Source organism: Puccinia triticina, chromosome 13A (genome assembly GCF_026914185.1).
Source record: "Puccinia triticina chromosome 13A, complete sequence".
NCBI lineage: Eukaryota > Fungi > Basidiomycota > Pucciniomycetes > Pucciniales > Pucciniaceae > Puccinia > Puccinia triticina.
The window spans coordinates 4,691,916-4,763,119 of NC_070570.1; the positions used below are offsets into that span (position 1 = coordinate 4,691,916).

Below are 71,204 nucleotides of genomic sequence, written 5' to 3' on the forward strand. Positions count from 1 at the left end.
AGAGATATCAAAGTAAGTGTAAGAAAGCACACCAGTGAACAATGCCGGGGTTTTCTAAATGTTGAGAAAGCTGAGACACAGCAAAGGTGATATCGGGTCTAGTAGCAACTGCAGGCCAGTTAACCAAACCGACCGCTCGTCAATAGCTGATGTTGAGCTTTCTAAAAACTTTGATTTCTTCTGGAGTTGCATGAACCAATGTGGTATTTGGTACCATCGGGGTTAGAACTGGACAACAGTTTGTCATGTCAAATTTGGATAGAATTTTGGAAATGTAATTTTCTTGAGATAGCTCCAGATGATTGTCTGCTCGAGAAATCTTCATGCCAAGCAAGGAATTGATGGGGCCTAAGTCTTCCATTAAGAATTTGCTGTTTATGAAATTTTTGAATCGCGACACATCCTCAGAGACAACAACAAGATCGTCCACGTAAACATGTACCATACAGATCCAGTTTGGATCAGCCGATTTGAACAAGCATGGATCATTTGGGGAAGGGAAAAAGTTGACTGATTCAAAAAACGCAGAAAGTTTGCGATACCAAACGTGAGGAGCTTGCTTTAAACCATAAATTGATTTTATGAGACAAAGACATGTCCCGGGAGGTGCTTCCAAACCTTGAGGAATTTGAAGAAATATGTCTTCGTCTAACGTGCCGTTTAAAAAGGCGTTTTTGACATCCATTTGATGGATGTCCATGCCGTTGTTCATCCCATACGCCAATACCGAGCAAAGAGCCGGAAGACAGCCAGTTGGAGCAAACGTTTCATTGTAATCGATGCTGTCTTGCTGCGCACTGCCTTGCGCACAAAGTCTTGCCTTGAATTCAACGAATTGACCTGACGCGTTGGTTGATCATTTGGGGAAGGGAAAAAGTTGACTGATTCAAAAAACGCAGAAAGTTTGCGATACCAAACGTGAGGAGCTTGCTTTAAACCATAAATTGATTTTATGAGACAAAGACATGTCCCGGGAGGTGCTTCCAAACCTTGAGGAATTTGAAGAAATATGTCTTCGTCTAACGTGCCGTTTAAAAAGGCGTTTTTGACATCCATTTGATGGATGTCCATGCCGTTGTTCATCCCATACGCCAATACCGAGCAAAGAGCCGGAAGACAGCCAGTTGGAGCAAACGTTTCATTGTAATCGATGCTGTCTTGCTGCGCACTGCCTTGCGCACAAAGTCTTGCCTTGAATTCAACGAATTGACCTGACGCGTTGGTTTTGATGCAAAACACCCACACTGTGCCGAGTAGAACATGATCGGCCGGAATCGGAACAATTTCCCAAACGTTCAAGCGATCCATTGCCTTAAGTTTGACAGAGATAGCTTCCAGCCAGTTTTGAGCTTCAGAAGAGTTGATCGCGGCTTTGTACGTTTTAAGTACCGAGTTAGCCTCCGCTACAGACAAAAAACACAAGCTCTGGTTGAAGAACGGCACAAACCAAGGTTCCAAGGTGAGCTGTTTATTGACCAGATGAGCTCGTCGCTTTGTCGTCAGAATGTTGGATGGATCAGTTGGGTCTGAGGAAATATTCTTCGGAGCCGGCTGGTCCGCAGGAACGTAATGCCAGCTGTGTTTTGAAACCGTAGGATTGGAAGATTTCAAAAGAGGGTGAGGTTTTGAAGGAGATGGGGAAGATGGTGTTTGAGGAATTGTGATTGAATTGGAAGGCACAAGAGTGGACGGAGAATTTACCGCAGAGTCTTGATCCTGCAGGACAAGAGGAGATTCAGATGACGTCATTGAATTATCTGATGACGTCACTTGTTGATCACAAGGCGAAACAAGTTGATTGACGTCACATGAATCTTGAAGCTTGTCCAAAGTTTCTTGTAATTCCGGATAGGCAAGATCTTCCGGGGAGATTCCTGGAAAGCATGACTCATCAAAGATGACGTCATGACTGTACTCAACCCGGGAGTCTGTCGTAAGTATTCTCCAGTTAGGAATACCTAGCCTATACCCTAGCAAAACCCCTGGCTTTGACGTATCACCAAATTTCCCTTTCCTTCTCTCCTTTGGAATATTGATGAATGCTTGGCAACCGAACACACAAAGCCAACATAGGTTAAAAACATGTCCGAACCAGATTTCATGAGGAGATTTCCAGCCGATCTTCTTAGTTGGAGTGATATTCCCGTAGAAGACTGCTGTATTAACAGCCTCTCCCCAAAGATTTGTCGGAAGATTTGCTTGCTTAAGAAGTGCTTGTGCTTTCTCACTTGTTGTACAATTTCCACGCTCAGCAATTGAGTTTTGTTGCGGCGTATAAGGTGCGGTGATGTGGTGAATGATGCCTTGATCCTTCAAGTAGTTGTCAAACTCCCCCGAGCAAAACTCGCCCCCACCATCGGTGACTAAGTTGATGATTTTTTGTGAATGAAAAGTAGTTACTTCATTTACACACTCTTTGAATTTCTCGAGTGCTTGATTTTTGTGAGTTAAGATAAAAACATGCTTGTACGCTGAGAAAGAGTCCGTAATTTTGAAATAATAGGATGCTTTGCCAACAGTCAAAGGAGTAATTTTCCCGCTAAGATCCATGTATACATAGTCTAGAATACATTTTGGTTTTGGGAGAGTGCCACAAAATGGTTGTCGATGCGATTTTGATGAACCACATGCTTCACAGTCTATAGTGGAGTAGATACAGTTAAACATTTTAGCTAGTGCTTCTCGGCTAGGGTGTCCCGCTCGCCTGTGAAGCAATCTAGGATCAATGCGTTGTTTGGCTAGAGAATTCGAAGATGTAGACAAACCTTGCACCACGAGCGATGAAACAGTCGCAGAACTCGACGGTTGAACAGCAGCCGCTTGACAGACAAAGATGTTGCTCTGAATCTGCGCATCGAAGAGAATAACGTTCTTCACAGAATCCTTCACAAAGTATTTGGAACCTTCACGACGAATCAAATCGCAATTGCTGCCGGAGAGTCAAGCGAGACTCAAAAGAGCATGAGTCAACCCAGGTACGTGTAAAGCTTTTACCGTAAAAAGTTTGCCGTTGTCGCTTTTGATCTTGATTAAACCGCGACCTTTGACAGGCAAAGATTGACCACTAGCTACGTTTACCGCTGAGTCGAAGTTCTCATATTCGGAAAAGTATCGACGATTGGAAAACATATGATCTGAGCAACAGCTGTCGAGAAAGATTAAAGCATTGTTTTGAACGACTGCCAATGCTTGCGGATCGGATACACAAATGTAAACACCACTAATGTCTTCAGAAGTTACAGCGTTAGCCTTCTTTGCTTTTGCTAAAAGTTGACGCTTCTTGTAAGCTTCTGGTGCCTTGTTGGGATAAAGCTTGTAGCAATTCGCTTTTGAGTGTCGAGCATTCTCGTTGTGACACCCGTCTTGACAGTTGACGGATACAGTTTTTAAAGCAGCTTCAGACTTGATAGTAACTGTATCCGAGTCAGTTGACGTGTTGACGTTACTCAAGCTTAAAGATTTAGAGTTCAGATATTGTTTAACTGTGTCAATATCGATCGGACTCTTATTTAAGAGAAGATCTTTAGTACTCTCAAGCTTGGGAGGAAGAAGATTGACGAGGTACTCCGCTAGAAGATGTTCGTCAAGAGTACGTTTCTCCAATTTGACAATTTGAATGCCAACCGAACGAATATGAGAAAGCCCCAAGTCGATATCGGTAAGAAATTTTTCCAAAGATGAGGTGTACCTGATCTTAAGGAAATCTTGATAAACCACCGACTGATTCTGAGCAGATGCCGATTGGAAATGCGCAATCAAAGCTTTCCAAATCAGATGAGGTTCCTTTTTGTTTTCTTTGGTGATAAACTTAGCGTAGTTTTCTACTCCTAAGTTACGTCCCAGAATACCAGCCGCAACTCCCTTTTGAAGTTTAAGAGTAGCCTTGGCAATAGGATCCCTCTCGGTGGTGACCAAGTCAGATAATAAGTGATCATCAACACCCTTCTCCAAGCAAAACGAGAACATGATGTTACGCCAGTCATCGAAAGTAGTTCTTGTGAGAAGAGGAAGGCGATGAATTGCTTTATCGGTCATTGCGTATACGAAGATAAGAGTTCGATGAGGTTGCAGATTTAAGCACCCACTGGGCTCATAACCTAATGAACTCAGACTTTTAGAAGGTAGCGATATAAGTATCTACACTTGATACGAATTGAGCACCGACGATACACTAACCTGATCGTATCGATGAGTGTTAGTGTTGTAGTTGTTGAGAACTATAAGTTGATTCATTATTACTCTTACACACCTTTTAGAAGGTAGCGATATAAGTATCTACACTTGATACGACTTGAGCACCAACAATACACTAACCTAAACAATGAGAAGAGTTGTTAAGAAAAGGGATACAATGAATAAGATATCCTAATGAGTAACAGACCTGATCGTATCAATGAGTGTTAGTGTTGTAGTTGTTGAAAACTATAAGTTGATTAAGGAAAAGAACCGATACACAATTGGAGCGGACATTTAAAGGATCAACTAGGTTTTGGAACAACTGCGGCACAACTGGTAAGAGTAACAAAGCGTAAAAATGGAAAGGAACCCCGAACGACTACTGTAAGTTCAATAGTTTTAGCCATGCACCTTGGCAGACAGGCCCAAGATACAATCTTCTTGCCTTCAGTGATGATGGCATTGACCTAGGCACAAATATGCTTCGTCTGAATTACAATGGAATTTGTGATCTGGTGTTATTTCAGCAGGGATTTTGTGAGAGGAAGTGTGATGAAAAGAAATCAAAAACTGAATTACAATAATGATGTCAGAAAATAACATAAACTAAGCCTCTCTGTCACAAACTGTGACGGGTGAATAAAAATAACTATGAGGGATCTAGAACTACCAATAAGCACATCTTAAAGCTACATGTCAAAATTTGAGAGCTACAAGGCTAGAATACAATTACTAGCTTCAGATTTAAATTTCTGAAGATGAAAAACTACAATAATAATGAGAAGATACAACTATGGGACTGTGAGATCAGAAATGAAGCACTAGAATCCTAACAAATTAGGACGGTTCACATAGGGATTTTTTAACCCTGCTGATGTTATAACTCAGCAAGCCTTCCCAGCCAAATTGGCTGGGACCGTGGGATAAACTTTATTTTGGTCTTGCTGATTTTGGCCCTACATGAACCGTCCTATTGTTATTCCCACAATTTTACTGGGAAAACTTAAAAACCAGTGAAAGCACATTGCAGTACATTTTGCATCCACTCTACCTATTATATTCACTAGACAAATTTTGCAGAGGCCAAGATCCAAGATGATACCTCAAATCTTTGGAAAATAGTATTTATAGCCCTTTTCAGACACTAGTAGTAGTAACAGCACAACACCATGAGTGTCATAATTTACAAACCCAAAAGCCCAGACCTCTATCATGTAGTCTCCTGCTTTGATGCCCAAGACTAGAGGGAAATTTACCCTGCCCATTTGTGAGTCCCAAGATGACACACCAGGGTGAATAAATGGTGGGTTGATTGCCAGGTGCTATCATTTGACAATGTTTTCAGTTTTGAAAATGTTCAGGCTATATGGGCGAGGCAACCTCTCATCTCAATACCCACTTTGGACTGGCCACCAGAACCAGTATGTGTCTTAGCATTGTTCAGTTTGTGAATTTCAATCTGTACACACACCTTCATTCTACACATTCTGTGGTACACCGGCGACACACAACCGTTTTGGAAGGTGGACATGGCTATGACGTTGGATGACTGAACTGAGGACCAAAAAAGCAGCTGCTTGTGCTCGCCCGTGTTTTGTGTTTGGGATTGTCTTTATGGCGTCGCAATAAACGTCCGAGGTCTACTCCAGCGACTCGGATGAAGCAAGAGCTGAAGGTCAGCTGTGCATCGGACCTTGTGGCTTCCTGTGTTTCATTAGTTCCCACCGAAGCAGTTTTCGCTCAGGTCTGTCTCATTTGGTTTATGAGCACAGGTTTTATGTACCTGATTTCCCGGCATCAGTGATACACCTGAGGCGGTACAATTGTCACGATCGTCGGTTTTGTGGTGTTATTGAAGCAACAGTTGATCGGAAAAGCTGGTTTATAAACTCAGCCTTTCGACCATTTTACCTGTCAGGCATGAAGCTTACCATTTTAGGTCTTCTTCTGCTGTTACTTCACAATCATTTTTTGCCATGCGAGCTGGTCAAATAACTTGGATTTTTTTCAGCATCCTGCTCTTCCTCAATCTACCCTTTCTTGCAGTGCCACTCCCATCCATACTCAAATCTTCCTTCGGATCCTTGGATGCCGCCGGATCTTTTGGTGCCGCCACATCCCTTTCAAAGAGTGCATCAACAAAATTGCTAGATTCCAAGAACATACTCAGTCCCACAGACCCGTCAATTGAGACTCTTAAAACCGACTCCAAACCTAAGAAAATCACCTGCTTGACAATCGGATCGCGTGGGGATGTTCAACCATACATCGCACTTTGCCAAGGACTGATCGCAAAGGGACATACATGTACCATAGCCACCCACGAAAAATTTGGAGGCTGGATCAAGCAAAACGGAATTGGGTTTCGTCCAGTTGCTGGAGACCCCGAAGAATTAATTAGACACTGTACTGCAAATGGTAAGGATCTTATGGCCTTAACTGAATGGTTCTGTCGAACTGATAAACAAACAAACAAAAAGGCATGAAGTCTATTTCTTTCTGGACTCAAGGGAAGAAGCACGTGGGTTATACTCGTGTTGAATTCCGAAAAGAAAAAGCAGAAATTGATCCCATGACAATTGTCTTGTATTATGTATCCTCATACACGCAAAAATATGCAGTTTGGTAAATGGTTTGAAAATCTACTCACAAGCTCATGGGAAGCCTGCCAGGGTAGTGATCTTCTCATCGAAAGCCCAAGTGCAATGGCCGGTGTCCACATTGCGCAGGCCCTCAACATACCATACATCCGAGCCTTCACAATGCCGTGGACAAAAACTGGCGTTTACCCTCATGCCATGGCTGCGATGGGAAAATCTTGGGGAGCATGGATGAATAGGCTAAGGTAAGAAATAGATAGACGCCTTTGTTTTGACCGCGATAGAAAAGCCGGCGCTGAAGTTTTCACACATCCTTTTCAGCTACAAGCTGTTCGATGGCATCACGTGGCTTCTCACGCGAAAGGAAATAAATCTCTGGAGGGAAAACTATTTGAGACTCCAACGCACAACCTTAGCAGAACTGAAACTCTCAGAAGTTCCATTTTTGTACAACTTCAGTTCCCATGTCGCTCCAAAACCGACTGACTGGGGACATTTGATACAAGTGACTGGATATTGGTATGTTAAGCCGACGCATAACGAAGCCAGTGTATCAAATGACTTGAAACAAGCCATAGACAACGCCAGAAAACAGGGTAAAAAAATTGTCTATATCGGGTTTGGCTCGGTTAGTTGCTTTCAAGGCTCATCACTACGAAAAAGAGTTAATGTGGAGGTAGAAAAACTAACTGAAGTGCTGGTTAGATTATCGTTCCGGATCCTAAAAAAATGACCGATGCTATTGTCGGGGCAGTTGAAGAGTCCAACGTATTCGCTATCATATCAGGAGGGTGGACGGCCGGTGCAGCAGAGGGTGCGACAAAAGGTGCAACAGAGGTCATGGCGGAAGGTACCACAGAGGCTGCAAAAATCGTTCCCAAAAAGGCTGAGATGGATGCAGAGGATGCCACAGCTTATATGAAGCGAAAAATCGGGGAGCGGTCTAGTTCAATGCACTACGTGGACTCAGTTCCTCATGACTGGCTATTTCCACAAATCTCTGCAGCTTTACATCACGGCGGCGCAGGCACAACAGCTGCAAGCATCCGAGGCAAGCACTTTGGAGCCTGATCCTGACTTTTTCTTGAAACAGAATTGTAATACTCACGCAAGATCTAAATTTTCAACAGCTGGAATCCCCACATTGATCAAGCCATTCTTTGGTGAGTTTGGGAATTTGGTTCACGCAGATCGTCCTCAGAAATCTAACTTTCTTTCCGATGAAAACAATTTAGGGGATCAGAATTTCTGTAGGCCAATTCACTCAACCATCCCACATAAAAATTATTAGGGAACAACGAGCTGAAAATGGATGTGTCATCTCATGCATTAGGGGCCCAGAGGGTGGAAAAGCTCGGCGTTGGCACACACGTGCAAAATCTTGATAAAAAATCTATTTCTGCCGGGCTGATCAAAGCCACAACAAACAAAGAGCAGATCGCCGCAGCCAAGTCCCTAGGGAAAGAAGTCTCCAGCGTGCGTGAAAACACAAAAATCTCTGATCCCTATGTGGAGTTCTCTTTTGACTCACCAAAAACCCCCAAAAAATAAATCTTTAACAGGAAAATGGGGTGGATAGAGCTATTGAGTTGATCTTTAGTGTAAGCATTAATCTCTGTCTCGTAATTTTCTTCGTCAAACAGAAACTGAGCTACTTCCTGACCACAACCATAGTTCATGGGCGCTTCACGCTCATTGATTGAAGAAACCAGGAAATTCAACCTGCAAAAAAAGCCTCAAGTATCCTTATTAAAATTAGAAGAGACTAGAGCTCAGATAGATAGAATTTTGGATGATTTGACTCTAGTTAAACTCTGGCAAGTAATAAGGCTCAACAAAATATATCCAACCACAGAATCTTCATCAAAATCCCCAAATGAGGTCAAACTTTCAACATTGAAAATAAAACAACCCAACAAATCTTTTGATCTTGACCAAGACCTTTCAATAAAACCAAGAGCTTGAACAACACTTGACCATGTTCCCCAATAGACATTTGTATTACAACGATCTTTGAATTTGTTTTTCAAATAACTTATCTTTTTTTATCCACCAACCTATTCCCCCCAGCCCTGACTGGGGCGGTGCGTGGGGTCACCAACTAATGATTGGCCATCAGATTATCAGTGGCTAGGCTATCTATTTATTTACCTACCAGGCTACATCAATACCATACTCATGAGTCATAAGCACAGCTGTACCACCCCTGGCTGCAGCCTGCTTGAGCTGTTTGCTTTTTCATCTAACTCTAGACCAACATCTAATCTACTCCGTTTCAAAACTGCTAATGTATAAAAGGACTTCCTGATCAGCTGATTTACATTCAAAGGATAGCGTCTTTCACATCATTGTTTTTTTGGGCTATTTGTAGGTTCAGAAGTATATGTTACCAAAAATATTCCTCCAAGTTGAAATTGGTAGCAGTCACAGCCACTACTGAGGGCAATACCTGGTCCTAATGAACTGGTCCATGGTAGCTCAAATTTGGCCTGAATCTAATTGCTGTTGGACTTCTACAAGCACAGAAGGATAGTAGGTTGTAATTCAAGCATATAAATTACCACAGGACAAATTTTAGAATTCATCAAAAAATTTGACTTCATCCAAGTTATAATATCAAACAAACCTAAAATATATGCTGAAAAGGTTCAGAAATCCTTGGATCAGAACAAGAGTTTGGCAGACTCAATTTCAACTACCTGCACTACCATTGGAATTTCCAAAAAAGATCCAGACCTTTAATGATAGGCAAGAAAAAGGGAAACAAGTGCCTTACATCACAAATGTTACTTATATACGCATAGAATCCCTTGTTTTTACCAGTAGGTAATCTCATTACAATTTTCAGTATATTTTTTAAAGGCAAATGATAATCTGGCAGATAAGGTGCAGGTGGTGGCCAGAACCAGAGGATGAACTTGAGTTGGCCAACAGACGCACAGTTTTCACACAAAAGAAGTAGATAAAGCTATAATACCATCCCAGCCATTTCATTGACTGGTTTAGTGCCTCATGTGGCACAGGATGAATCAGTTGACAGATTTTATTGTATAATATTCACTCATCTCTTGAATTGGAATTCTGTTTGGGATTGATTCCATTTGAAGCCCTTAATATAGGTTCTTTCTAAATTCTATGTAGACCACTGCACCATTTCCTAGTCCTGGGCAACACCCAAATACACCACAACAGGCAATTCATTGCAATGATTGATATACTGGTTTTTCTAGGGCAATAAATACCAGCTTACATCTTTCCAGGATTGAACCCCATTGAAAAGGGCTTCAGTGTCTTCAAGTGAACGCTATGGAAAGACCAGGACTTTTTATGTAACAGGGGGAAAGAATGACTATATCCAATGTCACAGATCAAAATAAATTGACACCAGACATCAGGCAACATCAAGCAACAATGGCTTCTGCTTTGTTCCTGTTCTGGTGCTACCACAAGTACACTAAAATGGCCCCTTTGTTTCCTACAGGGGTGTGAGCCCCCATCCTAGGGTGTCACACAAGAGTCACACTATGCAGAGCAGGACCCATATCTTCCCAACTCCTCTGCCACCTACCTAGCTTGGTAGAGATTCTTCAGGATTCTTCTCTCCTTGCTAGGTATGTCCCCTCATCCCTCATTCTTATTATATTTTCCTCTTCTCCCTCTCCTCTTCAAGCCTGATGTACTTACAGAGAGATTCTTCTCTCCTTGCTAGTTTTGCTCTCAGAAATATAAGATACTTGGGCCCTGAAATCCAGAGACAAGCTCCTGCGCCCCCCTTCGAACCCCTTTAGTGAAGAGTCCCAGTTGGACTCTTACAAGGGGCAACGGTGGGCTGATGCACTAACTGTATTGTTAGTGTAGTGTAATGTTAGTTTTTTCCACTGCACTACACAAATAATACTGTTATCCTTGATTTTATTGCAATAACAATACATCTTTTTGATGTTATTGTATTGTTAGTGTAGCTGAAATATGCCAGGTTAACAATAACCAAATCCTAGTTTCATGATTGTTATCTGTTGTTATTCCTGATAACAAATACAATAACTGTCATTTTATCTCTGCAATTAATGATAAAATCACTTTCAGTGTATTGATATTTTTGGTAGTAAAGTTGGTTTTGTGTTACAAAAAAAATAAATCTGGGACATGATGTTTTGAGAATCATTTTCTAGAGGCTAAAAACCATGAAATAACAGATACTGTAGTGCAGAAGATTGTTATCCTAACTCTGATACACTAACTTTCAGGGAAATGTTGGTTATCCAAAAGAAATACACTACCTGTTAGTGTATTTTGAGTGTATTCTGGATAACAATACCCAAGATCTTCAATGAGAAACTTTAGATACACTAACTGTTAGTGTATTGGGCTATAATTGGGGATAACAATACCCCAATTGTCTCGCCAAATAACCACGGATACACTAACGGATATTGGCCCGTAGCGTAGCGTAGCGTAGTGGCCCATTGTTGCAAGGGAGCTGTTCATGTGGCCAAATGTGCAACTGATGGGCAGCTGATTAGAATTTGGCTGGTGCCACCTGTACTACAGGTGAGTAGTCTAGTGACAGTTTTTTTTTCCTGGTGAGAAGGTTTTAATATTGATCTGTGTTTACCACTGATTTGCGCAAAAAGCTTTTCCATGGGTCAAGCTTGGACTTTCACATTCTTTTTGCGCTTTGCTTCAATGTCATTCCAGTCTTTCACTAGTCGTGAGCAAATGTGTTTATGTCGGGAACCTCCCGCGTCGGGTTTGACCCGCTGTGACCTGGCAAGATGTTAATGGTCAATGATTGTCATTCCTCCCGATGACTGGACCGAGCAGGCATCGAGAGGAGTACACACATTCTCCTCTGTCTTGAAGACATTGAACTGACCGACCGGTCATCAAGCGGACCGAACTACTCTCAATGACCTGTCCGTTCGGTCATGGTGAACATTACACACCCCTCTTGGTGACCGGTCAGTTGGGTCACTGAGAAGAGATTGCACTCCCTTGCTGATCTCTAAATAATTTACATGAAGCAGAACACATGACTCTTGATGATCTGACTGATTGGTCAGTGGGAGCAAACTGCTCTTGATGATTTGCTCCCTGACCGGTTGGTCCTGTCATAGTGGACTGATGACCGACTAGCGCGGTCATCGAGAGAAGTGCACTCTTGTAGATGGCCTATACTATACCGATTGGTGTTTGCGGAAATTTTTGTACTCTTCTTGATGACCGGACCCACCGCTCATGAAGAAGGGAGGAATAGTCTTTTGGTAAAGGGCTGCCGGAGGCTAAAGGACTTTGCCTCAGTTGGGGGACTGCCAAACACCCCAAGTTCGGGTGCCAAGATATTAAAGCTGCTTGTGTTTTGTGTTTTGTGTTTGTAATTGTCTTTATGTGCGGCGTTCGTTGCAAGAAATGCCCGAGGCTTACTCCGTATACATACACATGATGGGCCCGATGAAGCGAACAAAATGGCCGAGCCGATGGTCGACGGTGCATCAGACTTTGGCCTCCTGATTTACATCAGTTCCCACCGGAGCAGATACATAAACCTCAGGACTGTCTCATTTGGGGTATGAGCACAGGGCTTATCTAATTCTCCGACAGGATTAGTGATGGATACAGCTGAGGCCGTACAATTCAGAGCCGTTTCAAGAACACGATGGTCAATTTTGTGATGCCATGGAACTTGAAGCAACAGTTCGCTGGAAAGGCTGGCTGATAAGCCCACCCTTTCCAGCGCTCTGATTCATCTACGCCTTTTTCCCACTGGTACTTCACGATTATTCTCTACCATGCGAGCTGGACGAACAACTGAATTTTTTTTCAGCATCCTTCTCTTGCTCAATCTACTTTGTCTTTCAGTCCCCAGCCCAACCCTAATCGAATCTTCAGTTGGATCCTTGGATGCCGCTCCAAAGAGGGCATCAATCAAATTGCTAGATTCCGACCCTGTAATTAAAGCTAACTCTGATTCTAAGAGAATTACCTGCTTGACAATCGGATCGCGTGGAGATGTTCAACCATACATCGCACTTTGCCAAGGATTAATCGCACAGGGACATACATGTACCATAGCCACCCACGAAAAATTTCGAGACTGGATCCAACAAAACGGAATTAGGTTTCGTTCAGTTGCTGGAGATCCCGAAGAATTAATCAAACATTGTACCGCAAATAGTAAGCTTTCTTTAAGATAAACTTAACTGAATGCTTCTGTGGAACCAATAACCAATCAAACAAACAGACATGAAGTCTATTTCTTTCTGGACTCAAGGGAAGAAGCAGGTGGGTTATACTCTTGTTGAATTCCGAAAAGAAAACGCAGAAATTGAGCCCATGACAATTGTCTTGTATTATGTACCCTCATACACGCAAAAATATGCAGTTTGGTAAATGGTTTGAAAATCTACTCACAAGCTCATGGGAAGCCTGCCAGGGCTGTGATCTTCTCATCGAAAGCCCAAGTGCAATGGCCGGTGTCCACATTGCGCAGGCCCTCAACATACCATACATCCGAGCTTTCACAATGCCATGGACAAAAAATGGCCGTTACCCTCATGCCATGGCTGCGATGGGAAATTATTGGGGGGGATGGATGAATAAGCTAAGGTGAGATAATTAAGACGGGCTGACGCCTTCGCTTTTGCCGCGATAAAAATATAAAAACTGATGCTTTCATATCTTTTCCTCAGCTACAAACTGTTCGATGGCATTACTTGGCTTCTCACCCAGAAGCAAATAAATCTCTGGAGGGAAACATATTTGGGACTCCGACGAACCAAATTAGCAGAACTGAAACTCTCCGAAGTTCCATTTTTATACAATTTCAGTCCCCATGTGGCGCCAAGACCGACTGACTGGGGACCTTTGGTACAAGTGACAGGGTATTGGTATGTCAAGCCGGAGGAGCGTGAAGCCAATGCAGAAGAAGTCAGGATCCAGAAAGCCATAGAAAAGGCGAAAGAAAAGCACAAAAAAATCGTCTACATTGGGTTTGGCTCGGTTAGTCGCTTTCGAGACCTGTCGCTGGGAAAAAGGAAAAAAAGGTCAACATAGGGGTAAAAAAAGTAACTAACTGGAGTGCTGGTTAGATTATCGTTCCGGATCCTAAAGAAATGACCGATGCTATTATCGGGGCGGTTCAAGACTCCAACGTATTCGCTATCATATCAGGAGGATGGACGGCCGGTGCGGCAGAGGGTGCGGTAAAAGGCGCAACAGAGGGTGCGACCAGGGGTGCAACAAAGGTTACGACGGAAGGTCCAACAGAGGCCGCAAAAGAGGTTTTCAAACAGGCTGAAAACGATGAAGAAGATTCAGCTTACATGCAGCGCGAAATCAGAAAGTTGTCTGGTTCAATGCTCTACGTGGACTCAGTTGCCCATGACTGGCTATTTCCACAAATCTCTGCAGCTTTACATCACGGCGGCGCAGGCACAACAGCTGCAAGCATCCGAGGCAAGCACCTTAGAGCTTGATCCTGACCATTCCTTGAAGCAAAATTGCAATACTCACACAAGATCTACGTTTTGATCAGCTGGAATCCCCACATTGATCAAGCCATTCTTTGGTAAGTTTGGGAATTTGGGTCACGCAGATCGTCCTCAGAAATCTAACTTTCTTTCCGATGAAAACAATTCAGGGGATCAGACTTTCTGTAGGCCAACTCACTCGATCATGACCCAAAGAGAGTATGGAGGATAAAGCACCTGAAGCTCAATTTCCCCCTTTCGCAATAGGGGCACAGAGGGTGGAAGAGCTCTGCGTTGGCGCACATGTCAAACGTCTCGAGAGAAAAGATATTTCTGCCGCGCTTATCGATGCCACATCGGAAAAACATACGATGGGTAAAGAAGCCAGGGCCCTAGGGCTCAAAGTCTCCAGTGTACGTGTGAAACAATATGTGATGTCTGTTTGGAGTTCTCCGTTGACTCGCCACACCAATTCAAATCATTCTGCCGTAACAGGAAGATGGCGTGGGTGAAGCTATTAAGATAATCTTTGAAGTCAGTCCCAATCTCTGGCTCTATAATTAGTGTCCCGTACCCAGCCTGATTTCCTTCCTAACCACAGGAAAATTTCATGAACGCGGCGACTTCCGTAATCAAAGAAACCCGGAAGTCCAAGCTGAAGAAAGAGCCTCCAGTATCCCCATTAAAATCGAAAAGGACCAGAGCTCAGAAGACTATACCATCTTTAGGTGAACTCCGGCAATTAATGAGGCTCAAGAAAAAGTCTCCATCCACGAAATTTTCATCAAAGACCCCGAATGAGGTGAAAATTTCAGCGGTGAAACAAAACCCCCACAATCTGTCCATCCTGAGCGAGACATTTCAGACAAACCAAGCGCTTGAACAACACATTTTTTCTTTTCCTTTTTCAAAATTACACATGTATTGCGCGCCTCTGCTGATTTGTTTTAAATTGGCCAATAGACCACCTTCAGCAAAAAAACCACCGGCTCATAAGCAAGAGACCTCGTTATACGAATTTTTTGATCAATAACTGTAATAGATAATGATGGCAATTCCTTCCTTTGTGAAAGTTATTGGCAGTGAGCACCAGCGATGGTACCAACCTCCCTCATCTTCCAAGTAATGATGACACAGCTGGATCCTGAAAAAGCCAGCACATCTACGGCTTCAAGCATTTAAAGACAGATCACCGGAGGATAGCTGGAGATTGTGAGAGTGCCCTCGTCTAATTAGACGTTCTATTTGTTGCTTCCACCCATGGAAGCTCATCAGTGAAAAGCACTCATCACCAAGCACTTGTTGAGTTATCCGTCACTTTTTGCCCGCGGAAGTGGCCGGGTAAAAACTAAGTGGTAGTTGGGATGAAATTGCAAATCCCCTGAGTCCCGTTCCCAGCCCGCTGGAATAATCGCGATCCGTATCTGTGGACATGAATTGGGTCAAGGAGATGCCGGCCTGCGCGACGACGTGTAGAAGGCCCCCAAGACTTCACTCGAGAAGCCTTCTTCAGATGGGAGTTGAGCACATTAATACTGGCCCATCGGCCTTCACTCCTCACAGCTAACCTCGCATAGGAAGATTGGGTTTTTGGTGACTCTTTACTCTCTTCGTGGTACATCTTTCATCTAATACAAAACTTGTCAGATTTTTCTAGATATGAAAAGATTGTCCATTGCGGCATTCTTCTTGGTTTTACCGCGTGTTTTTGGAGCTATCGACAACTTTTCCAAGAACTAAAAACAAAAGAAAAAAAGCAATGCCAGATAGAGAAGAATTACTACACATGATTACTCTTGTGAAAGAGATTGATTTTTCTTATGTTCTGCCTTCAAGGAGTAGAGAAGAGAGAAGTTACGCATCATAAAGGAGAATTTAAAATTTGAGACGTTTTTTTAGCGCAAACAACAAGCTCGAATATATAGGAGAGAGAAGCAAATGAAAAAACAAGCCATGCCCAAACCAAAACAAACAAGATCGATCTATTTACACTGCAGCAAAGGATTGGGCTGTCGATTTGTCGATACACCTGTGACAAGCAATGAAAAACCTTGATCAATATACTGTTAAGACTTTGCGAAACGCACCATTTTACACTCACGTTCGCAAAGAATAATCGTCTCCATGTTGCGTGATATAACTGTGGACCACACACATATTAGGACTACAAGACTTGGTCTGTTTGGGGATTGAAACAAGAAAGATGCCCACCGAACCCATGGTAACGCTTGATAGCCTGATTTCTCGACAATTTTCAGGTATCGAACTTGGATACCAGATACAGTGAAGTAAGGAATTTCAAACTTGATCGTAATCGGCGGGCGTTTTTCAATCACATCCTCTGAGATGGTATCATCAAATTATGAAGCCCAGTCAATTAGTCATGATGAATTTACTTTGAGCAGGAGGTGCAGCACTGACCACTCCGAACAGAAGGCAATCCAAACTGAGCTCTCATCAGATACTCCCGCCCGCCTCCCAATTGTTTAATTTTCCAAACAAATGCGGATTTCTCCGGAACATAATGTACAGTGCCCACGCTTGCTCTGAACCGAGGCGAATCAGCATCATCGGGCACGGGCACATAAATCTCCACATTATTCGCTGTTGATCGTCTCTTGAATTGGGCTTTGGCTTTGACCATGTATTCCACTCGACTATTCGAATGTAGTTCGACCATCGCTTCAGCCCAGATTAAAGGCTTAACTTGGGTGTTGATTCGGTATGACATCAGTTCGAATTCGCCGTCAGGAGGGATGAATGATATTGTTCTGTCGTTTTCAAACCGCGATAATCGAACACACTGAGATGAATCATGATCAGAAGAGGAAAGGACTGGATTGGAACAGATCATTGAAGTGCGAAATTTGTAATTAAACTGACTTGGTGAAATTTCGTATCTTCCATCTCAATCGCCTTGCCCCGAGAAGCTATGCTCGTAAAAAGAGTCAGTTAATGAAACAGCGCTGCGAGCAATTTGGAGGAATGGTGAACAAACTTCTGCCGGTACTCTCAAACATCACTTTATCATTCAATCCCAATCTGAGTTCGGGCATTCCACTCAAGTAACATTTCATTTTGACTGCCCCGAGAATCTCACTTCTAACAACATTACCATTTGCATTGACCAACAAGTTGACGCTTTCCACGACATCCTTTGATTTGGGGACATGAGGCAAGAATGTGTCAACCTCCATCTGCGGCTGGCTTTTTTTTTCCTGAGAGTCAATCAACAAAATTTACACACCAAGAAAACCTCATTTTTCCTGTATCGAATTCCTTCAGATCTCCAACTGACTGCGTTGGTTACTGCCATAGGTGGTCTGACTTGAATTTCTAATTTGTGCGATTCTTGTGTGATGTATTCCTGCAGAATTTTTGATTCCGTTGTTTGCGGATAACCGAAATCCATCATTTCATCTAATAGCTCATAAATGATCACAAACTTTTCTCAAAAGATACATTTTCAGTTCGTGTTTGGATGGTCAACATGTGGCTAGCGGTTAAATCAAGTGGAAAGTGCGCAAGGCAATCGGTAGAACCCATCCTTCTAATTTGCTTTATATATATATATATAGAAAAAACTTGAGAAATACTGACATTATCACGAATGGACTCCTCCTCAAGTTCTTTGAAATATTCGGACAAAACCTATTCCGTTATTCGGTTGAGCATCGGAAAAGATTCGAAAGGGTCAAGGATGAGCCGATCGGGGAGCTCGTTACATTAGAAAGCAGGAGATGCTGAACTTGAGCCAACTTATGCAGAAAGGTCAGGATTTCTGCCGCATTCGAGTTTCTTTTCGATAAAGCGATCACTTCAAAATCAAGACGATAAAACGGAATTTCGCATCAATTCACATTGCAAGGCTTGTGAGAATAGCCAAGATTCGTTTTTAGCTCACGGTACAAATTATTGTGGCGGATATACCTGTAAAGAAATTAGATTTATGGGGGAGGTGTTGAAGGATTCAGTTCTTTGAGGCCTGATGTGAATAAAATGAAATAAGCTCCTCACATGTAATTGATCCCGGCGGCCGTGAAACAGGGAGTTACGGATGAGACGTCATTTTCTTCCATTTCTAATAGATTCGGCATGAATTTCTCGACGGTTGCTGGCAATACGTCATCACGATAGCTGCGCTGAATGAGGCTCTAAGATTGTGATAAGTGGCAGAGTCAGTTCGAATATCTGCTAAGCTGGAGGGTTTATCGGACAAGTTGAACGATCCAAAGAAGCAGCCGACTTACTTTTCCCTTAAGATCACAGATAGCGACCAAAGAGGCCATTGCTGTACGTGTCGGTCGAAGTTGAGAGTGCTCGCAATCGATTACAGGTTGAGGTTGTCGACCAACTAGCAGAACTGTGCAGAGCGGGGTGATGTGGTCTTGGATCCGGCCCGGTAAGTTACCGAGAGAACGACTTGCCGATGACGCTGCAAACGGGAACGCCGGGACACCGACCGGGGTCTGCTCCGGGGAGTCTTGGCTCTCCAAATGCCGTCCGCTGCAGTCAGCCCGGAAAGAGGCACACCCTTCATCCATTCCCAAGTTTGACCAACAACATGCATAACCCACGAGCTCAGGCGACCACGGCTCTCAAACGCTTGATGACCGAGGTGAGTTTGGAAGGGTGATGGCTAGGATGGCTCATATGACTGTGGCTAACTCTTGGCTCTTGATTCCCTTCGGCGTGCCTCATAGTATCGACAACTAAACAACAAGAACGCCAAGAAGTCGGAGAGCGAGGAGGCAATGTTTGTTGCTGGTAAGTTTGGATTCTCGATCCCCCCCAAAATTATTTCGTTCGACTGACACTTCCGTGCTGTGTGCATACTCCTCAGGTCCGATTTCCGAGTCAGACTTCTTCATCTGGGAAGCCTTGGTTGCTGGACCTCAGGATACTCCGTTCGAAGGAGGTTTATTTACCGCTATTCTAACCTTTCCCCGAGACTATCCTCTATCGCCCCCCAAGGTCAGTGTCCAACTGTGTTTGTATTTATGGCGCACGTAAAATGTCCATAGAATACCCATGCACAATTTGAATTTAGTGATTGATGTGTTTGTTTCTTTCTTTGCACAGATGACCTTCAAACCTCCCCTGCTTCACCCCAACGTCTATACTACGGGTGATGTCTGCATCTCAATACTCCATCCGCCGGGTGAGGATCCAAACCAATATGAATCCGCTTCCGAACGATGGTCTCCTGTGCAATCTGTAGAGAAAATTCTACTAAGCGTAATCAGCATGCTGGCTGAGCCTAATGTCGAGAGCGGTGCTAATATTGAATGTTGTGTGAGTCAATCTCTCCAGCATATTGGAGCACTTCGTCAAGAAAGATAAACATGTATCTTCAATTTGCTCATCGTTCTCTCTTCTTCCCGTTGCTCATACACCGACATCGTTGGCTCTTTTGCTTTCTGCGTGCTTGGTTTGAATAAATCTACTGACTTACCTTCTAATCAGAAACTTTATCGAGACGATCAAAAGACCTATGAAAAAACAGTGCAACAGTTTGTTCGCCAGCAACTCGAGTTATAAACTCTGTGCCAATTTGTGCTTTTTGTATTTGAATTAGGGTGATGTATTTTTTATATAAATATATTATTGGAATCCAACTACCCACCCAAGTTCCCAACCAACACATTCAAATAACAAGCCCAATGTTGTTTCAAGGCACAAGATTGTATTTTGGCATTCGTACAATGCACAACGACTCCCAAACAAAGCGAAAGCGCCTGCAGCATAGCGAGTTAAAAACTTGTTACTTTCACACCTCGTAATCAGTTTTTTTGCTTGAAGAAACCCCATCCTGCCACCTCGTCACTCCCAGACCGGAGCAAGCCGGCAATCAAACATCCCGGCGTCTCGAACCAACATGAAATAGCGTCGCTGCTCCTTCTGCTGGTCCAAGAGCAATTCCCTCCTTTTCCGACCAATAATAGATCTGTCTGAGAGAAAGGAATAGGGTCCATCAGGAATCCCCATTGTACCATCTCGGACTGATACCACTTATGGGTCCAAGAGAAGCTCTCCGGTCTATTGTATGGGTCCTATATCGGTCCAAGAGAAAGGAGGAGGGTACTTCCGGTCCGCTCTTCTTTATCTTGCCCCCTCGGACCGATACGATAATATTGTAGCTCGGACCAATACAGGATTCGCCCTCCTGCCTTGACTCACTCAACAGCAGGCGCGAGATCCGGCGTCGTTGCGAAGGAACCCTCCGAAGGCTTGCGCCTCCGATTCAGACTCACCCTCTTCTAGTGCGGTCCGAACAGTCACCTGGAAGCGCCCCCTCCGGAGTCCGAATAATATTTTGCCACTCAACAGTGCAGGCTCAGCACGTCCTGCCTGTACAATGAACATTGTATTGTACTTACTTGTCATCAATAGTGACCTCATGCATACGCTCGGCTGCCGGCCAGTGCCACACCGATCTCTCCCCGACACAATCCGTACAGCTCCCAGCTCCCTATGGTGGCAACCTCCTATTAATTTTACCTCTGCATCATTCTCCACCCACATCAACCAACATCCACATCAACCATATCAACTAACATCCACATCATTCAATATCCACCTCTATCATCGGCCCTATCAGTTAATTCGATAATGCTTTTCTCCAGCTACCTCTCCATACTCCTCGTGGTCCTCTTGATCCAAATTGAAACGGCCTATACGAAGTTTGCCTGTCAGGACAAGAGCTCAAACAAAAATAAAGCAGCCACAGTCGCATTTTGCATGAGAATTACATTAGATTCAGACACGCGAAGCCTAAAATGGCCTACTGGAAAAAAAAAGTCTAAATGGATCAGTAAGCATTCTCTCATGTAGGCAGGGATGGACGGCATGTTTTCTGGCGAGTAGCTGCTGTCCCGGAGAATTTACTAATGTTACACTGTTCTTGTCACCATTTGTCAGCGAACATCGCTAAACCAGAAGAAGAAGCGTATACCTGTCGTGATTGGGATATTTTCTACCATCCAGCAACACGAGGCGTCTGCTGTCCCCCTAAAAAAGAAAAGATGACATACGAGGTGAGCTTCTAAACAGCTATGACTGGATTTAAGGGCCATCGGTGCCAGAAACTAAAGCCACTCTTACCATAGGCGTTGTGGCCTGCGAATCCGAAGGATATTGCAACGCATTGTTATTATCCGTATTCAATCCACCCTTGGTGGAAGAAGTCTTGGAAGAAGCCTGGAAAGACACATAGGATTTAGGTCGAACGCGGATTACTTTTTGTACCCAACGAGGTCGTCAATCTTTTATTTGAATTTAGAGATGTCAGGAACATGCTTCAACGCAAGGCGGCTCAAGCAGGGTTTTAATCCGCCCTTTTCGCTCCCATTTTTTTCATTACAGTTAACTTCCTCCCATATATTTACTTTATTTCTTTCAAATACCACAATCGCTACTTAAACACTGCCCAATAAATAGACATTAGCTGAATACCGATTCACAATGACATTGGGATTCAACACTTATCGATAGTAGTAGTTCAAATCTCCTTCGGCTCCCCATAACTCGCTATTGTATCTAAATATGCGAATCCATCTGTGCTTTGACATTGTTATCTGCTCCTTGATCTTAGACTTGACCGCGCATTGAACGGATGGATTGCGCTCGGGCGGGTTCAGCATGCCGCGGGCCGCTCAGCGCGCACCAATCAGAAGCAGTTGCAGTGTCGATGTCTACATAGGACATTGGGCACTTCAATGTGCCCGGGTGGGGGTCCTTCTTGAATTTTACAACCCAAAAACCATGATGGACCGTGGTGGACGGGGTTGGACATCGGTTGACAATTGTTGATCTGCTGCCACGGAGCTGCCGGCCGGTTGGCACTTAGAGTGGACAAGACATCACGTGCGGCTCAACCCGTCGGGGGGTTAGGGTACCGCCACCTGGCTTCGGGCCCGGCCAAGCCGTCTTTGCTCCTTGGGTTTGAAGGGATTACCGAAGGGGATCAGGGTCGCCTCGTCCCGTCGGGCAGCCCGTGCCGTGCCGTGTCGCTTGGGGATCTTATCGCGCCGGACCGAAATGAACAAAGTCGTGAGCGGAACCGCCCCAAGACCGATCGGGTCCGGGCGGCCCGTCGGCGGACCGACCCGATAGCCATCCTATTTGAATAACTTCAATGATTTCTTCATGCATCTTCAAGATCTTACAGAAAGATCAATTTGATAGCTTCGCATCAGACAGGGTTGCAGCAACGCTACATATGTGTAAGCCTTGACGAATCAAGAAACCGTGATTCGTGACATGTGTAACTTTGGCCGGTGACGGTCATCCCGTTAGCATCTCTTCCGGAAAACGGCGGATGGTCATGGTCTTGGCCCCCAATTTCTTTCCTGTTACTGCCAATTATGACTGGATGACTGGCCTACCCCACTCTGTTCAACTCCTAAGTGGATGGGCCAGCTGCCGTACCACAGACTTCCGAAAGTCAGTTTCATGCTGCTCGAGTTCTCAAATTGATGGCCTGCGCTTGAAGCAATGTTGCAAATCCAACGCAAAATGTGAAAGCGAGACAGTCCATTGCTAATACATACTACCAGATGTATGCACCCCCATAATTCTTGAATTTTCGGAGCGTTAAAATAGTGGTGAGGACCAGACTTGTCTGACTGGTTGATGTAAATAGGCAACACGCGCGGCGGAGTGATAGGACAAAGCCAGCACACTGCTCAATAGTCGCCGCTCCAAAGACAAACTTTTCGCATGAAAACTTGGCAAGCTATTCACATCGTTCCAAATTCCGCTTTCACGCCGGAAAAAGGATTGTTTTGGCATTTAACATAGGCTCTAGTGTCGAATGAGTTGCGGGAAAATCCACGCCATGTGGTTTGGAGGCTCCTAAAATCACAAGCTAGAGTCATGATTCCTGTTGGGTCGCCAATAATCCACCGAACTTGCAAGCACAGTGAATTTATTCTTTGAATGTTGCGGCGTAGGTTGCTGTCTTTCAGGAATAGGGAATTTGTGATGAATTCATCTTGGTGAGCAATCCAAGCCTTTCTTAGTCTGAAATTACTTGCCCCAGATTTGTCATTTAAATACCAGGCTAATGAAGGCGGACACAGAATGAGAAACGGAGTAAGAAACATCAGAAAAAGGGTATCAAGCACATCACCTGGTTAACAACTGTTGCAAGCTGTGTGTGGGAGCTATGCGAGCCTCCTTTGTGGACCTACCTATAGCAACATGAAGATCAATGAGCATGTGTTTCAAGTTCCGAGTGCAGAACTCGCTTCCGCTGTCTCACCATCACCGATTGTACAGTACTGGCAAGTAGATGTACTTCACCCTGTGTATAGAAAAAGTTATACGTGGCGGCTACAAAGTCATGTTGACCGGTAGATGGAAGTTCTTGAGCGGAAGGTATTTGTTGAGTGGAGTTCACGGACCAGACCACCTGGTTCCAGGTTGTACGACATTTGTGTGCCGAAGTTTGCGATGGGAAGTTTTGGATTAGGGTTAGACTCCGACCCAGCCATGCACGAGACCCCATCCAGCAAATAGATGACTCCAGTTGGCTGAACAGTCTAGCCAGTCGAGTTTCTCTGCCGCGTGAGTGTGGAAACAACACATCCACCAACCTGTGGTTTCATCTAGCGCTCGAACTATTCAAAAGCAGCACAGTTGTCTTCGACACATATAGCTTTTCTCACGCCGACGGTTCTGCTAGCTTCAACGCGTCCTTTTGATCCGTTGCGCGCCCCATCTGGTGTCCCTTGAGCACCTTCCTCTCTGTTCTGGAGGCAGAGATAGATATTCAACTCCCCTTTTGCTCCTGCTGACTATCCGCTCCCGACGATCACAGACACCCAAAATGCGGAAGGCTCGTTGAAATATTTCTGAACCTGAGAATCGGCGATTGGACCAATTGTAACCTCGAGCGACGAAGAAAGATTCCGCACCACCACCGCATCTGCGATACACAGTATTGCGCTAGTGGGTCTGGATAGCTCCAAAATGACCGAAAAGAAATCTAGCCGACCACGCTTTCCTTATAAAAACTCATTCAAGTAAGTCGTGTGACCATGTACGATCTGTTAGCCTCTCCCAGATATTCTTGCCTGCTGATAGGAGGTGTTGTCCACGTCCAGTGGTTTCTGTGGCTTCTCTTCAGCCGATTCTCCTCATTCACTAGCAGAAGTGACCATACCCATCCCGTCGGAGAAGCAAACTGAAAGTCCGAAGAAAAACAGGCTAAAATCTAAGAAGCACAGGGGTGGCAAGAAAAACGTTTGGTCGCCCAGTCATTACGTTCCAACTTCATTTACGCTTTCACTTGAGACCATTTCCCCTAAGCAACCATCACCCCGCTCCCAGCGTCGCTGGTCATCTAAGCCCGTGCCTTCAGAAACGGCAAAAAGCATGTCCTCTATCAAGTGCAACGATTCCGGTAGCTTCAAACATCAGGCCAAGGGTGTTTTCCGCAAGATCTTCCTCAGCGCCAAAAAAAGCCTTATTCCGTCGAAAACTAAGCTTACGAGGAAGGCATCGAGTTCCACATGGCGCTCAAAGTCGAAGAACGCGTCAGAAGACCCTGATACAGCCAAACCGAAGATATCCTACCCTATGAAGCTGCACAACTCGGATCTGACTTTCGTGACGACTCAAGATCCTTGGGAATCATCGGTCCGATCATCAGGCTTGCACCGCAGAGCCACCGTCGGTACCGCCCGATCTCACAACCGCTCAGCGTCGTGCACGGAGAGTCGGTTCTCGACCCGCCAGCCATCACAAGAGGGCAAGCGCCTGTCGTTTGGCGCTCAGCACCGTGTTTCGAAGGACTTGACCTGTAATCTGAATCCTCACTTGAGAATCCGACCCGAAGCAGTACCATCATTGAATCGTTCCGCAGGCACAGATCGACCCAAGTCGGCAAGTCATGCTAGGTCATCCTCTGGCGACTCGCACTCGAAGCGTAGTCAGAACCAATCATTCCCACCCAACCGAGGAAGCCTGTACCGCCATCCACCTACCAGGCCTCTATCCCTCTCGCACCACAGTCGTCGTAACTCCGTTCTGGTCGCTGGAGATGAAAACCCTAGGAGGAGTTATATCGAGGGAGCTAGTCGCCGTAGCTCAATGGCCAGTTCCAATCTCACCTCGACAACTAATCAACTTCGCCAAAGCTGGACCACAGGACGTGCCATTTTGGACCCTTCCACCCCACAGGGTTCAGGCTTATCTTGCTCTGAGCGGTCTTTTGTGATAACCTCCGGCACCGATCAAAAAAGTATCTCTAGTTACCGCCGCCCAGCGAGAAACGATTGGGCTGGTGTGATCGAAGAAGACATCACCTTGACTCTTATGGGCTGCCCTGAAAGTTTACCCACCACCAAGAGAGCCTCTCGAGTGGCTGCAGTACGATCTACGCCACCTCCGATCGCGACATCATCAGGACCAGCCCCGACAATCACATCCCCCATCCCATCTCCATTACTCGCACTCTCTTTATCATCGGCGGAAGACGCGTCTCCCGAGAATTTCCTCTCAGAAGACCAGATTTCGCACTCAGAAGACGCGTCACTTGAGAATTTGTCTCTAGATGACACGCCTCGAAAACCCCTGCGATCAGAACACACGCCTCGGAAACTCGTACATGCAGAAGAGACGCCTCGAAAACCCGTAGCTTCAGAAGACGCCTCCTCTCTACCACCTTCCGTAGATGCACCTCCAACCACGACTTCACCTAGCACATCTATAACACAGCGTTCAGCAAGTCCATCTGCCACACCACCCTGTGTAGCCTCTTCGCCAACACCACCATCAACACCGTCCCCACCTCCCTCCATTCGATCGATTCCGCTTCCTCAGATTCACAAGCCGCTCTCATTGCTGTTTGAGTCGAGGGGCTCTTCCCAGATTGATGGGATCGACGGCCAGTCCAAACGCCGATCAGATTGGTATTCCGAACTCATGACGACGGTCGAACAGTCAATCTCCAAATTAAACTGAACAAAAAGGTACCGTCCTACTTCATCATTCTTACATCGTCTTCATCCCACTCTGTGACTAAATCTAACATTTTGCGATGTCCTTCTGTTTGTGGGACCAGATACCAACGAACATGAATTTCCAGTATAATACGGTCGACCGAATAGCTGTCAAAAGCTGACAAGCTCTCTTGGTTCATTTATCCTTCCAGTTCGCGATTTTCAAGGTCCCTCGTCAACGATTAAAGAAGGTATATTGTTTTAGATACCACCAAGAGAAAAAAGCAACAAGACTCCCCCGTAATAATTATAATCAACTTGATATGTTTTTCCTACCTGCTCCCACACCCTACCAAAAATGTCAAAAAAATAGGTGCTGCTTGCGCTTCCAAAATTGTAAAGCCATGTTCGAATCCAACCTAAGCAAACCGCATGCGTAATTTTCTTCACCAACTTTCCTTGATTGTATATTTTTCGATAGCCTATGATTTCAAAAAACAACGCTAAGATATTACATCCTCGCTGAGCGTTTTTCTCTTTCCCATGCTTTATTGTTTGTCTGTGTGTTTTCGCGGTCAATAGTCATTCTTTCTCTCGTGCCGTTGGCATCTTAATCTGATTTGACCTCACACAACACCCAATCTTTTGACATCTTTTTCCTCTTACTGTTTTTCAATCAATTATTTGCTTCTTCATACTCTGAATTTCTGTAGCTCACATCTTAAATCTAAATGTCGTCAGCTCCTTTGATTTGTTCAAAATTTGAACGATTTGCTCATCAAGCCTTTTTGTAAGCGGGCTCAATCGATCCTTCCCCCCTTTCCAACAAAAAAGAAATGATTGGTTTGACTTCCAAGCGATGTTACAAGTACACTGAACCAACCATAGCCCGGTCGACTTTGGCAACTCCAGCATCAACTTTACCATAAGCTGATACAATTTTCACAAGATCAAAGTTGCTCAGACTCTTCGGAAACAACCGAATGCTGATGTCTACTTGGTTATAATGTGCAGCAGACTCCTCACATTCCAATTCACCAAATTGGTTGAGTAATTATATCCACACAGAACCAAGGAAAAAAAATGTCAACAAGGATAGATATTTACAACAAGGAGAAAAATGTACACCAAACTGTTTATGGGTACTGAAGAACTATAGAACAGTCCTGTGTTAACATAGCAACTGTTAATACCATGAGATCAAAAGAAAAAGAGCCAGATGAGAGTGAGTTGATGGGTTTTGTGGGGTGAGGGCTTGAGAGTGTACTTGGGGTGAAATGGACATTTCTTTTCTTTTTGTTGCTGTATTGCATTCTCATCATTGTTCTTTTTTGGCTATGTTTTATTTTTGTTGTTTTGATCTGCTGCATTTAATTGGCTCTATTTATTGATTCTTGACACGGGTAAATAAACCAACTTTACACATCTAATTTTTTCACACTGTTTTCTTCTTTTTCTTCTTCGTGGGTTTTTCTGGGAGAGGAAGCGGAAGGAGGAAGGTAGTCGGAGACAAATAAGGGGAGGGGGAACACATGGAGACAAGTTTTTTTTTCGTTGTTTATTGAAACGGGCGCCAGACACGACAAAAACAAAACAATGAGGAACTACAACATACACAGCAGAAAGAAGAACAGAGGAGACAAGAGTGGCGGCTAACAAAACAGGACAAAAAAGATGTGGGTGTCAGATGAGGTTTCCAGCTATTGTGACTTTAGATAGAAGCAAGACTTTTACTACATTGGAGGTGGATGGGAGTGGAAGCGGGAGCAAGAAATGGGAGGGGTGAAGTGGGATGAGCGCTTCTCAGAAAGGAGCGATCTGGATCATTTGAAAGTCAATAATGAAAAGTGGATGAGATTCGCTGTGTGAGGAAAGGTGGGTTTCAACTCTGATCCTTTCCCAAAGAAAAGCACCAGCCAATCAATCCGACTGCACCAAACATACGCAACAATCTCTCTCGTGTCTTGGTGTTATTGCGAGTGCACTTGGAGTAGAGGGGATCAAGCACCCGACTTGATAGTCGTGAAACTGTCGTTTAACCGACCAACCACGACAAGACCATCCACAAGCCAAGTCCGGCGAAGACGGCCTTGAGCAAAGGGCGAGAGCCGGAGAGCTGGGACTGGCCTTGCTGAACCTTGACCATCGCATGTGCTGCACGTTCCGAAATCGGGGCCGTCCCAGAGTCGGCCTTGGGCTGGGCCTTGGGCACGGGTGCTGCGGAGGAGGCGTCGGAGGCGGTGGTCGATGGCTTCCTGGTCTCGCCCATATTGGGCAAATCGATCGGTCCTTGTGGGTCCGAGTATTCAGGGAAGATCGTGCGGAAGCGTGGATGGGCCCTATTGTGATTGGTAAGGTCAAACAGCACGCCGAGACCACACATGAACCGTCAGACGACGTATATTGTGATAATGACATAAACGCGGAACCCTTACACATTGAATGAGTGGGAGCGTTTGGCAAAAAGTCGGCGATCACCATCGCTTGAACGTACACTTCCGGTGGTCATCTCTTCCGAAACCATGAAGGAAAGTAACCCATTCAAGCTGGTAATATGTAGAGAGAAGACACCAGTCAGACCTGAATGAATCAACAAAGAAGCAAGTCACCCACATTGTTGCAACACTCCAAGCAGGGTTCCCTGTGACAGCAGATGGATCATAAAGGCACAATGAGATTGGCAGTTCTAAACAAACAGGAAAGCGTTCCAGGCTGGAGACTCGCATGACGCAGGATGGTAGTCACTCATGCTGGTGCAAATCTTGCGATCGGGTTGGAACCGGCCGGACGGGGTGAGCATTTTGATGGCCGGCGGCTTGAAGGGATCTGTGAGGGGAGTTAGGTGTCAGTCATTTGCCCAAAATCGGAAACAAAGAGACAGAATCCAGATGGAAGAGAAGATGAATCCTCACATTCGGCGGGGAAGACGACTGTGCCCCAAACTGTGAACAAGCGATAATAGTGAGCAGTCAGTCCAAAGGGATGAGAGGGATTACCAAGACTGACACTCTCCGCCTTCGTAAGGGGTATCGGGTGGCCCACGGAGGATGTAATGCCATTCCAGAATATCAGACTCCCTGGGACGAGCAACGATGAACGGAGGTGGTGATTTGTTGAGGTCGACGAGCTCCTGAGAAGGGGGTATTTGCGTATGGTTAGCTGGGAGTGCCCTTTTTGGGGGGTTTCTGTTTGGATGTGTGAGGAGAGAAAGGTGACTGACTTTCATCAATCGTTTGTTAGCCTGTTTTGATGCCATCTTGGGTCGAGCTTTTCTTTTCCTGTGCTGTGCTTTCTCGGGGTCGTTAGTCGTTGGTCGTTGGTTATGGACTGTCTTGTGATGGTTGGTTGTTGGCGGGTGTTTGGTTGGTGGAGGGTGGAGGCTGGTGGGCTTATATGAGGACTGCAGGCTTGCTGGCGGTGCAGCAGAGCCCGAGGGGTCCGGATCGGGGGTCAGAAACAGGGTTTGGCAGAGTGTGCGCGCAGGTCAGAAACCAGAAACGCACAAGTCCGAAACCAGTTCCATCCACCTCGACAACCCATCACTATTCACCATCCATGGCAGCCCCATCATGAACAGCTCACCGCCAGTTATCTTCTCCGGATGACTGATCAACGCGCAACTGTTGTCCGGCTACATCAGTGGTTTTAATTTCGAGCAAGTAACCACTCCCACCTGGCGAAAGCCACAAAGATACACGTGGCACAAAGATACACTTGGCTCAAGCTGCCACCATACCGACTGACGTCCAAGGGTTTGGAACATGGGCTGTCTCGATAGTAAAAAAAAACACATATCGGCTCCTACGCGCAACTCCCGATTCCGGGAGAAACCAAGACGATCAGGCCCTCACCGGGCCCTGAGAGATACAAGCGTTGAATCATCGCTGGGTAGATGGATACCCAAATCTTATTGCTCCACCCTCGTCGCCTCCAGGGCAACATGCAAAGAGCCACACCACACCACTGGGAAAAACTTCACAAGCTGCAGAAAACGGCCACTGCGTGTGTCCAATCACAACTGGCTGTCCTGTTTTCATTTTCTCAAGATATGTGCAGCACAGCCTGCAGATGTTTCCCTTGTGCTCCATGCTAGGCCTGTTTGCTGGTTGAGTTCAAGGAAATATTTTTTGCTTGTTCCGGTCATATGGTTGTCTCACAGCATATCATAAATTTTCCCTTAAATAATATATGACAAAGGGGCCCAGGCCGGCGGAAAGGGGGGTCGGAGCAACGAATTGCGGCTGCGCCGTGATCTGGGTTTGCGAGGGCGCGACATAATATCAGTGTGGGCCAGGCAGCTCCCAGACCAAATAATTCGAAAAGAAATGACGACAAGCGAGATGACGATTAGGCAGATTGAAGGCCAGGCGAAGTTCCGAGGCACAGCTTCTGGCCAAACTGCGAGGACGAACGCTCAGCGGGAAGCTCACCCAGGGCAGACCGAGGAGGACCAGGACGAGGAGATCTTTCATAGCTTCACGCCGGCTTCCTTCGACTTGCTGGTCCCCAAACTCAAGCTCAAGCTCGACTCGGTCCGGCTCCACCTCGATAACCTCCCGCCTCCCACAGCCTTTCAGTCACGTCATCCTCAATTGGTCAGCTCGATCAGTCTGCTCACCGAATGGTCCGATCTGCTTTGTTCTAGCATCATCATGACTGAAAGGTACGCTGCCCCTTTCGGGGATACTTGCTCTTGCTTTCTCAGCTAGCTAGAAAGGAAAGACCAACTTACAAAATTTGCAGGGAGTTGAGTTTCTATTCAAAGGAGCGAGACCGGTCGATCATTATCCCATACCAGGCAATAAGCTTACATGGGATCTCGGGTGGAGGGGTTGACGCACAGCTATACTGTCAGCTGGATTTAGTGGAGATGATCGCAAGTCAGCGGAGGTCATTGGGAGGAACTGGGCAACAGGAGGAGGAGGAGGAGCAAGAGGAGCAAGAGGAGCCAATCGCACTGATAATCACCCCAGAGGAAGGAGACCGCTCGACTTTGGTCCAAGAGATATTCCAGGCCATGTCCTATTGCGCGTCTCTCCACCCAACCATACTACCCAGGATGGAAGACCAAGACGACAAGGACGACCACCATCTCCTTGAGGCCCTTCTCGATCACGATACTTCTACTGAACAACCCTCCGCCGACCAGCTCTCTGTCTCCAATCGCTTTCAGCCTTATTGAAATGCAGAAAGTCCCCCCAAACGGACGTTCTACTCTATTTAGCTGATTGAACCCTTGATAGTGGACTAAACAAGCAAAAAGTCAAAAGCTGAAGCCATCAAACTCATTCTACATATTCTGATTGGTGACAATCCGGCCCTTCGTAAGCGCCATCTGTCAAACCGCAGATTACATCCTATGTTTCCCAAACGAGAAGAAGAGCTTGCGAGAATAGCAGGCTGAATTGTTTTACACCAGTTAAAACATTTGCTCAAGCAATCGAACTGAGTCGTCCTCCCTCCAGACTTGGCAGGCAATCTCCGAAGGACCAACTTGTGAGTAAGCAGCGGGTCTTTGTGTGGAAGCTGAGGACCGCCTGGACACATTTGGCTGGTGTCCAACAGTGACACCACAAATTTCACAGAAGCAACAATTGATAGTTAAATACGCTACAATAACTACTGTTAGTCATGTAGTGTAACACTTGCCGTTACTATGCTCAGGTGCTATCTGTATCAGTCACAGGTTGAGGTAATCATTGGGTATACCCCTTACAGCAAAGACCAGGTCTCCAAAGCCACCAAATAGGAACTAGTTATTTTTTGGGTTGGCCTAAATGCACCCCAAACTTTTACTTCATGTACCCCAATTTGGGGTAAAGTGAAAATGCACACCACTTCTTTTGGGGTGCATGACAGTAAACTCCAATAAATCTGGGGTAGCTTAGAGCACACCCCACATACATTGGGGTAGGACAGGGGGTACCCCAAAACCACCAAAACCAATGGGGTCCACTGGAGGTGCACCCCATCATGGCTGGGGTGTACATGCCCTGCACTCAAAATCATGACAAGAGGATAGCCTGTGAAAGGGGTGTCCTGCTTGGCACCCCAGATATCCTGGGGTGTCACCCCCCCCCCCCCCCCCCCCCCCAGCAATCTCTGGGGTGCATACCTCAGCTTAGACATCCAGTGAAGCAACTTAGGACCAACATCAAGCAACCCTTGGCCTTATCACCAAATTACACCACCACCCACACCAAGAATCACACAAAGCCAGGAGGTTGAACCCCAACCAACCAAACACCACTGTCTGCACCCCATCAACCACTGGTGTGATGGTACCTCAAGAGGCCTGGACACAGATGCAACAGTTGCTTTCCAGATTTGTATCATTGGGTCCTCCAGTTCCACCGGCTATGATCATGCCTCCATTAGCTCCTCTAGTTCAACAGGTTGAGGCCACCCCACCAGCTACAATCATGCCTCCATTAGCTCCTCCAGTTCCACCAGCTGAGGCAACCCCACTGGCTACAATCATGCCTCCATTAGCTCCTCCAGTTCCACTGGCTGAGGCTACTCCACTGGCTGAGGCCACTCCACTGGCTACAATATAGCTCAATCTCCAACTCCAGCCCCTGAAAATCAGGCTCAATCAAGTGAATAGGCTCTGTCTCCAGATCATGCAATCTCCAAGAAAAACAATGCTATTTTACCTCCAAGCAAAAATGATCTCCTTCCTGCTGCTCAATTTGGTGTGATTACTAATATGAAAGAGTTTGATTACTAAACCAGCCATGAGATTCCCTCAGTTTGCTTCTAGCTCCAGAACTAACTCTTGATTGAACTTTTGGAACCATTGGATCCTCCCCCACCCCTCAGTTTATTTTGATGGACTACTTGGTTCAATTATGTCAAAACTGGGCCTGACAACACAGATACACAATTTTAAATTCCTGTTCAGATGGTATCAAAAATGCCTATATCTGGTGTGATTGTCTGGGTGAATTTTGTGGCTCAATAATGAATTAGTCTGCACATCAAACAGAAACCTCAAAGGTAATGTGCCCTTTTGAACTCAAAGGATTGATTCCCACCTGCAAGAAGGTCGCCAATAAGACATGGCCAACACAACCACAAACCATCTGGTGGCCCATCTTCCCACTCTGATCACAAACAACTTCTTCTTGAGCAAGTGGAGGAGATTTGAAAGCTCTCTCTGGCAAATCTAAAGCCTTCACAAATATTACTACAGCTCCCACCAGGAAAAAAAAGTAGTCACTTGATGGCAAGTGACATGACACAGCTTTGTTTTCAGCTCCAACACTGCTGCAATGCTGCTCCTCTCCACCAGCACATCTGGGGCTCACATGATAGGTGTCAGGATCAAAGCACTCAATGTGAAAAAACCAGATGATGCTCAGCTTTGGACCTGGCCCAGCTGATGCTCAGCTTTTACCCTGGCTCAGCTGATGCTCAGTTTTTCCCCTGGCCCAGCTGATGCTCAGCTTTGGAACTGGCCACCTGATGATCATCTTTGGCCCTGGCACAGCTGATGCTCAGCCTTGTCCATGGCTCAGCTGATGCTCAGCTTTGGCCCTATCCTAGCTGATTTTCAGCTCTGGTCCTGTCCAAGCTGATTCCCATCTTTTTCCCTGGCCTGGCTCAGCTGATGCTCAGCAAGCTGAGCATCAGCTGGGACAGGACTAAGAGAAGGCTAAGCAAGGACTGGTACAAAGCTGAGCATCAGCTGCGCCAGGACTTGTACAAAGCTGAGCATCACCTGGGCAAGGAAAGGTCAAAGGCTTTTTTCCAATTCTGAGAGTGAGCTGCGTGAAAAAGCTCAGTATGAGCTGGGCAGAAAAGCTGAGTATGAGCTGGGTACCAAAGCTGAGTATCAGCTGGAAAGAACTGACAATCAGTTGGGCTCATCAAAAACTGAACAGGACCTCCTTGGTAAATTTTGGAAGCTGAGGAGATGGTTGGGAGATTGGGGTAGATAGTGGATAGATATTGGATAGATGGTGGGTAGCTGGCTGGAGCTGGTGTATTGTCACTTGTAATCAACTGACTATTTTATTTTCCTGGTGTCCAAACCTCCAATCACAAGAATTACACCACAAACAAGACACTCAGCAACACACTTCAAAAAATCTGTCAAGAGGATTTGGACGGGAGAGAACCAATTGTAGCCCTCCTATTCATCTTTACAAAAAAACTGGTTTGTTGATGTCAAGGTATCTGATATTGGAGCAATCACCAGGGGAGAATTTGACTAGAGATGGGTGCTTCACATCCGGGTACTTGCAGCCAATTTTAGTCATTTCCTGGGTCTGCCCCTGCATCCGCATCCGACAGCGGGTACCCGCGCGCCTGGGCGGATACCTGCGCGGGTATCTTTGGATACCCGCCCCTCAAAAAGTGCTTACCTGTTGACTGCTGTATATGTCAGTCAACCAGGAGGCACTTCTCCTGGCCAACTGCTCCATATGGCTGTCAACCAGGAGAGACTTCTCTTGGTTGACTGCTGCATAATGCTGTTGTCCAGGAGGGACACCTCCCAGTCAACTGCTCAATATGGGGAGGGACTCCTCCCGGTCAACTGCTTGATATGACTGTCTACCAGGAGGGATTCCTCCCGGTTGACTGGTGTGTATAGTTACTGACCAGGAGGAATTCCTCCCGGTCAACTGGTATGTCTAGTTGTCAACCGGGAGTGATTCCTCCCGGTTGACTGGTGTGTATAGTTGTTGACCGGGAGGGATTCCTCCCGGTTGACTGGTGTGTATAGTTGTCCCTCCCGGTGAAATGGTATGTCTAGTTGTCAACCAGGAGAGATTTCTCCAGGTTGACTGCTTGATACATATGCCTGTTGACCAGGAAGGACTCATCCAGTCGACTATTGTATGTTGCTGTCGAGTGGAGGGACTCCCCCCAATCAACAGCAACATAGAACGGCTTTATGACTGCCAACCGCCGCAGCTCCCATACCCTAGGGAGAGCGGTACCTGCCGGAATACATGGGTACCTGCTGGATTCTGCCGGAATCTCAAACATCCACATCCGCTGGCGGGTACCCAAGGGCCTCCAGCAGATAGCAGATACCCGCAACGGGTTCCGTGCGCCCATCTCTAGAATTTGATGCACTCTCCAGAAAGTGCCTGACTGTAATTTTATGTTGTTCTGGGTCTGATGTGAGTCAGATGTGTATTAGGAAATGATTGATAAATTATTCAGAAGTCAATGGGAAGTCTGTCATAATTTATGAGGAAGTATCACAGGACCTCATTCAATGTTGTGTAGAACCATTTCATTCTTGAAGGATAACTCAATTACAACATATAATAGGGGGATTCAAAGTTGGCCATGCACAACTTGCATGCACTTTTGCAAGTTGGTGTTCAAGGCTTTTATTGAACACCAAATTTCAAAAAAACATTCAAGCAGGCTTAGGGGGTGTAGTACATTGTGGCTTGCATGCACTTTTGCAAGTCGCATCTGGCCAACTTTGAAACCCCCTAATAATGGTGTTCAAAGTTGGTTTGCATAATTTTATGCATGCATAAATTGTAAAATCATAAAAATATTTTGGTGAGGAAATTTTGTATTACATAATCAGACAGTCATAAGTCATATCCCCTGCAAAAAACGTTTTTATGATTTTATGATTTATGCATGCATAAAATTATGCAAACCAACTTTGAACACCATAAATGAAATGATAGTTACTCAATACCCAAATATTAATCATTTATGGCAAATTTATGTTGATCAATTTCTCTATGTGCAAGGGGTTTCACACAACATAAATGTGACTATCTTGGGTTTTAATGGCTTTCTGACCAGTTTTTTACTTGTAACGGAGCTGTGAAAGGCCCCTCCAGTGATCTGTCACCCTACTTTACGCACATACACAAAGGTTACATTGGCAAAGTGAAAAAAAAATCACATCCATGTGCATGGAGACATTGGAAAACAAAAAAATACAAAAACAACTCACAAGCTTATATATGTTAAGAAGTCAGTTTGTCTAGCTGAAATCTGGTCCCACAATCCTAGAAGCTTGAATTGACTCATACTTCCATTCTGGTTTCATCCTTTTTTGGCTCAATTCTAGAACATACCTGCCTTATTTAGGGAAATATGCCAATTGAGATGGGTGTTTCACATCATTATAACCAGGGTGTACATGTTGCTGATCTGGAAGAGGCCCAGCCTAAAACTTGTAACAACGGTGGGCCAGCTACTCTAACAATGGCGCAGCGGAATTTCACTGACTTTTAGTGTAGCGTTAGCGGAATTGCGCCGTCTCCGCGCTAACGCTATGTGCACATGGTGCGCAGCTAATTTAGCTGTTAGCGTAGCGTTGGCGCAGATGCAAGCAATTGAGCTAACAATACACACAGAGGGCGCCAAAGAGTGCGCGCTGCGCTGCGCTACAGCACTTTTAGCAGAAAACAGGCCGCGACTGGGGCGTCGCGCTAACACTAAAAAAGAATTGGCGCACTGTTAGCGCCGCTGAAAATTGGCGCAGCGTAGCGGCGCTACCAGCGCGCTAACACTATTCAAAATTGGCAGGTGCTTTTTGCCAGTACACCAACACGTAGCGGCCCACTGAACGTTGTTTGTAACAACCCTTTATACAGGGAAAATGAGCAAAGGGAAAAAAATGAACACCTTCACATGAATTGAATCCCAATAAATCATCCCAATCAATAAACAGTTCAAATTGCATTATGATTTGATTGTGGCCATTTTTAACTAGTGGTTTCAACTGTGTTCTGAAGTTCCAGTTGACTTTTGCATGACTTTTGGATGATTTATGGATGAATTCAGGATCAGTTTCAGATCAATTGCAGATGAGTTCCAGCATTGTTCATTATTTCTTACACTAATTTCACCAAAAGCATCCAGCACATTTCCAGAAAAAGGTTACAGTATCACACTCTCTGGAGAGTGCGTCAAAATCTACCCTGGTGAATCCAATTTCTCTTTTTTGCTTTCACTCAAGAACTCCCATTGAAAAGTTAGTTTTTGAGCTCACCTAGTTTCTTGATTAAATTAGTGTTGACTGTTCTGGGTGTTTATTGCGACTTCTTATCATGGCTTCCTACATGATGACTACATTCACCTTGCTTGGGTCAATCATTACGTGGCCTTGATGGACTCAACTTACAAGAAAATTAATTACGGGGATGTTGATTTTCACAACCTATCTTTTACATGCCATCCCCACTGTAAATTGCACATAATGTAAAAATGTCCTCCAGCGTGCTACAGTTGAATTTTACATGTGATCACGAAAATATGACCACATGTAAAGAACCCCAATGAAAAGGGTAACATGTAAAATTATACTGTGCTTGTTCCATCCAGCAATTTTACACCTCATTCTTGAAACAGCATGTACCACACAAAATAGACATGGTGCAAAATTGTAGCCGCATCAGAAAAGATTGAGAATTACAACATATATCACCACCATGTAAAGGGTCTGGCATGTAAAATTGGTATCTATGCTACCCAATCCGCAGATTTACATGCGATGTAAACTAGAAAGGAGCGACAAAACACCGCAAACACACCCCCAAGGAAAATAGAAGTCCCGAGGGGAAACAAAAGACAAAAAAAGCCTTGAAACAAAAGAGGAAACAAACAAAGTTAAGCTCTCAAAGAACCTCGCACCTTCCTACCAGACTTCTGCACAGAAGCCACGGAAGTGTAAGGGTTCTGTGAACCCTCACTGGAAGGATCGGTGGGACGGAGGGCCAAAGGCCAGGAGTCTATATAAAAGAATGATATTTCACTAATGAGTCGTGAGAAGTAGTGGAAAGGGAAACCTCGAGGTGAAGACCAGCTTGGGGAAGAAGAGAGGATGAGAGCAGTCAAGTACTACAAGCTTATATAGAGAATCCTACAATGTATATGCATATGCATATATGCATCTAGCTTGACTTTTGTTTCAGTAAGGGAGAAACCCTTACAGTCTCCCCTCCTATAAAAAAAAGGGGGAAAAGGAAAAGAAGGAAAAAAAACAACCCAGTTACACCAGCTATAAATCAATAAAACTTCCTCTTAAGAGTGATCTGATTTCCTCAATTCCACCCCGAGTCCATCGTGCTCTCAACCTGAAGGATCATCCGTTCGCAAAGGATTTGTTCGAGGGTCAATACCGAAGAACCGAGAATCGTTTGTCGAGTCGAAGGGACATCCATGTTGAGATTCGCTTGCAGGATGGTGGGTGGAGGATGTTGATTCCAAAGCTTTTGAGAGTTATTTAATTGATAGAGGCTGGGCAGGATGGAGTGTTGTTAAAATGTAGGGGCAATGATCTTCAGGTAGAGAGGGCTAGGTGCAATAACAAGGGACCAGAAGGGAAGATGAGGGGCAAGAGGCGACGACGAAGGGGATGCAAGGGATGACCAGGGGCTAGAGGCGATTAAAAGGGAGGCCAGAGACGATGACGAGGGCTGAGGACGAGTATGATGACGTCGAGAGACTACGCGCAAGGATGAGGGGCTGAAGTCGAGTAATGTGAGGGGCTAGAGACGGCAGCGATGGGAGGATAGAAGCGATGACGATGGGCTGGAGGCGACGATGAGGGGCTTTGGGATCGAGGAGAGAAGCGAGCAGGGGCAGGCAAAGAGGGAGCAGGGAGGTGGGCTGGCGGGGCAATCAATAGATCCTTGCTGTCGTTCATCCGGGGTTGCGGCGAGAGGGGCGAGGTCTTTGGAGGAGCCATTGGCAATGGCGAACTGGCGCGGACGGGCAGAGGAGCAGGCGCGAGGCAAGAAAAGAGTTCGGCGGCGAAGGGGCGAGGGAAGAAGCAGCTCGAGGGTGAGGGCGAGGCTGGGCTGGGCGGAGCTGGAGCGGTGGTGGCGGATGAGGAAGGGCGAGGTGGTGGTGGTTGCAGTAGTGCGGGATGAGGAGCGGGAGACGAGCGAGGTTGGGCGCGGGGTGGAGGAGACAGCGAGTTCGACAGGGGAGATGAGGCTGGCGACTGATTGGTTGTCGGACCTTTTGGATCGGAGGGGCCGGCAAGCGTTTGTGGTCCTTAGCGGCATGTCCGGCAAGTCTGAGGTCTCGGTGGAGTTGAGGGCGAGGGCAAGGGCAAGGGCAAGGGGCGAGAGCGAATTCAAGGTTGCAAGGTGATGGTGTAGAGGCTGGGTGCCCAAGAGATCGAGAAAGAGTCCAAGGGGCCGAGGGTGTGGAAGGAATCCAGGCAAAGGGCCAAGAGATCAATGACTGGCGAGATTGAGTTCAAGTTGTTGGTCAAGGATGTGTCCGTTCAATTGATGAAGCGTCTCCGAGTCCACAAGGATGAAGCTGTTCCGAAAATGAGGAGCCTCCGAGTCCTACGAGGATGAGGCTATTCCGAAATGAATGCCTCCGAGTCCAGCGAGGATGAGGTTGTCCCGATGATGAAGAGCTTCCGAGTCCAACGAGGATGAGGCGGTTGACAATGAAGACTTTCCAAAGACCACAATGATATTTCAAAGACAATTTGGAGCTTCCAATGGCGTTGCGGGCTTGGAACGAGTGAAAAAATGATCTTTATATAGAAAAAAAAAGTGTAAGGGTTCTGTGAACCCTCACTGGAAGGATCGGTGGGACAGAGGGCCAAAGGCCAGGAGTCTATATAAAAGAATGATATTTCACTAATGAGTCGTGAGAAGTAGTGGAAAGGGAAACCTCGAGGTGAAGACCAGCTTGGGGAAGAAGAGAGGATGAGAGCAGTCAAGTACTACAAGCTTATATAGAGAATCCTACAATGTATATGCATATGCATATATGCATCTAGCTTGACTTCTGTTTCAGTAAGGGAGAAACCCTTAAAGGAAGTGCCGCTGCCCAGACGAGCATCTTGAAACAGTTCATTGGCCTGCTTGCCTACCGCCTCCTTCCCTATGGCCTTCTCACCTACGGCTTTCTTGCCTACGGCCTTCTCAACAACCGCCTTCTTGACAACCCCCTCGATTGACCAATTGTGCATGTCCATTGTTTACTTGGTCATTATGCAACCACACGCCAGTGATGCCGTTGACGTGGCGCAAGACCTTCCCCCAATAGTGGGATGCGCCCCAAAAGCCGCGAGATATCAGAGTATAGACTTCGCCAGCCACCGTCAGATTGAATGGCCAATCAATCTTAGCCATGAAATCTAGCTTATCTTCGTCATCGGGTATTGTGGCAAGGTTGACGTGAGCGTACAGGTGCAGCGGGGCCTTGTCGTTTTCCCAAGACAGTGTCGACTTCTCATGCATGTACTGAGTGGGGGTAGTGTTGATGGGGGCTTTCTTCTTTGTTTTCCTCTTGTTGTCATTGATGTTACACACTTGGCACTGCAGCCCTGTTATTCCGGACAGGCCATTTGTGGTCCACCGAGTAAATAGCTCAGTAACGTTTGCCGGTTGAAGGTGATTGTGTTCGAACATTTCCCTGGTAATCTTCAATCCATCCAATGTTCTTTCAGCCCGGGGATGCTGCTTCTGATCGGCCTCAGGGTGCGTGGGACACAAGAATTCACGGTACTCGTGGACCTGGAACAATGACGGGAGAACCTTTGAGGAATTGCTGCTAGTATCAATGCACATTTCCATGAATCGGTCCGCCGAGGAGAATTCGCCCAGGACGAAGCTGGCGGGATTGATTTGGTTGACTAAATCAAAAATACTTTCAGACCCGTTGGTAAGTGTGGATCGAATCTAAAAGAATCCAAGCAACTGAAAGAATTTATTGCTTGTTAGATTACTATGTACAAATTTATAGTTCTGAGGTGAGTAGAAAAGTCTGCACAAGTATGCACCTGAAAGCAGGGCAGAATGTGCCTGGGATCTGAGTCTGAGAGGAGGTTTAAAGGGGAGATGCGCTTAGCGCGATGTTATCACGTCGACGGTTATGTGTGCAAGATAACGGTCCTGTACGCCAAGCAGTTCGCAACGCAAGATACACAAGATGCCGGCTTCAGTCTCTCTTTTATGCTTTTTGTTCTTTCTTTCAGGTCTTGGTTTTCTACTCACGGGTATAAGTCGAGTTATCGCAATAACTTTGTCTTATCCTGTCTAAACGCTTCCAATGCGTCTTTTTCTAGGGTTTGGATGAATCAACGTCTGCGTTAGATTTGGGTTCTTTTCTTTATGTGCTTGGTCTGGTTTGTGCTGTACTTACGGATAGCTGTTGCTGCCGATAGTCTGCCTAGTAGTTCTAGTTGGTTCTTGGGTCCGAGTCGTTCCTCGAGAGTTCTGCATAAGAACACGGCAAAGTTAGTCTTAAGGTTTTAAGTCTACTTTCCGCTTAGTCTCGGGACGTACAAGGTTCTCCGTCTGGGCTGGGTTTGGCTTTGGGCGTTGACCGATAAGGTTCTAGCCTGGATCGCTTCTGTAATTGACAAGCAATACTTTCACGTCAGCTCCTGTGGTTAGGGCTGGGGTCTGGGGCTGGGCTGCAAAAGGGTTTACCTTTCATTGCAACTGGGCTTGGGCTTGCGCCTCGAGCTACCCGCGCGAGCTTCCTGAATGGTTGCTGCGGGGTTTGGTCTGTATTCCTACAGCCTCGCATACTTTGAGTCGTAAGATTCGAAGTAGCTTCTGAGATTTGGATTACTCCGATCTGAGCTAGGGAACAACGAATTACTGATCTTCCGAGGGGTTTGGTGAGAAAGTCGGCGGCGTTGGCGTTTGTTTTGACGTATCGGAGCCTGATTATGTTGAAGAGTATGAGTTCCCGGACGAAATGGAGTCGGATGTTCATGTGCTTTGTCCGGAAACTATTTTGAGAGTTCTCGCTGTTGGCGAGGTCGATAGCGCCTTTGTTGTCCACGGCCACGTCAATGTTTTGAACCGATCCCTGGAAGTTTATTTCTTTGATTAAACGCGCAAACCATGCGAGATCCCTTCCGAGGTCTGATAGCGCCTTGTACTCGGCCTCTGCCGTTGAGAGAGAGACCGTTGGCTGCTTGCTGGACTTCCAGTTGAGGAGATGAGAGCCGGCGGTGACTACAAAGCCAGTGGTAGACCTTCTGGTGTCGGGGCAGTTCCCCCAGTCCGCGTCTGAGTACGCTTTAAGGCATGTGGATTCTGAGCGCTGGAAAGTCAAACCAACTTGCCTGGTCCCCGACAAGTAGCAGAAAACTTGCACAGCCGCCTGATAATGCTTGATCCCTGGCTCCTCCAGATATTGCAATAGTTGACTGACTGCGAGTGAAATGTCTGGCCTCGTGAGGATGTTGAAATTGACACGACTTTTCATTATGCATACGCAGCAAACATGTCAATTCTCACTTGCATTGAAACATACCGAGTTCTGACCTAACCTAATCAAAAATTCCCCCGGCAACAAAACCGACTCAACCCGCCCAAAGCTTATTGGTCTTTTCCTCACGCGTTTACATTATCATACTCGTGAGGAAGAGAATAGTAAGCAAAATTCCCTTTTTCATCCTCAAGCAACAACAACATCAAGAAAAACCATAACACTAATCATCTTCTCCAATAACCCTATTTCTCCTGCTTTTATCTTTACATGTACATAGATCATCGTGCTCTTGCGCGCGTCCCTCAACCGAATCAATCAAACCAAATCTTAAAACACCCTAACTGCATTTATTGCAGGTATGCTTTTCATCAATCTCTTTGTTAACCTTCTCGTCAAAATCTATGTTATCTAATTATCTTGTTTTTCAATCCTTCTCCTCTTGTCTTTTGTCTAGGTGTGTGTGTGTCAAAAACCGTTGTCTTTGTTGTCCAAACTATCGTCTCACTCGTGTCTTCATCATTAAGGTTAGCGTAGAAAAAGAAATAAAAACACGCGTTTACATTATCATACTTGTGAGGAAGAGACTAATCATCGTACTCTTGCGCGCGTCCCTCAACCGAATCAATCAAACCAAATCTTAAAACACCCTAACTGCATTTATTGCAGGTGTGTGTGTGTCAAAAACCGTTGTCTTTGTTGTCCGAACTATCGTCTCACTCGTGTCTTCATCATTAAGGTGTGTGTGTGTCAAAAACCGTTGTCTTCGTTGTCCGAACTATCGTCTCACTCGTGTCTTCATCATTAAGGTGTCTATCATCTTACACTCGAGTCGCAGATCCAATTCTATCTAAAATGTACATGGTAGCGAGAGCTCAATGGCCGACCCTCAATCACAAAGCCAATCACAAGGTCCAATGGACCGGTCTCAAGCGGAACAAACTCGAATTAAGAACCTTCAAAAATCGGCAACGAAAAATGCGGTCAACCGAGGTGGTTTAGTCCTAGGACTAGAGCAAGCTCACGCATTCGCAATGTCATCGATGTTGAATAAAATCAAAGGAGTCGATGATCTAACCAATAGCAACTATACGAGCTGGTGTAGACAACTTGGTGGAGCCCTGGATTTGATATTCATGTCTGGTCATCTAGTCAATGTAAACTATTCCGATTTCACAGTTGGACCTGAGATTAACGAGATAAACAGAAGATGTATCATTGAATTCATGTTTGCTAAAATGGATGAAACGAATTCGACACGATTCAGAACAGCCTTAGGCGATGTAGAAGTTCCTCTTGTCCAAAAAATGATTCAACCGACGGAAGAAGAATTAGAAGAAGATCCCGAAGCTCAACCTAGATTCGGAAAAATGGTACCATCAATGAGACGAGGACCCGGACATCTATGGGCACTCGTTAAAAAATTTCATCAAGCCGACAATGAAGCAACCCTATACCTAATCCAAAACAAAATAGAAAACTTTAAACAAGATTACAAGACATCAATATCGACACATATCAAAATTTTTCTGAAATTGAAGAATGAATTTTTTAATTGCGGCGGAACCATCGACAAAGCCGGTATAGGACGCCGACTTTTACATTCAATGCACAGCTCACACGCAAACGAAGTTCGACATATTCTCCACACCGTTAAACTTATAACTAGCCAAGCAGTAATCTCAGCTTTGAGGACATACGAAGACACCAACAACAAGTTTCAATTCTCATCAAACGGCAAGTTGAACAACAGCTTTAATAATCTAAAGATGGCAAGCAATACGTCAAGATCGGACCCACCTCGACCCAAATGCACGCCTTCTCTTTGCCAAGGACCACACCCCGCCGCCAAATGTTTCAAGCGCCCCGAGAACGCGAGTGGTTTGTTTCTAGAGGACTCAACGCTCCCAAGCACCACGCAAATGTCGCTAAATCTTTGAAGACCGAGCCTACGGAAGAAGCGGGTAGAAACTCAGATCAAGTCGAAGCGCCTATCATCGCCAGTCACACTAGCGCGCCTACAATCGTCAAGAAAACAAAGAATTACGTTTTTATGGCATATGGGAACAAGGTAAACACCGTTCATCCTAAGTTTGAAGCTATCTGGGATACTGGCGCATCAAGCCATATGTTCAACGACTTCCAATTCTTCCAAAACATCAAGAATAATTCAAAAAAGGAAGACTCTATTCTAACGGCTGGATCTGAAGGACTCAAAGTAGAAGCTCGCGGTGATGTCGTCATTCAAGGAATCACTATTGAAAAATTCACCCTCAGCGATTCCCTCTATATTCCATCTCTGAGAAACAATCTCATTGCAGCCGGCGCTCTCAAACAAAAAGGAGCAGTTGAAGTTCAAAATCCTGATGATCCCTCAAAATTTATTGTTGCTTTCGATGACGAGACCTTTCTACGCAGACGATACGTCAACAATCTGATGGTAGTTCAAATTGATCCGGTCAGCAAATCTCATCTCATTGACAAAAAGCCTGACACTGAGGCCTTCGCTTCTAACACAGATCACAATCGTTTAGGCCACATCAATCCAGTTTATCTAAAGAAGACTCTGGCCGAAGATCAACAGACCGATACGCCATGCAACACATGTAGACTTAGCAAATCTACAAAACTCCCACTTACCGGTACGAAGCCTTACTCAAAGAATCCTCTAGATAACATACACATAGACTTGAGCGGCATTATTAGAACACCCTGTATTTTCGATCACTCATATTTCATGTTAATTGTCGACGAATACACACGAATGGTCTTCATTTTCTTTCTCAAATCAAAAACAAAAGAGGAGGTTTTTCATGCAATTGAATCTTTTATCCTACGTGCCGAGCGACATTGTGATTGAAAAGTAAAAATGATCACCACCGATGGTGGGAGTGATTTCATCAACTCAATGCTCATCCCATTCTGCGAGTCTATGGGAATCGTGAAAAACACCACCGCGCCATATACACCTCAACAGAATGGGCTGGTGGAGCGGTTTATGAGGACGATTTTGACAAAAGCAAGATCCCTGATCCTTCAAAGTGGTTTATCTACGCGATATTGGAGTCTTGCTTGCGACGCGGCAGTGTTTATTCAAAATCGAGTCTTCAACAAATCAAGGAACGGATGCCCTGAATCAGCCTATGAACTATGGTACGGCCACAAACCAAACCTGAATTATATTAAAACATTTGGATGCTTGACTTACATTCATAATCGAAAGGAACAAATGGACAACAAGTTCAGCCCAACCTCTCGGAAGGGATTTCTAGCTGGTTTTGATGAATTCAACCAAAATTATCTTGTTTTTGATTACAAAAACCATTGGATCATCAATACGCACGACATAACCTTTGACGAAAACTCTTTTCCTGAAAGGATCGATGATAACCCTCAAACATTCATTATTGAAGAAGACAACCCACGCGCAGAAGACTTTCACGAAGAAATCCCTGAAGATAACACTTTTCATGAATCCGATGAATCCGAAAATGAATACGTCAATTCTCCACCCGTTGTATGTCCAAACCCAACAAGAATTAATGTCATCCCTCCTAAGCCTCCAGTCAACCACCCTGATAATCCGGACTATATTCGACGCTCCACAAGAATAAGCCAACTCCCAAGAAGATCCTATCTCGCATCAAACCCCAATCACGCCTTCAACACTGAATCTACGGATCCAAAATTTGAACCCAAACGATATAAAGATATTTTTAAATCCAGTTTCAAAACCGAATGGCTCAAGGCGTGTGAGAAAGAGATAAAGGGAATGCGGGATAAGCGAGTATACAGTTTAACTTCGAGACCCAAGAATCGAAAAATTATCAAAGGCCGCTGGGTGTTCAAAGTCAAGATGCTTCCGGACGGCAATATATCAAAATATAAAGCAAGATTTGTAGCAAAAGGATACACTCAAGAAGAAGGTGTTGACTACGACCAAACCTTCTATCCAACGGGAAAACCATCTTCTCTAAGGTTAATCATCGCGTTGGCAGCCAAGAACAATTGGATAATTGAGCAGATGGACGCCGTGGCCGCTTTTCTGAACAGTGACCTGGAAGAAGAAATATACATGGAACAACCCAAAGGTTTTGAGGAAGGAGACAAGGATGACGTATGGCGACTACACAAATCCATTTACGGTCTAAAGCAATCAGCAAGATTATGGCACCTAGAAGTAGAGAAATACTTAAAAACAATCGGTTTTGTCAAGACTGAAGCGGATTCTTGCGTATTCTATTGATACCGAAATGAAAAACACAGCATTCTATATCTCCATGTTGACGATATGATAATTACCGGCAATGAAATATCCAACGTCAAGGACAAAATCAAGGCTAAATGGGCAATGGAAGATCTTGGTGTCGCCAGGTTTGCAGTCGGCATCAAAATCAAGCGTGAAATCAATGGAGACTACTCAATTCATCAGTCAGGAATGATTCAACATGTTCTGGAAAGGTTCAACATGACCAACTGCCGACCAGCAAGCACTCCTTTTGGATACAACATCAAGCTAATGAAATCATCCGAAGAAGAATCAAAAATCTTTGTTCAACAAAATCAACAATACAGAAAAGCAGTGGGATCACTTATGTACATTGCAATTTGTACCAGGCCTGACATAAGCTTTGCCGTCGGTGTATTATTGCGTTTTCTAGAACGCCCAAATCAAAAACACTGGGATTCATTCGTCCATGTTTTACGTGTCAGAAATCTGACTTCATCTTCCGCTCACATTCTCTGTCTGGCCAAGTGGCCCCTGTTTCCTGTCTGACCAAGTGGTCAAATCCTGTCCTGTCCTGTTTGACCGAGTGGTCCTCCTGTTCCTGTCACCAGTTCTGATTTGTTTGGCCGAGTGGCCATGACTTGTCTCCTGTTCCCTGTCACCAGTTCCTGTCACCAGTTCCTGTCACCAGTTCCTGTCACCAGTTCCTGTCACCAGTTCCTGTCACCAGTTCCTGTCACCTATCCTGTCCCCTGTTACTGTTGTTAGGCCCCCCTTTGGATCTTGCTGGGGGGCTCTCTAGTTGTTTGGTTAAAGTCCGCTCCTCGGACATGAAATAAAAATCATCGAGTCTGAGCCTTAACCTCAACCCTGCTCCTTGGTCCTATCTGTTCACCTCAAGATAGTTCCCCCCCCCTTTTCGTCGCCTCCACTTATAGAGCTGAAATCTTAACATTACGATACCTCAAGTCAACAATCAATTTCCGCATTTCCTATCAATCTCGCTGCGGACAAACTCTTTCGGCAAATCCGGGATGGACTTTCCCCAAAGCGCCAAGCGACGCGGATTGGGCGGGGGATCGATCGACTCTTTGCTCTACAACCGGATACGTTTTCAAATTTATGGATGGCGCTATAAGCTGGCGCAGTCGTCTACAACCAACCGTAGCTCTCTCCTCCACTGAGGCAGAATACCGAGCTATTACTGAGGCCGGTCAAGAGGCTTTGTGGATGATGAAACTCATGAAAGAAATCAGAATCCCCGTTCAGACTCCGCTGGAAATGATATGCAACAATCTCAGCGCTATTCATCTGGCACAGAACCCAATTCATCACGGACGCGTCAAGCATGTATCAATTGAACACCATTGGATACGTGAGCACGTGCAAGAAGGAACTTTCAAAATGAAACACGTATACACTTCGAATATGATTGCGGATATCCTCACCAAAAACCTTGGAAAAGCCCCCTTCTCAAAATTCCGACACATGATCGGATTGAAAGATGCCGTTTGAATTGAGGGGGACTGTTGAAATTGACACGACTTTTCATTATGCATACGCAGCAAACATGTCAATTCTCACTTGCATCGAAACATACCGAGTTCTGACCTAACCTAATCAAAAATTCCCCCGGCAACAAAACCGACTCAACCCGCCCAAAGCTTATTGGTCTTTTCCTCACGCGTTTACATTATCATACTCGTGAGGAAGAGACTAGTAAGCAAAATTCCCTTTTTCATCCTCAAGCAACAACAACATCAAGAAAAACCATAACACTAATCATCTTCTCCAATAACCCTATTTCTCCTGCTTTTATCTTTACATGTACATAGATCATCGTGCTCTTGCGCGCGTCCCTCAACCAAATCAATCAAACCAAATCTTAAAACACCCTAACTGCATTTATTGCAGGTATGCTTTTCATCAATCTCTTTGTTAACCTTCTCGTCAAAATCTATGTTATCTAATTATCTTGTTTTTCAATCCTTCTCCTCTTGTCTTTTGTCTAGGTGTGTGTGTGTCAAAAAACGTTGTCTTCGTTGTCCGAACTATTGTCTCACTCGTGTCTTCATCATTAAGGTTAGCATAGAAAAAGAAATAAAAACACGCGTTTACATTATCATACTTGTGAGGAAGAGACTAATCATCGTACTCTTGCGCGCGTCCCTCAACCGAATCAATCAAACCAAATCTTAAAACACCCTAACTGCATTTATTGCAGGTGTGTGTGTGTCAAAAACCGTTGTCTTTGTTGTCCGAACTATCGTCTCACTCGTGTCTTCATCATTAAGGTGTGTGTGTGTCAAAAACCGTTGTCTTCGTTGTCCGAACTATTGTCTCACTCGTGTCTTCATCATTAAGGTGTCTATCATCTTACACTCGAGTCACAGATCCAATTCTATCTAAAATTTACAGAGGATACTTAAGTAGTTGAGCGATCCCACTAGGCCGCGGTAGTTGATGTTTAACTTCTTAAGCGTTTCAATTTCATGGGGAGTGGCCTTGGAGAGGCGTTCTCTCGGGTTGAGGGAACACAAGGCTGGATGCTCCCTGTCAAGTCCGTATTCGGCTAACTTCCGCTCGACGTACTGAGTTTGGTTGATCTGTAATCCGCCATTGAAGCGCTTGATGTTCATACCGAGAAGAAACTCAGCGTCGCCGAGGTATTTGATTTTAAATTCATTTTCCATCTCAGCCCGGAAGATCTCTGGCTGATGGCTGATGATGACGATGTCGTCCACGTGCGCAAACAACCAGTTTGCTGGTTTGGAGCGCTCCTCCGGTCTCCAGAATACGCAAGGGTCAGATACTGCAATCCGAAAGCCTAGTGTCTTGAGGTAGCAAGTAAGTCGCTTGTACCATACGAGCGGTGCTTGACGCAGGCCGTATATGGCTTTCTTCAGATGTAAGACAGAGTTGGGAGGACAGTCGTATCCCTGGGGCGGTAGCAGTGTGACAGTCTCCTCAAGCGGGCAGGTGAGAAAAGCGCTCCGGACGTCGAGCTGGTGAATCTTCATTCCATGGTTTACCACAAATGAGAGGAGCAAGCGTAGGGAGGCTGCCTTGCCGGTCAGCGCGTAGATTACATTGAAGTTTCTGCCGTGTACTTGGCGGAATCCTTGTGCGCATATCCTCGCCTTGAATTCAATGACCTTGTTGGAGGAACCAAGCTTCTTCCTGTAGGCCCAGGTGGACGGTATTGGCTCGTCAGATTGGAGTCGTTGCCGTACAATCCATACTTGGTGCCGAAGCATATTGGCGATCTCTTTCTGTTTGGCTTGAGTCCAATTGTCACGATTGGGGCCGCTCATGGCCTGCCTGTGATTCTTCGGGTCAACATTGATTTCAATTAGCAGCGCTTGACGAAGCCTTTTCCCTTGAATGATGTTGCTGGCGTCAATTCCGCTGGTGATTTCCTTTGGCGGCGGCTCAAGCGTCCACGTGTATCTTCTGCCTGCCTGTTGAGGCGACGGCTGGGGCGGGGGCGGAGCGCCAGGAGCCTCTTGAGCTAGCTGAGTGTCCGGGCTTTTGGAGCGCAGATCTTGGACAATGCGGGAGATGTTGAGCTGCTCCTCTTGCAGATCCTCGTCTTCTTGTGTGTTTGGTTGCTGATCGCCCGGCAAGTCGTCCTCGCTGAACGGAAGGGGATCCAAAGAGTTGAAGCTGGGCAGCTTGTTTACCCCAAGGGCCGTGTGGCTTTTGTTGAGTGCCGGGCAGTCGGGGAAAGTGGACTCATCGAAGTGGACATGCTTAGCTGTAATGATGGACCGGTCCTCAAAGCAAAGGACCCGGTATGAAGAGTAATCGTTGGTGTAACCAAGAAGAACTCCTTCCCAAGATATCACCAGGGGAGATATGTTCCCACTCCCCAGGGAGTGCCTCACCGTAACTTTTTTCCATAACTGTGCTGGAGGCCTTTGGTAAAGCAATATTGAATAGGTATGAACAAGACTGGAAGTCAGTGTGGAAATCAGTTGGAAATCATCCTGAAATAAACCACAAATTGCCAAAAAATCATCCAGAACTCATCTATAATTCATCCAGAACTCATCCAGAATATAGTCCTTTCTTGGCTCCATGACCAGCGTGTCCTTTCCATGGAAATGTGTAAGGCCCAGCCTGTGATTTTTTCCCCCTCATGTACTCGAGTACATCAGGGGGACAATTGGTGTCTCAAAACAAAAATTTTACTTTTCATGTGGCTGTGAAAGGCCCATCCTGTGATATTTCCACCTCAATGTACGCGCGTACATCAGGGTGACTATTAGCAAAGTGCAAAAAGGTTAACTTGCATGTGCACATGTGAATTTTGAAAAGCAAAAAAATACAAAATTCACTAGATCATTTTTGTGAGGAGGACAGGATATATGGTTAAAGTGAATTGGCGCCGCAATCCAACCTTGACTTAACTCAGGGTGCGTACCATAGCGGAAAAAAAATAGATTCTCAAGCGAGTTTCAACTTTTTTTTGCGAGAATCTATTTTGAATCAGAATTGCGTACCATAGCACACAAATTCTGGGTAGATTCCAGAATTGATTCTCATCAAAAAACAAGCGTTTCCAGAAACAGGTGTCCCCCTATTTCTCCAGCTTCGAGAAACCATTTCTCTTCGCTGGGGACGGTGTGAACTCCACTCATCCCGGCCATCGGGACCCTCCAATTGCTGACCACTCACCCCGGCCATCAATCGGAGGGTATACATTCCACTCGATGACCGGGATGACTGGTCATACCTGCCACTCGAGGACATCTCATCCCGGCCATTGAGTGGAGTACACATCCTCCGATCGATGACTGGGATGACTGGTCAGACCCTCCACTCAATGACCACTCATCCCGGCCATCAGGTGGAGCACCCTCCGATTGATGACAACTCACCCCGGCCATCAATCGGAGGGTATACATACACTACACTCGATGACCGGGATGACTGGTCAAGTCCTCCACTTGATGACCGCCCATACCGGCCATCGGGTGGAGTACACCCTCCAATTGATGACCACTCATCCCGGTCATCAATTGGTGTAAAGCTCAAAAGTGTTCCTGAGAACCTTTTGCTGAGTGCGGAAAGGGATGTATGAGGAAACCTCTGCCTTTCCTGGTTCACTAGACACTAAAACAAGCCCACCAATCTCAGATTGGCAGGTTTAATGTAGTGATAGTGGAGTGTTATCAAAAGATAACTGTTGTTATAAAGTGGGAGCGATGAAGTTGCTAAAATGTGTTATGAGTGAGGAGTCTGGACTTCAACCAGGTGATAGTTGGTCAAAGAGGACCCCTCAGAGGTTTATGTAATGTGAGTGTTGTGTAGAGTTGTTATTTCGTATGTAAGTGTTTTGTAATGTGTGTAAAACCAAAATATAGGGTGACTGATATATTGTGGAGTGAGCAGTTGTGTACTTTGTTATAGGGGAAACTGAGTGCAGGTAGTCTGCTGGGGGAAAGTTACAACAGGGGAGGAGAGCCTCCTTTTATAGACAACAGTGAGGGATTTTAGCTCCAGAGGAGCTCCACATGAGAGATTTTAGCTAGGTACATGTTGAGATAAATCTGGGGACAGCAGAGTGAAGACAAGGATGTGTTGGAAAGGATTTATTTCAATGAACAAAAAGGAAAAGAGAGGAAAAGAAAAAGACAGAGAGAGAGGACTAACCTGGGGACAGCAGAGTGAAGACAAGGATGTGTTGGAAAGGATGAGGAAAGGCTTTCCAACACATGCTGCCCCAGGTTAAGTACACGAGTGAGAATGAGAGAGAGATGTGACATAGAGGTGACATGAAAGTGAAATGAAAGATTGAAGCAGGAAACAGAGAAATCAGAGAAACCAGATGAGCACTCTCAACACCCCCCCTTGCTGAAAACTGAATGAAAAAAGAGACTACCAAGGACATAACAACAGAGCAAAAAAAAATTTAGAAGAGAAAGAGAAAGAAGAAAAAAAAAAAAACTACACAATTCCAAAGCAACTCCGGTGTTTTTCCAGCAGAACCCGTGAGAGGGGCTTGGTCAACATATCGGCTAACATGTCGTGTGTTGAGACATGGAAGATCTTGATTTTTGAGTCCTTGACGCATTCACGAACGAAGTGATATCGCGCGTCGATGTGCTTGGTTCTGGAGTGGTGTTCAGGGTTGTTGGCCAGGGCTTCGGCCCCCTTGTTGTCGACATGTAGAGGAAGGGCATCTCGAGGGCGCAAATGAAGTTCTGTCAGGAGATTTCGGAGCCAAATCCCCTCCTTGCAGGAGTCGGACAGGGCTTTATATTCGGCTTCTGTACTCGACAGCGACACAGTCGCCTGTTTTCGAGATTTCCAGGAGATTGCTCTGTCACCAATCCTGAAAGTATACGCAGAAGTTGAGCGGCGGTCTTCTCTGTCTTCGGCCCAGTCCGCATCTGAGTAGCCACTACAGACAAGTGACCCGCCAAGCCGTAGACGAAGATGTTTAGTGGTTACGAGGTAATTCAGGACTCTGACGGCTGCCGACCAGTGAGACGCGGACGGATCTTTCAGGAACTGAGACAACTTGTTTACCGCGAATGAGATATCCGGACGCGTGCACTGGGCCACCCAAAGGAGTGAGCCAATGATTTGATTGTAGGGTCCCGGAGAGACTGCCTCGCCTGCTTGTCTTTGGCGAAGGTTTTTGAAAGCTGAGTCCGTGGGGGTCAAGACCGTTGTTGAGCCATCGGGAAGAAACCGAGGGATCAGATCTTCGATGTAGTGAGTTTGTGACATGAACAAAAGGCGATTCTCTATGTCTCTTGCTATCTTGATGGACAGGAAGTGATGCAGTTCTTCGTCCGCACCGATTTTGAATAGGGTCCCAAGAGATTTGATGAGCGAGTCTACATAGGCCGGTTCGCCGACGATGGTCAGGTCATCCACGTGGACGGTAACTGCCGACACAAGTTTCTTGCCGTTCAAACGAAAATAAAGAGTGGGGTTGTAGCGTGATTGAGATAGGCCCAAGCTTGTTAGACCCGCATGCAACTCCTGATTCCATTGCCGGGGGGATTGTTTGAGGCCGTAGAGGGACCTTGTTACTTCGCACACGTAGTCTGGATGATCCGAGTCCTCGAAACCCGCCGGCTGCTCCATGTAGATCGGTTCGTCTAGTCGGCCGTTGAGAAAGGCTGTCTTGAAATCCACTTGACGGCCTTTCCACTTGCGGACCGCCAGAAGCGTGCAGATGAGACGAAGAGTTTCCATGCGCAGCGTGGGGGAGAAAACCTCGTCGTAGTCGAGGCCTTGAACCTGGGTGTACCCCATCGCCACTAGTCGAGCCTTAAGCTTCTGAATGGTCTTGTCCGGGCGCCGTTTGACCTTAAACACCCACTTCAACTTTATGATTTTCCGCTTGTCGGGTCGGGGAACTAGGCGCCAGGTTTCCATTCCTAAGAGCGAGGAAAACTCCTCATTGGCAGCCTTCAGCCACCGATCCTTATTCGGTGAGCGCTGGAGCTGACGCCAGGTCTTAGGAGTGTCAACCTCCTCGGGAGACGACGCGGATTTGGACCAGTTTCCTAGGCGGTCCGGTGCCTTGCGGGATCTGTTGGAGCGCCGGACCGGAGGAGGGGAGGCGACCACAGGCGGCGAGGGAGGAAGAGGGACTGAGACCGGAGGGGGAAGGGGAAGGGGAGGAGCAGCAGGGAGCGGGTTCGCGACAGGAGGTTGAGGGTCGGTGAACCTGAGGCGAGTGGGAAGTGAGCCACCTATGTCCCCTGAAGACGGAGACGCAGCGGAAGGAAGAGGAAGAAGGGAAGGGGGGGAAACCGGCCGGAGGAAAGGCGAGGGAAGACTCATCGGTGAAAGGGGAGACTTACCGCCACGAGAGTTCGATGAGTTGGACGGTGAAGACTGCTCGGATGGAGGCGGACCGCGGTGTTGGTTGAGCGGCGCGTGAATAGAGGCGGTGAGCCTCCTGTCGAAACTGTTCCTTAGAGGCACATTCAGCGGCGGAGACTCGAGGATGGAAGGGCGAGGGTCGGGAGTAGAAGAGGCCACAGGGTCACGGCTTGAGACCTGTTTGGACAAGGGAGCCCACGGGACCTCAACGTCAATCGTAGGAGGTGGCGCCACCGGTTGATGGTCGTAGGGGAAGACGGAATCGTCAAACAAAACATCCCGGGTTTTCAACGTTTTCCTGGAGTCGAGATCAAAAACCCAGTAGCCGTTTCTGTTGGAGAGATAGGACAAGAAAAGGGACGCCCGAGCCTTCGGGTCGAGTTTTAACCTGTTTGCCTCAGGGACTTTGTACCAAACCAGGCAGCCAAACGGGTGAATGTCAGCCAGAGAAACAGAGTCGATTCCGAGGACGGAGTTGGGAGAGACGAAACCGGTGGGAGTAGAAACAGGAACGGAGTTGAGGGAATAAAGGATGTGGCGAAGGGCGTCAACCCAGAAAGACTTCGGGAGTTTGGAACCCAGAAGCTGGCAGCGTACCAGATTACCAATCGTTCTGTTCGCCCTCTCGGCGACCCCGTTGAGCTGTGGAGAGTGAGGGGGACCCATTTGATGTTGGATACCGTTCTCGAGAAGAAAATTTTCAAACGCTTTTGAAACGTACTCGCCCCCGTTGTCGGAACGAAGGCACATAACTTTGTGGGAGCCGGACTTCTCAAAGGACGCCTTAAAGATCTTAAAGCACTTAAAAACCTCACTCTTGCATTTCATGGGAAACAAAGAGATGGCCTTGGAGCAGTCATCGATGAAGGAAACAAAGTATTTGTAACCTTTGCGAGAAGGAACCTCAAACGAACCGACATTGGAATGGATCAATTGACCGGGGAAAGTAGAGCGATAGAGAGAACGAGAATAGAAAGGAGATCTATGCATCTTTGACTGGATACAAACCGGGCAGCGTTGCACGGCGATTTCGTCCATCGAAGAGAGTCTGATGTTGTTCAGACGGAGGAGAGCTTTGAGAGGTTTGAGACCTATGTGAGATAGGCGAACATGATAGTCCAAAAGGGAACTGTCAGCCTGGAGTGGTGAGGCCACAGATGCAGACTTAGACGTCACCTCTGCAGACGGCAGGTAGTATAGATTGCCCTTGCGATAGCCGCGGCCCACGACAGACCCGACCACTTTGAAATCGGCCTCGTCGTAGATGTCGCACGAAGTGGGAGTGAACACAAGACGAAGGGACGAGTCGCAAAGAGATGCGACGGAAAGGAGGGGCTCGTGGAGGCTGGGGACGACCAAGGTCTTGACGGACTTCATGATGTCGATGGGGAGAGTGGAAGTACCCTTGTGGGTGGCGTGGACCACGGAGGAGTCGGCAAGTCAAACGGGAACCAAGGAGATCCTAGGGCGAGAAACCTGGTCGAGGTGGGGAGTCATGTTCATGGAACACCCCGAGTCGATATTGGCATCGGAGGAGGCTACAGCTGAGAAGACGAGGCCGGATACATCGGAGGCCGTGACGTTGCCGGCATAGGCCGAGCCGGAGTGGTCCGATTCATCGTCAGAGTCGCTCCCGAGCTCTACAACCGTTGTGAGACCAGCCTTGGCGGGAGCCTGAGAGGAATGTCGCCCACGACCGGAGGACGAGCGGCGAGAGACCTCGTTCTTGGAGGGATCCTTCTGGGAGCCGGACTGGCGTTTAGATTCACCCCCTTGGCCCTTAGGGTGCTGATGCTCGCTTAAGATACGGGCGGCGTTTTCACACACGGCGAGGTCGTGTCCCTTGATGCGGCAAAACGAGCAGAGAAGATTGTCGTCGAAAGGTGGACGACCCTTGGAAGTGGAGGTAGCCCGAGCCTTCGAGGCAGAGATGGACAGATCCTCTTCTCCACGAGACTTTCGGCGGAGAGCTTCGGCTTTAAGGGCGGCCACTATGCGAGAGGACGTAACTGAGTCCTCGTTCATCAGGGAAGAGACGCAATGCAACCAGTCGACTGGGAGAGAACCGAGAAGGGCGGCGGCATGGATGTCGTCCACCGTGAGCGGTTTGTCAGGAGTCACAAGCGAGTTGAGGCGCTCGGCGCAGAGAGCCATCTCTTTGATGTGGGTCTCAACATCGTCGGTAGACATACGGATGGTGACCAACTTCCTTAGCCAGTAGATTCGGCCGCCCGCGGTGGAGTCGATATGAGCGGACTGAAGAGATTCCCACATGGCAGTGGCATTGGTGGGGAAGGAGCGGATAAGACGGAGATTATCTTGATGCACCGTTCTAGCGATGAACAAGCAAACGTCCGCGTTGTCCTTGGCCCATCTCGCAGGTCGGTCTTCGAGTTTGACTGGCTTGAGGAGATAGGCGAGGTTCAGAGATGAGAGGTGTACGGTCACCACGAAACTCCAGTCCAAGTAGTTGGAGGAAGAATCTGGTGCCGAGAGCTGTGGGATGCCGGCCACCTTTAGAGACGACGATGAGTCCGAAGTGTCCGGGACGGCGGGGGCAGCGGGTTGAGCCATCTCGATGAGAGGAGAGGCTGAAGTGATCCTTTTCTAAATGACGTTCAACACAATATGGTCCGAAGGTAGCGAGAAATGAGATTGCGCCGACTAGGTGCAACTGGTGCTCATAACCTGTTGAGATAAATCTGGGGACAGCAGAGTGAAGACAAGGATGTGTTGGAAAGGATTTATTTCAATGAACAAAAAGGAAAAGAGAGGAAAAGAAAAAGACAGAGAGAGAGGACTAACCTGGGGACAGCAGAGTGAAGACGAGGATGTGTTGGAAAGGATGAGGAAAGGCTTTCCAACACATGCTGCCCCAGGTTAAGTACACGAGTGAGAATGAGAGAGAGATGTGACATAGAGGTGACATGAAAGTGAAATGAAAGATTGAAGTAGGAAACAGAGAAATCAGAGAAACCAGATGAGCACTCTCAACAGTACATGAGGGTTTTTGGCTAGTTATACATATGTTGAATGGGTGAATGTGATTGGTCAGGACGGTACAGGTGATTATGGGTTATGACATGCAGGCTGAATCAGGAGGTGTGATTGGTCAGGACTGTATGTTAGTGTAGTCATGCTGTAACCAGGTCACCTGCTGTTGTTATGCAACAAAGATCCACTAGCGCATGCAGCTTAGTGCATGCAGCTAACATGCAGCTAGCACCTGCATGTGTGCCTGCATGTGTGCCTGCATGTGTACACTGTATGTATGTAAGTGATGATGCAGCTATGTGTAAATATGTATGTAGCTATCTATGTAACCATGTGTGTAACTAAGTGCTGTAAATTTGGAATGTGTAACTGTTTGAGGTTGTAAGGGGTGTTGTGAGTGTGTAAGAGTACGTAACTTCTGAATGAGTGCCCTTATGAATGTTCTGTAAGGCAAGACTAGGGGTGAATTTGTCCCAAGAAGCTGAATCTTGAGGAGCATTAGGTGATTTATAAGAGGAAAAGGGATTTTAAGAGTGAGACCAATAGAAATAAGAAAGAAAAGCAGAAAATTTTGATTTTGGCATATGGGATACCATAAAGCATACCACATCGGAAGGTGTGCGCTCCACTCAATGACCAGGATGACTGGTCATACCCTCCGCTCGATGACCTCTCATCCGGCCATCGGGTAGAGTACTTCCTCCAATTGATGACCGCTCATCCCGGTCATTGATTGGAGGGTGTACTTCACTCAATGACCGATTTTGACCGGTCATTGATTGGAGGGTGTACTTCACTCAATGACCGATTTTGACCGGTCATTGATTGGAGGGTATAGTCCACTCGGTGACCAAACACTGGTCATCAAGTGGAGCATAGCATACCCTCCAATCAACGACCGGTCAACATTGGTCATCCATTGGAGGGTATACATATTCCACTCAATGGCCGGTGTTGACCGGTCATCAAGCGGAGTATGTACACCCTCCAATCAATGACGGGTGTTGAACGGTCATCGAGCGGAGGGTGTACTCCACTCGATGATCTGTCTTCCCGGTCATTGAGTGGAGTAGACTCCAATCGATGACCGGTTTTGAACGGTCATCGAGCGGAGTATGTATACCCTCAACTCGATGACCGGTGTTGAACGGTCATCAAGCGGAGTATGTATACCCTCCACTCGATGACCGGTCAACACCGGCCATTGAGTGGAATATGTATACCCTCCAATGGATGACCGATGTTGACCGGTTGTTGATTGGAGGGTATGCTATGCTCCACTCAATGACCAGTGTTCGGTCACCGAGTGGAGTAGTTTGCTGGGAAGTGACATCAATGGGAGGGACTGCTGGGTTAATGTGTTGATGTACATAAATATGTACAAGAAACTGGTTCCTGTGGTACACCAATTTAGGTGAACCTGTTTCTCAGAAGTCAAAAAAAAAAAATGGCAAAGTGCTTTTTTGATTTGCGCGGGAATCCATTCCAAAAAAACCCAAAACGTATGGTACGCACCCTTAGACTTTCACCCTATTAAAACAGTTTTTTGTCATTTTTATCAGCCAAATTCAAATTAATTCCCGCATTTCCAAGAAAATGGGTTTCAATTTCAATGACTGCAACATGACCACATTCCAAAAATCTAGGGTCAGCCTAAATGCACTCCAAAAAAATCCCAAAAGCACTCCAAAAGTGAGTGTATGGAGTGTGCACTCCAATGATTGTTGGAGTACAGACTAGAGTACTCCAAGTCAATTGGAGTGCAGAACCGGGGACTCAAGACTCTTTGGAGTGCAGCACAAAGAACTCCAGTGGCCAGGAAATGTAATGAGTGCCTATGAGTCTCACTCCATCAGATTGGAGTGCATTCCCCCAGCACTCCATTCCTGATATTTCTCCTCCTCAAAAGGGGAGTGCAGTACTGTGCACTCCAGCCAGAGCTGGAGTGCCTACAACTTCAACTGGGCTATGTACAAACACACCCCACTCGATCCCCCTGATATCCATGACCGGTACAGACCGGCATTGAGCGGATTAACATCTCCTCTCAATGACCGGTCTGTACCGGACCTCCGGTTATTGAGGGAAATCACACCTCTCGATGACCGGTCTGTGCCGGTCATTGAGGGGAGTAACATCTCTCAATGACCGGTGTGTACCAGTCAGTGAGGGGACTCACACCTCTCAATGACCGGCGCGGACCGGTCACACCTCCCGATGACCGGCACAGACCGGTCATCGAGGGGACTCACACCTCGATGATCGGTCATCACCGGTCATCGAGGCTAATAACACCTCCTCTCGATGACCGGTCATCACCGGTCATCGAGAGGGCTCACACCTCTTGATGATTGGTCAGACCGGTCATCGAGGGGACTCACACCTCTCGATGACCGGTCACCGCTGGTCATCGAGGAGGACTCACACCTCCCGATGACCGGCACAGGCCGGTCATTGAGAGGACTCACACCTCCCGATGACCGGCACAGACCGGTCATCGAGAGGACTGACACCAGCTCACACCTCTCGACGACCGGTCAGACCGGTCATTGAGGGTAATAACACTCGATGACCGGTGATGACCGGTCATCGAGGTGAGTCACATCTCTCGATGACCGGTCTGTGCTGGTCATTGAGGGGAGTAACATCTCCTCTTGATGACCGGTCAGACCAACCGGTCATCGAGAGTAGTACCTCCCCTCGATGACTGGTACACACCGGTCATCGAGAGTAGTACCTCCCCTCGATGACTGGTACACACCGGTCATTGAGAGATGTGACTCACCTCGATGACCGGTCATCACCGGTCATCGAGAGGTGTGAGTCCCCTTGATGACCGGTCTGACCGGTCATTGAGAGGTGTGAGTCCCCTCGATGACCGGTCTGACCAATCATCAAGAGGTGTGAGTCCTCTTGATGAACGGTCTGTGCCGGTCATCGGGAGGTGTGAGTCCTCTCGATGACCGGTCTGTGCCGGTCATTGGGAGGTGCGAGTCCTCTCGATGACCGGTCTGTGCCGGTCATCAGGAGGTGTGACTGATGACCGGTCCTCGCCGGTCATCAAGAGGTGGGAGTCCCCTCGATGACCGGTAAAGACCGGTCATCGAGAGTAGCACCTCCCCTTGATGACCGGTACACACCGGTCATCGAGAGGTGTGACTGATGACCGGTCCGCGCCGGTCATCGAGAGGTATGAGTCCTCTGGATGACCGGTTGTGTGCCCCTTGATGACCGGTCCAGACCGGTCATCAAGAGGTGTGATTGCTGTGGGCACTCCAAAAAAAAGGAGACTTGGAGTGCACCCCAATGCACTCCATTTGGTATTTGCCAGCTGGAGTGCAAAGCCAAAATACAAGTATATTAAAGTCTCAGAAACATGGAAAAAAAATTCAAGGGTTTTCCCTACAAATTAACAAAACAGAGAAAAAAAATCCAGGGTTTCCCCTTACAAGAGACAGCCTGACAAACATTTGGGTTTCCCCTAAAAAATACAAAAAAAAAACACCCAAAAAAAGCCACTGCCTACAAGAAAAAACAAACACCCCCACACCCTGCCACCTAACATCAGAAAGCTGATGTATCGTGGCCCACCATCCATCCCTGTCTAGCAGGGTTAAAAAATGGTGAGAGGAAGACCCCCAGCCGTTAAGCACAAGGGGGGCCCACGAGTATTCCCCCGCCGGACTGCGCAAGTGCAACAGCGGACGGGGGTGAGACAATCCCCCGGCTGGAAGCCAGCCCGGAGAATTGCCTGAGGGAATAACCTTTGAAAAGGTGTCCTATTTATAGGCAGGAACACAGGTCAACTTCCACATTGAACCCATCCACGCTTCAATCATGTCTTCACCGCCACGTCCACCGTTGCATGAGCCTCTTGAACGCCACGACACAGCCAATCACCCCTACCACTCATCAATCACCAGGGCCAGGAGTCAGCCCCGCTGCCATTTGTTTCATCAATTTACTGTTGGTATGCCAACCTCAACACCTACTCGGCTTCCATGAACTATGTACATAGGTCTCTTGAATTTGTTGCGCAACAAATCTTTGGATAGCTGACACATTCATTAGTCAGGAAAGCTCATTTTCGGGCACCCACGAGTGGTACAAAATACTGCGAAGTGCGTTCGGCGTGTTTTTTGGGCAAGTCAATTTTGTTGTCTTGTGTGCCCTGCGCCTACAAAGCAGATTTTCGTGCGTTGAATTTCGCAAGGGATCATGTTGAAGTCGGTTTGACTTATTGGGCTCGTGGAAAAGTGAGGAGGAAGACACAGAGCTGGCCCATTGGATCCAGATGCATGACCGACACGGCCTTCTTGGCGAACAGAAGCTCAAGAGATACCTCAGATATATCGGAAACTAGCTCAACTCTCAGGCAAATTCAAAAGCCAAACCAGCACGGCCTGCTCGGCGAACAGAAGCTCAAGAGATACCTTAGATATATGGGAAGGCGGCTCAAGTCTTGGGCGAATTCAGGCGAGCGGTCTGCTCGGCCAGCCTTCCCATCACTACATTGCTGTCAACGCTAACCACCCGAGTTGCGGATATATTCAGTTGATCAAACTGGTCCAGAGATCTGGGAACAAGACTTGATGCTCTCGACGGCTGTCGTATCTGAGACGGTCCAGATCTATGGCCTGGTCTTGACCCCGCCGGAGAGGCTGGGCGATCTGATCAACTGGGAAGTGGCCGAGACCCTGAGCCAGCTCCGCTCGACGCTTACAACCTGTTTGTTTCCCTTATCTTCTCCAACTACCTCGACCCCGTTGATTGGCTCAAGTTCGGAAGAAGGGTATAATTGGGGGGCCAGACCAACGGCGCACCTCAACAGTGCTGATGCGCCGGACCTCAGCTGATGCCGGTCGGTCACCTGCAACCCCCCTCGCAACCAATCGTTTGCTGAAGCCGATCTGAATCCTGCCCGTCTCCTTGACCGTGACAGCAACCTTGCTATGTACACAAGATCCCCCCACCCTCGCGCGCATGCTGTTGTCTTCTTTCTTGTTCACTCTACCCCCGCCGCATCCTTGCGTCCCTCCTCCTCCTCGACCTCCCTATGCAAACTACACTCAACGGCGCATCAGACTAGGAGATTTCTGCACGGCGGGCCGAGGCAATCAGCTGAAATTTGATTACGAGAGAAAGAGGCGAAGGCGTTGGAGGCGGGAGAATGGCTGTTAAGGTGTGGCAAGCGCTGGCTGAAGCGCACTATCCACAAGTTCCTTTGCATTATTGACCAGACCACAGCTTCATATTGTTGATGTATTTTATTCTCATCTGTTGAAAATAATAGTGGGACTTCTGAAAGAGGATCAAACACCAATAACTTCAAAGCTTACATTTGTAAAACAAAGGTTCAACTGAAGTTTTTTAAAAAGGGTATAGAAGCAATTCTACAAACAGCTAGAAAAAAAACTTGGGCTAACAAGGGTAGGGAGTATTTGGAACAGTGGAATATGATTGTTTGAACTGGGGTACATATTTATGTACTTCTGTTATTTATGATTATTGTTCAAATTCAAAGTAGGATGTCTATCTTCTGGTTGTCTTGTTGAAAACCAAGCATAATATATGCAACCTGTTATTGAATCTGTTGAGATTGATTTTGCAATTTTTTTTTTTTTGAATCTCAAGTAAAAAGCCACAGCTAAGAGCATCTCCACCCGGGGTGGTAAACCGGGTTGCTATCCCGCGTTTACCAACCCGAACCCAAAAAACACCACCCACCCGGGGTGCCAAACAAGTTTCTATTTTGGCTCGGGAGCTAAAAATCTTGATTGGGTTGCTATGTATGGCAACCCACTAGCAACTCGATAGCAACTTCCCCAAGCTCATCCCCCCCTCCCTACCCACCATCAGAAGTGCCTACACCTACCCTAGAACAACTACAAATATGTACCCTCCACCAAACTGGTCATCGAAAGCACTGCAAGCTATCAATGACTGGCTGTCCTGCTAACTGTCTGCCTGGTCATCGAGAGCATCAAAAGCAATCAATGACCGGCTACACATATAACCAACCATTGAGAATATTGCAAGCTCTCGATGACTGGCTATACTGGTGATCAAGAGCTCTCTCAATGACTGGTGATCGAGAGCTCTCTTGATGACTGGTCATCGAGAGCTCTCTCAATTGGTATATACCGGTCATCAAGAGCTCTCTGGATGACTGGCTACACCGGTCATCAAGAGCGTTCTCTACCGTTCATCGAGAGAGCTCTCGATGACTGACTATACCGTTCATCAAGAGCTCTCTTGATGACTGGACATACAGTCATCGAGCTCTCTCAATTGGCTATACCAATCGAGAGCCTTGAAAGCTTGAGCTTTGGAAGCTATCAATGACTGGCGATGTATTCCGCTCATCGAGAGCTTTGCAGCAAGCCATTGACAACTGGCTATACCCGTCATCGAGAGCTTGGCAAGCCATTGATGACCGGCTATACCGGTCCTAGGGACCTTTGCAAGCTATTGCCGATCAGTGACTGGCTGTATTGTTCATTAGGTTCGTTGTAACTCCATTTGATGACTTGGTCATCTTGGAGTGCTTCTGGATTATAGCAACCATGGGTGTGTGCCAGAGCCGCGCGGGTTGCTATATGCAAAAATTGAGTTGCCATCCCGGGGTTTTAGCAACCCGCTTTTACCTCCCCGGGTGGAGATGCTCTAAGTACAACAACAAAATATTACATAATTCATCCAGTACAACATCAAAATATTGGTGGTTGTTTTGCTGGAACTGGACGAGTATTATCCTGGTGCATATTTCTTTCAGTCATTCTCTTTTGGGAAACATAAGAGTCAAACCCATAGTTGAATGTGTCAAACTTTTGAATATGCCATTTCACCACTGAAAATTTATCAGAGCAAAACCTGCAAATAAGAAACAAATTAAAAAGTGAATCTCATTCCCACAGCGGCGCAGCCGCATTGGCCTCTAGTCCTTCACTGAAAAGGTGGAGTGCTTGGGCTTGCACTCCATTTTTATTGGAGTGCATCTAGCTGCACTCCCCTATTTTGGTCAATTTTGGAGTACCCAGTTGTGTACTCCAATAAACATGGAGTGCTCATCTGGGGACTCCATGTTTTGGGAGTACAAAATCAAGGCACTCCAACTTTTTTGGAGTGCTGGCCCCCCAAAGCCAAAAATGTGGAGTGCACAAAGTAAAAGTTTGGAGTGCATTTAGACTGACCCAAAATCTAAACCCAATAATACCAAGTCAACTTTTAGTTTAATTTTGTACATCAGGGCATATAATGTGAATTACAAGAAACCCATTTTTTTGAAGGAATTACTTTTGAGAATGGGAATTTTGCTTTGCTATCCTTAAAAATCAGTAAACAGGAGCAATTGATGAGTTGGACTTTGGTGAAATATCATTTCATCATATTTCTTCCTACAGTTGTACATAGAAAACAAAAGAATTCTACACAAAATTGTGTTGACTTCCAAACCAATTGTGACTGAATTTTCACTAACTTCTCCATCCAATTTACTATTTTGGGGATGAGTTACTAATCCACATCAGGCTCACATCCAACCAAAACTCACATAAAATTCAGCTCTGGCACTCCCTGGGGAGTGGGAACATATCTCCCCTGGTGTATAGAAGCAAATTTTGATTGTCGCTTCTGCTTCGGCTTCACTATCCAAACCCAACACCCAAAGGGCCTGAAAAACGTGATGTTTGGCTTCGCTTTGAAAAGGAGTTCCAGGGGCGATACCTTGCTTCTGGATAATGACGGGAGGCAGTTCGTCGTGGCGGTAGCTGCTTGCACGGCCTCTGCCCACCATTCCGGGGCCAGATTGGCTTGCATGAGCAAGCATCGCGTCATGTTGATGATTGTTCTATTTGCTCGTTCTGCCATGCCATTGTTCTGCGGGGTGTAGGCGGGCGCCACGTTGTGTTGGATGCCTTTGGCTTTGAGGTACTCGCCTAGGGTCCCGTTCACGAATTCGCCCCCTCCGTTATGGAGCTCCGCCCGGTGCTAGGCCGGCGGCAGCGCTGGGAGGGGAATGGTGCCTGATGGCTGCCCTCACGGATCGGTCCGGAAAGATGAGTCAAAGGGATTTGAGGTGATAGCTTGTGTGGAGGTGGTTTTGAGGTATCGTCAAGGTGTAGATTCTCGACGGCGGTTGTTGGTTTGGATACTTGAGGATTCTGGGGAAGGAAATGGATCGGATAGGACTCTTGACTCAGGATTCTTGATGATTGATCGAAAAGGTGATGCCCTTATTCTTGGATCAGAATGCATGCCTCTCCCATCCTCCAAGTTCGGTGAACTTGGACTCAGGGATGCGACCTGTCACATACATTTCTTCATCTCCTTGCGCGCCACGTGCGCACACAACACAACAGACAACAGGGAGAAAAGAAAAGGAAACAAAAACACAAGACAAAAAGGAGTAACCAAAGAGATGAGGCAGACACATACACAAAACAATCAACCACCAATGGAAAGAGAAGAAAGGGAGAAGAAGAATCAAAAACACAGACAAAAACAACAGACAAACCCACACCACATGCTGTATTGGGACCAAGAATTTGAAGCGAGTGGACCAGAGGGGGAAATGAAACTGGGGAAGAGGATGAGAAGGATTGGGAGAAATAAAATGAGAGCTTGAGAGGCTGAGGATCTTGAGGTCTTGATGATTGAAAGCTTGAGGTGTGGATTCTTGAATCTTGAAGCTTGAGGTTCTTGATCACATCTTGAGGGTCTTGAAGATGAAACTTTGAGGATCTTGAGGAATGAGTGAGGATCTTGAGGAATGAGTGAGGATCTTGAGGAAATTTTGATGAGAGTGGAGGCTTGATGATCTTGCTGGCAGCGGTGATGCTTCTGACTAGCTGGCCACAAGAGTGGCCACCACACCGTTGGTGATAATCTTCTTCAGGTTGTGTCCGGTTTGCTTCTTGAAGAACACCTTGAAGTCCAGGATGGCTTGAACGGCTTGAGATTTGTCCTTCAGAATGACTCTGTGTATGAAGCTGGTGTCACTACCAAGATGGATGAATTTGCAATGTTGTATATTGATCAATATAGCGTATATTGATCAATTCATATTGATCAATTTTTTTTATTTTTTTATTCCTGTTGATACCTTTGTCTGTGTTCCATGTCTCCTTAATACTCTTCTATGATCTCTCTCCTTCCCCCTGTGTTAGCTTCAAGCCACAGGAATCTTTTTTTTTTGCCTGATAAAATTCATGAATTTCTACATACACCATTCAATTCTTCCTGAAAATGCAAGTTTAAGGATTAATCCAGGGTAGCTGAGGGGTTTCACTTTTTTTTTCTTCTTTTTTTTACATCAACAATTGATGTTATCAGAAGTCTCCAAATCTACTTTTTTTCAAAAAAGGAAAAACATTGACCCCTGACCTCTCTCATGATACCATCCTGCACTCATTCTTAACTTGGTTGGTTGAACTTCCTGAAGATATTGCATATCATACTTGAAGTACTACATGCATAGAAGGCCTTTTTGAAAATAGTTTACCAAGGTTTAGCATATTTTTGTCAGGTTCTTTTTTTTATCTACTTTTGTTATCAACCACAGATTGATGAGGAATATTTCCTCAGAAAATTTCATTGGGAAATTTTTCTGCATATAAAACCCAGAAATATTAAATTTGGGGTCACATCCATTTTGCAGCAGCTATAATCTGATCAGTTGCCAAATAGCACTACTTTGGTCGTTTCTTGGTGTTTCTGCGACTATATCTCATCCCAGCCTGCGAATTTTTCAAAAATATTGCTACCAAGATTTTGACAGGCACACCAAGTTTCATAATGAGCCTTTGCTGACCACAAAACCCCCAAATGTAGCACCTACAGTCTGATCAGTTTCCAAATATCACTACTTTGGTAGTTTCTGGGTGTTTCTGCCACTATATCTCATCCCAGCGTGGGAATTCTTCTGCCAGAGTGTTACCAAAATGTTGAAAAGCGGCCAGAGTTTCATTATGTACCTTTTCTCACCACAAAACCCCCAATTGTAGCAGCTACAGTCTGATCAGTTTTCAAATATCACTACTATGGCAGTTTCTGGGTGTTTCTGCCACTATATCTCATCTCAGCGTGGGAATTCTTCTGGCATATTGTAACAAAAATATTTACAAGCCTCCAAAGTTCCAGTATGTTCCTTTACTGACCACAAAACCCGCACATGTAGCAGGTACAGTCTGACCAGTTTCCTAATATCACTACTTTGGTAGTTTCTGGGTTTTTCCGCGACTATATCTCATCCCTGTGTGGGGATTCTTCTGCCATATGGTTACCAAAATCTTCACATGCCGCCAATGTTTCATTATGGACCTTTTCTCACCACAAAACCCCCAAATGTAGCAGCTACAGTCTGATCAGTTTCCAAATATCACTACTTTGGCAGTTTCTGGGTGTTTCTGCCACTATATCTCATCCCAGCATGGGAATTCTTCTGCCATATGGTTACAAAAATGCTGACAAGCCCCCAAAGTTCCATTATGCTCCTTTGCTGACCACAAAACCCCCACATGTAGCAACGAAGGGTAGTTACGCTACGCGTAACGCGTAGATAACGGTAACGTAACGAAATTTTTGTCGTTATCTACGCGTTACGCGTAACGGCAGTGCAATTACGTTACCGCAATACGTTGAGCCGGTTTTTTTTATGCTCGTTGCGTTATCCAGGCGCGCGGAGCCCTTGAGAATGGGCAAAAAATGAGGCTAAAAAGCCTTAAATGGTCCGTTATCGCGTTATCCCCCGGATAACGCGATAACGGGCCTCAAAAATGAGGCCCGTCAGGTTACGCGCGGGGCCTGAAATGACCCCGTTACTAGTAAAGTAACGGGGGGCCCCGGATAACGGGGGTAGTTACGTTACCAAAATTGCGCGGATAACGCAACGTAACGTAACTACCCTTCGTTGCATGTAGCAGTTACAGTCTGATCATTTTCCAAACTTTGGTAGTTTCTGGGTGTTTCTGCCACTATATCTCATCCCAGCGTGGGAATTGTTCTGCCAGAGTGTTATTAAAGGTGCTTAATGAAACTTTGAGGGCTTGTAAAAATTTTGGTAACCATATGGCAGAAGAATTCCCACGCTGGGACGAGATACAGTAGCAGAAACACCCAGAAACTACCAAAGTAGTGATATTTGGAAACTGATCAGACTGTAGCTGCTACATTTGGGGGTATTGCGGTGAGAAAAGGTACATAATGGAACTTTGAGGGCTTGTGTACATTTTGGTAACAATATGGCAGAAGAATACCCACGCTGGGATGAGATATAGTGGCAGAAACACCCAGAAACTGCCAAAGTAGTGAGATTTGGAAACTGATCAGAATGTAGCTGCTACATTTGGGGGTTTTGTGGTCAGCAAAGGTACACAATGAAACTTTGGGGGCTTGTGTACATTTTGGTAATCATATGGCAGAAGAATACTCACGCTGGGATGAGAAATAGTGGCAGAAACGCCCAGAAACTGCCAAAGTAGTGATATTTGGAAACTGATCAGACTGTAGCTGCTACATTTGGGGGTTTTGTGGTGAACAAAGGTACGTGATGAAATTTTGGACGCTTTGAATCATTTTGGTAGACATATGGCAGAAGAATTCCCACGCTGGGATGAGATACAGTGGCAGAAACACCCAGAAACTACCAAAGTAGTGATATTTGGAAACTGATCAGACTGTAGCTGCTACATTTGGGGGTTTTGTGGTGAACAAAGGTACTTGATGAAGTTTTGGACCCTTGTAATCATTTTGGCAACCATATGGCAGAAAAATACCCACACTGGGATGAGATACAGTGGCAGAAACACCCAGAAACTACCAAAGTAGTGATATTTGGAAACTGATCAGACTGTAGCTGCTACATTTGGGGGTTTTGTGAAGGTACACAAAAAACGTTGGGGGCTTGTGTACATTTTGGTAACCATATGGCAGAAGAATACCCACACTGGGATGAGAAATAGTGGCAGAAACGCCCAGAAACTGCCAAAGTAGTGATATTTGGAAACTGATCAGACTGTAGCTGCTACATTTGGGGGTTTTGTGGTGAAAAAAGGTACCTGATGAAATTTTGGACCCTTGTGAACATTTTGGTAACCATATGGCAGAAGAATACCCACACTGGGATGAGATATAGTGGCATAAACACCCAGAAACTACCAAAGTAGTGATATTTGGAAACTGATCAGACTGTAGCTGCTACATTTGGGGGTTTTGTGGTGAACAAAGGTAAGCGATGAAATTTTGGACCCTTGTAAACATTTTGGTATTCATATAGCAGAAGAATTCCCACACTGGGATGAGATACAGTGGCAGAAAAAACCAGAAACTACCAAAGTAGTGACATTTGGAAACTGATCAGACTTTAGCTGCTACATTTGGGGTTTTTGTGGTCAGCAAAGGTACACAAGAAACTTTGGGGGCTTGTGTACATTTTGGTAACCATATGGCAGAAGAATTCCCACGCTGGGATGAGAAATAGTGGCAGAAACGCCCAGAAACTGCCAAAGTAGTGATATTTGGAAACTGATCAGACTGTAGCTGCTACATTTGGGGGTTTTGTGGTGAACAAAGGTAAGCAATGAAATTTTGGACCCTTTAAACATTTTGGTATTCATATGGCAAAAGAATTCCCACACTGGGATGAGCTACAGTGGCAGAAACACCCAGAAACTACCAAAGTAGTGATATTTGGAAACTGATCAGACTGTAGCTGCTACATTTGGGGGTTTTGTGGTCAGCAAAGGTACACAAGAAACTTTGGGGGCTTGTGTACATTTTGGTTACCATATGGCAGAAGAATTCCCACGCTGGGATGAGAAATAGTGGCAGAAACACCCAGAAACTGCCAAAGTAGTGATATTTGGAAACTGATCAGACTGTAGCTGCTACATTTGGGGGTTTTGTGATGAAAGGAGGTACGTGATGAAATTTTGGACCCTTGTTAACATTTTGGTATTCATATGGCAGGAGAATACCCACACTGGGATGAGATATAGTGGCAGAAACACCCAGAAACTGCCAAAGTAGTGATATTTGGAAACTGATCAGACTGTAGCTGCTACATTTGGGGGGTTTGTGGTCAGCAAAGGTACATAATGAAACTTTGGGGGCTTGTATACATTTTGGTAACCATATGGCAGAAGAATACCCACGCCGGGATGAGATGTAGTGGCACAAACGCCCAGAAACTGCCAAAGTAGTGATATTTGGAAGCTTCTCAGACTGTAGTTGCTACATTTGGGGTTTTTGTGGTGAAAAAAGGTACGTAATGAAATTTTGGACGCTTTTCAACATTTGGGTAACCATATGGCAGAAGAATTCCCATGCTGGGATGAGATACAGTGGCAGAAACACCCAGAAACTACCAAAGTAGTGATATTTGGAAACTGATCAGACTGTAGCTGCTGCATAAGGGATGTGACCCCAAATATAATATTTCTGGGTTTCATATGCTGAAAAATTTGAATGAAATCTTCTGAGGAAATATTCCTCATCAATCTGTGGTTGATAACAAAAGTAGATAAACAAAAGAACCTGACAAAAATATGCTAAACCATGGTAAACTAATTTCAAAAAGGCCTTCTATGCATGTAGTACTCCCATTATGATATGCAATATCTTCAGGAAGTTCAACCAACCAAGTTAAGAATGAGTGCAGGATGGTATCATGAGAGAGGTCAGGGGTCAATGTTTTTCCTTTTTTGAAAAAAAAGTAGATTTGGAGACTTCTGATAACATCAATTGTTGA

General features: G+C 46.0%; 9 protein-coding genes across 9 annotated transcripts; 7 read left to right on the forward strand and 2 right to left on the reverse strand.

The window, feature by feature from the left end:
- Positions 1–6,152: 6,152 nt before the first annotated feature.
- Positions 6,153–7,847, forward strand: PtA15_13A435 (uncharacterized protein; the record flags this gene model as incomplete). The annotated part of the gene is made up of 4 exons (XM_053162633.1): positions 6,153–6,622; positions 6,830–7,021; positions 7,098–7,404; positions 7,482–7,847. 4 exons carry the CDS (start codon positions 6,153–6,155, stop codon positions 7,845–7,847), a joined length of 1,335 nt encoding a protein of 444 aa, XP_053026590.1.
- Positions 7,848–12,241: 4,394 nt separating this feature from the next.
- PtA15_13A436 (uncharacterized protein) lies at positions 12,242–15,046 on the forward strand (the record flags this gene model as incomplete). Its single annotated transcript, XM_053162634.1, has 9 exons — positions 12,242–12,263; positions 13,657–13,775; positions 13,865–14,231; positions 14,311–14,343; positions 14,416–14,430; positions 14,513–14,658; positions 14,741–14,779; positions 14,847–14,918; positions 14,996–15,046. 9 exons carry the CDS (start codon positions 12,242–12,244, stop codon positions 15,044–15,046), a joined length of 864 nt encoding a protein of 287 aa, XP_053026591.1.
- A 1,185-nt stretch (positions 15,047–16,231) lies between these two features.
- On the reverse strand, positions 16,232–18,789 carry PtA15_13A437 (uncharacterized protein; the record flags this gene model as incomplete). Its single annotated transcript, XM_053162635.1, has 12 exons — positions 16,232–16,274; positions 16,347–16,385; positions 16,457–16,586; positions 16,667–17,048; positions 17,129–17,175; positions 17,244–17,400; positions 17,493–17,690; positions 17,846–17,896; positions 17,995–18,062; positions 18,150–18,175; positions 18,263–18,399; positions 18,496–18,789. The coding sequence occupies 12 exons, from the start codon at positions 18,787–18,789 to the stop codon at positions 16,232–16,234; spliced, it is 1,572 nt and encodes a 523-aa protein (XP_053026592.1).
- A 20-nt stretch (positions 18,790–18,809) lies between these two features.
- Positions 18,810–19,786, forward strand: PtA15_13A438 (uncharacterized protein; the record flags this gene model as incomplete). The annotated part of the gene is made up of 5 exons (XM_053162636.1): positions 18,810–18,863; positions 18,949–19,012; positions 19,089–19,219; positions 19,328–19,540; positions 19,712–19,786. 5 exons carry the CDS (start codon positions 18,810–18,812, stop codon positions 19,784–19,786), a joined length of 537 nt encoding a protein of 178 aa, XP_053026593.1.
- A 1,071-nt stretch (positions 19,787–20,857) lies between these two features.
- On the forward strand, positions 20,858–21,576 carry PtA15_13A439 (uncharacterized protein; the record flags this gene model as incomplete). Its single annotated transcript, XM_053162637.1, has 4 exons — positions 20,858–21,059; positions 21,167–21,282; positions 21,355–21,404; positions 21,528–21,576. The coding sequence occupies 4 exons, from the start codon at positions 20,858–20,860 to the stop codon at positions 21,574–21,576; spliced, it is 417 nt and encodes a 138-aa protein (XP_053026594.1).
- Positions 21,577–24,625: 3,049 nt separating this feature from the next.
- PtA15_13A440 (uncharacterized protein) lies at positions 24,626–26,215 on the forward strand (the record flags this gene model as incomplete). Its single annotated transcript, XM_053162639.1, has 1 exon — positions 24,626–26,215. The coding sequence occupies one exon, from the start codon at positions 24,626–24,628 to the stop codon at positions 26,213–26,215; it is 1,590 nt and encodes a 529-aa protein (XP_053026595.1).
- Positions 26,216–28,228: 2,013 nt separating this feature from the next.
- Positions 28,229–29,449, reverse strand: PtA15_13A441 (uncharacterized protein; the record flags this gene model as incomplete). The annotated part of the gene is made up of 7 exons (XM_053162640.1): positions 28,229–28,532; positions 28,629–28,739; positions 28,807–28,834; positions 28,918–29,019; positions 29,106–29,135; positions 29,200–29,323; positions 29,414–29,449. The coding sequence occupies 7 exons, from the start codon at positions 29,447–29,449 to the stop codon at positions 28,229–28,231; spliced, it is 735 nt and encodes a 244-aa protein (XP_053026596.1).
- Positions 29,450–30,518: 1,069 nt separating this feature from the next.
- PtA15_13A442 (uncharacterized protein) lies at positions 30,519–31,375 on the forward strand (the record flags this gene model as incomplete). The annotated part of the gene is made up of 3 exons (XM_053162641.1): positions 30,519–30,856; positions 30,937–31,073; positions 31,167–31,375. The coding sequence occupies 3 exons, from the start codon at positions 30,519–30,521 to the stop codon at positions 31,373–31,375; spliced, it is 684 nt and encodes a 227-aa protein (XP_053026597.1).
- Positions 31,376–61,755: 30,380 nt separating this feature from the next.
- On the forward strand, positions 61,756–63,094 carry PtA15_13A443 (uncharacterized protein; the record flags this gene model as incomplete). Its single annotated transcript, XM_053162642.1, has 3 exons — positions 61,756–61,933; positions 62,012–62,142; positions 63,092–63,094. 3 exons carry the CDS (start codon positions 61,756–61,758, stop codon positions 63,092–63,094), a joined length of 312 nt encoding a protein of 103 aa, XP_053026598.1.
- Positions 63,095–71,204: the final 8,110 nt, after the last annotated feature.